General features: G+C 36.0%; 1 protein-coding gene, 1 long non-coding RNA gene and 2 pseudogenes across 3 annotated transcripts; 3 read left to right on the plus strand and 1 right to left on the minus strand.

Annotated features, from left to right (window-relative positions):
• The first annotated feature begins 10,719 nt into the window (after nucleotides 1–10,719).
• On the plus strand, nucleotides 10,720–45,567 carry LOC148872479 (uncharacterized). The gene is made up of 2 exons (XR_016107878.1): nucleotides 10,720–10,881; nucleotides 45,197–45,567. It is a non-coding gene; the product is annotated as an uncharacterized LOC148872479 (long non-coding RNA).
• On the plus strand, nucleotides 36,825–39,645 carry LOC148872480 (heat stress transcription factor B-2b-like; annotated as a pseudogene).
• On the plus strand, nucleotides 43,957–44,709 carry LOC148872481 (heat stress transcription factor B-2b pseudogene; annotated as a pseudogene).
• Nucleotides 45,568–50,179: 4,612 nt separating the features above from the next.
• On the minus strand, nucleotides 50,180–59,248 carry LOC148872482 (putative galactinol--sucrose galactosyltransferase 2). Of its 2 annotated transcripts, XM_088968297.1 has the most exons (15): nucleotides 59,060–59,247; nucleotides 57,739–57,981; nucleotides 55,365–55,568; nucleotides 54,484–54,734; nucleotides 54,091–54,181; nucleotides 53,901–53,949; nucleotides 53,692–53,783; nucleotides 53,493–53,603; nucleotides 52,965–53,087; nucleotides 52,008–52,560; nucleotides 51,703–51,770; nucleotides 51,425–51,559; nucleotides 51,095–51,312; nucleotides 50,904–50,992; nucleotides 50,180–50,778 (listed from the first exon to the last, which is right to left on the minus strand). In XM_088968297.1, the coding sequence occupies exons 3-15, from the start codon at nucleotides 55,553–55,555 to the stop codon at nucleotides 50,419–50,421; spliced, it is 2,331 nt and encodes a 776-aa protein (XP_088824423.1). In that variant the 5' UTR covers nucleotides 55,556–55,568; nucleotides 57,739–57,981; nucleotides 59,060–59,247; the 3' UTR covers nucleotides 50,180–50,418. The 2 variants fall into 2 exon arrangements, with proteins under 2 accessions (XP_088824423.1, XP_088824422.1); XM_088968296.1 differs by lacking the exon at nucleotides 57,739–57,981 and having other exon boundaries at nucleotides 59,060–59,248.
• Between the last annotated feature and the right edge of the window lie 1,700 nt (nucleotides 59,249–60,948).

The raw sequence follows: 60,948 nt of genomic DNA on the forward strand, positions 1-60,948 counted from the left end.
TCATCTATCAGTCTCTCTTCATCTTCCCTTTTTTTAAAATTTTTTTTAGTGCATAGAAAAACCAAAAAATTGAACCACAATTAACCAGTCCACCGATTAACCGGTTGCATAGGTTCAGTTCCAGTTCAGATACTTAAAAAACCGAACAGGTCGATTTGGTTCAAAAGATAACCCCACAGTTCGATTCAAATAGTGAGCACCCCTAGAGGTGGCCACCCCTCTTGGAAAAGTTTGAGGCTAAAAAAAGAAAAAAAAAAAACTAAGATATATAACCGATTCTTTCCTTCCTCATCAGCTCTACTGTAATGCAAAAAACTTAAGCCTTACGCAATCAAAATTGATTGACTTTAAATAAATAGAAATAATTACAAAAGCTAGCTTTTTTATTAATTTCACTAATAATTAACAATTATGTAGGATTGGCAATGGGGTGGACCACCCCATCCCTGTCTCCGCTCCACAGTTAAGACACTCTACCCCATCCTTGTCCCATCCTAGTGTCAAGCTAGTTCAAGGCAAGGCGGGACCCATTCCTCATTAGGGACGAGGAGTCCTCAAATTTCCCTGCCTTATCCTTTGTGTCGGGTGAATTCAGGGCAAGGCCCCCACTCCCCATCAAGGATGGGAAATCCTCAAATTTTCCTTACCCTGTCCCCAGTGTCGAGCGGGCTCAAGGCAAGGCACCCGCTCCTCGTCAACCCAATATTTATTTTGATGGCAAAAATGATCAAAAGGATATATTGAGTATCAACTACATGGTAAATTTTTAAAAGCATATTAAATTGTCTTTAATTTTCAAGAAAAGTAATTTTATGAAAATTTTGGAAATTTTATTACATATATGTAATTTTGAAAACATGTTCAAATTTATTTTTAAATTGTTATTAAGTAATTTATTTTCTTTTTAAATGTTTACTTATAGAATTACACTAATTTATCATATATTTGTTAACATAAACTAATTAATAATTTCCTTTTCCGTTTTTATACCTGAATCTAAGAATCATGATGAAAATGCATGGAATTGGGGATGGTCCCTATTGGATGATCTTTGGTTTATTGATAGGTAAAGTGCAATCAGATGGGGATTTTCCTTTTTCATTTTTAAATTGTTGCTTGGGTTTCTTTTCAGGTTCTACTGATTTCTTTAACTCACAGGGTTTTCACGCTCAATGACTACAGCATACAGTTTGCCTTCTTCTTCATCTTCGTAAATTTGCAAATATCCTTGGCTTTTCTAGTGTCAACGGCTTTTTCAAAAGTTAAGACTGCTGCAGGTCTGACTACGCTTGACCCATTTTATCTTATGGTAAAGAGTACTTAAAGCCTACTGTGGCTTTCTTTTCCATTTCTTTGTTCAGGATCCATCCTTCCCAAGTGAATGTAACTGCAATAATCTGCTTAACTGGTTCTATTGTTGTTTGAAAATTTAGAGTCTATCTGGTTTGCGGGAATAAGGGTCTGGAATCAGAATCAGAATCAGAATCAGAATGGATCATTTCAATTCCAACTGTTTGATTGGGTATAATCGGAGTTTCATATCTATTTCTGCTGGAATGGTATTCCCCCATTTGAGGGAATGGCCATTCCTTCCCCTTCCCTTATCTATAAAATCACATTCCACTTGATTCTAATTTTTGTCTGAACCAAATAAATTATAAGAATAGGCCACTCTGATTCCAAATCCGAAGAATATTAATTCTGACTGCGAACCAAAAGGACCTTTATAGTTCTCTTTATAAGAGCTTCATATATGCTCATTTTGAATCAGAGCTTTGAGTTCCCTTTGCAATGCGGCTGTTATAAAGCTATTTAGTGCATTCTCTGTTTGGATGTTAATTCCATCATTAATATTCTTACTTGCTTTTGTTTCAGAGGGAGAAAGTTGAACAGTTACTACGTCATTTTACAATAAACAAAACTATCAAATACTTTCTCTTCATCTATGATTTTTTTCACAATGAAAGACTTATATATATTATCTGTAATTTACCCTTAATTGGCACCAGCGTGAGAATTCATTTTTTGTCTAATTTGCTTCTCAGAATTCATTTTTTGATCGTACAGTTTGAATCAGTATGGGGAAGATGCTAAATTCACGAGGGTGATTTTGTGGCATGCATGTCAAATTTCAGAGTCCAAGTCCAAGTCAATGGGGGAGTATTTTCTTTTTTCTATTATTTTTAAATCTTTCCGTGTAAAAGTCGATCCTATTAATGTTTAGTGGTTGAGGGGAAATGATTTGCCTATCGAAACTACTAACCAGCTGGTAGTATAGCTAATATGATAATCGGAAACGGATCCATTTTTTGTTATATCTTTTAATTTTTGGTATTTTATCATATTTTATTGAAAATCATGTTAATCTTTTTTTTTTTTGGATAACTTTTGGTAATGATGACAAAATTATTGATATTTTATTTTTGGTTATCTTCTTGGCTAATTTCTGTTCATTAAATGTAATTTTCTGTTATTTATAGCTTAAATTAAAATTTAATTTTATTACTTACAGTTTCAAATATAAATTAAATAATTTTTAAAATGAAACTTGAAAGGCTACTTTAGACTATAAAATTTGAAAGGTCACTTTTGATGTTAAAAAATTGATTAATTAAAAAATAAATTTTATTCATTTTAAAGCAAAATACTTAAAGGATTTTATCAAATTAGAGTCATTACATTAACAATAATTAATTTAATAGTAAATAATTAAAAATAATTAAGAATAAATTAATAGTAACGATCATGAATGGCAACACGGCTGGGCAGGGATGGGGAGCCTCTCCCCATGAAAATCCCCATCTCCGTCCCCGCTAACGGGGACAAGGTTATCCCCATCCCTGTTCCTACGGGGATCCCCATCCCCCGTGATTTTTTATAATGATAACCATTTTTTTTGTTTTTTATTTTATTTAAAAAATAAAATTAAAATAATTAAAATTTACAATCCTATTAGAAAATATTCAACCATATTTTTAAAAATATTAATATATAGATGTATGTGTACACTTATACATATATAATGTATGCATACATATATACATATATTAGTGGGGATCCCATAGAGTGGGGATCGGGGACCTCATGGGGTGGGGAGTGCTCTCCCCTTCCCTACCCCATCCCCTCTAACGGGGACGAAAATTTCCCCATTCTCACCCTTGCAGGGGGAAAATCATCCCATCCCCACCCCATTCGGGGTGGATCCCCACAAGGATCGGGGAAATGGGGAAAATTGCCATCCCTAATAACAATAAAGGGGTTTATGATGGTATAATAGTTAATAATTAGTCATTAAATTAATAATTATTAAGAGTAAAATTATTCTTTAAACTCTACCATAGTTTTCTTAACTAATAGTAAATTAACAATCACTTAACATAATTAGCATACTAAACTTAGTAACTCAATTTGATTAATTAAACTAATTTATTCGATTTCTTTAATTACTTTATTTACCTTTATTAATTTACTTAATTAGCAGTAATTTAATCAACTTATTTACTTTAACAAGCTTGGATTATTTAATTACTCTATTTACTTTATGAATTAATCATTTCACATAATTGGCTTAATTTACTTAATTATCATAATTTATTTAATTAACTTTAAGCCATCATACACCATTGAAATAATTTGCTTAATTAACCTTATTAAAGTGGCCTTTCCAAATGTATGCTTAACGTGGCGTTTCCATAAGAGTTTGAGGGTAAACATGACAGGCCCCTTTTCTATGAATACATGCAAATTTAGATTGGACTCCAACCATACTCAGATATTGAATGCCATTGATAAATTAAAGCAGAACATCAAAATAGTATATATTATTAATATAATCAAGTAAAGTACAATAAACAACAGGACTTGAAATAGTTTCCATGCACGAGACGTGGATCTAAAACACTTCAGTAAACTTGTATATAAACTACTTTTATATGTATATTGTCTGAATCAAGCATGATAGCAGGGACTCGTGCCATGTATGGAAAAATCTGAAAGATTGAATAATTTTATTTATTATTAATTAATTGATAAATTAATAATCAAAATTTTCTGTTAATTAATTAGAAATATTCAATGTTATTATTAATATTTAAAATTTTAATAAGTGTATTTTTCATTTAATGTTGATTTACAAAAAGAAGTTATTGCTAATTTAATTAACATGGACAAATATTTTTTAATAAATTTAATCTTATTAACCATTTGTAGGAATTTTAATAACAATTATTATTTTCATTATTTTTAAATGAAACTTTGATTGACTTTAAATAAATAGAAATAATTACAAAAGCTAGCATTTTTATTAATTTCACTAATAATTAACAATTATGTTGGATTAGCAATGGGGTGGAGCACCCCATCCCTGTCTCCGCTCCTCAGTCAAGACACTCTACCCCATCCCTGTCCCATCCTAGTGTCAGGCAAGTTCAAGGCAAGGCGGGACCCACTTCTCATTAAGGACGAGGAGTCCTCAAACTTCCCTACCTTATCCTTTGTGTCAGGCGAATTCAGGGCAAGGCCCACACTTCTCATGAAGGATGGGAAATCCTCGAATTTTCCTTACCCTGTCCCCAGTCTCGAGTGGGCTCAAGGCAAGGCACCCACTCCTCATCAACCCAATATTTATTTTGATGACAAAAATGATCAAAAGGATATATTTAGTATCAACCACATGGTAAATTTTTAAAAATATATTAAATTGTCTTTACCTTAAATGCTGATTGTTTTAGTTTGATTTTACTACAAACAATTGGAATGGATGTGTTTTATAGCCTTATTTCTTGTATGTGCATTTGCAAAGTAACAGAATGCATCTCACGGCCATAGATGCTTGTCACCTATGAATCCAAGCTCCAGCTTTGCAATTGGAGGTGTCAGCACCACCAGGCCCGAGGTAAATTTCGCGAATGCAGAATCCTGATCTTGATTAAACTTCGAATATGAAGTCCTAAATTAGATATCTAATTTTAGCCTTTGCCAAAATCCTGTGAAAGTTTTAGCACTCCGCTGAACCAATGCATTGTTTATCTAAACTAATAATTAATATTTTAAGTATATTTCTTCCATATAAATAATTATAACTATGAGTATCTTTCATTGTCTCATATCTTTAAAGATCCTTTGAAATACCAACAAATTGTGAAACTTGGGCTGAAGTGTGGGGTTTCCGCTTTCATTCAACTTCTTGTGGCATCAATAGAGCTACGTTAACTGGGATCCCATGTTGAGAACCACAACATCCTAAAGAGTCTAATTCCTGGAGTAGAAGAGCAAACATGTTTTTTGTGACAAAAGTAAAAGTTGGTGCTTAACCAATCATTTTTAGTATGTCATTGAGATTTCACTAGGACAAGTGTCGCAATACCCTTGCACTTGGAGTAAAAACTTCACTAGATGATGATGCAAATTGCATAAGCAATTGTTCTTATATGAGTTGAAGTTTTTATTCCAAATTTAATTGAGAATTTCGTAACTCCATGAAAAAGAAAATCACTACTTGTCAGTATAAGGCTTGTCTACCCCCTCGAAACAGGTCAACTCCCAAACCAAAATGAACACTCCACTAACTTGACAAAAACCTACTCAACCAACTACAAGATCTAGTAGAAAAGAAATATTTGGTATTAACTTCAGGGATTTCTTCATGCATCAAACATTCAAAAAATTCTGGTGGAGCTACCTCTACACATTCTAGATTTGATGTTGAAGAATTACCTTTGAATCACTTTCTTCATCAGAATCACTGAAGAAGTAAATAAGAGCAAACTTACCTCACTTTGACATGGTCAAGTACACCATCAAGTATTTGTCACCCATGCACAAATGATCCTTGTGATGGGGAAATAACCCATCAATACAACAATATAAGTTTATAAAAATATGTTCGATGTCATACAACAATATAAGTTTATAACTTATGAACTAAGCTTATCGGTCGTGATTCTTAACATATTACATGAAATGTGACCTTTGTGTTCTTGTCACCAAGTCTTGGATTCAAAATTAAATGTTTATGTTAAATATATGTGGTCAGTACATATATTTATGAGAGGTCAGTACATATTTGCAGTACAAAAAAAAATCACAATTGTTGAATTTGGTTGAGAAATATGCATTGCTGGCTAGTACATGAAATGTCATAATTTCAGTTTATTTTTAACCTTTTAAGTTTTTTAAAAGTTATTTTCTTCTCAAGAATTCCTTTTGGTGTAGGTAATATTGACATCTCTTGTTTACAAGAAGGAACTGAATCTAAGAATCATGATGAAAATGCATGGACTTGGGGATGGTCCCTATTGGATGATTTCTTATGCATATTTTCTTTTCATATCATCAGCTTACATGTTATGTTTGGTGATCTTTGGTTCATTGATAGGTAAAGTGCAATCAGATGGGGATTTTCCTTTTTCATTTTTAAATTGTTGCTTGGGTTTCTTTTCAGGTTCTACTGATTTCTTTAACTCACAGGGTTTTCACACTCAAGGACTACAGCATACAGTTTGCCTTCTTCTTCATCTTCATAAATTTGCAAATATCCTTGGCTTTTCTAGTGTCAACGGCTTTTTCAAAAGTTAAGACTGCTGCAGGTCTGACTACGCTTGACCCATTTTATCTTATGGTAAATAGTACTTAAAGCCTACTGTGGCTTTCTTTTCCATTTCTTTGTTCAGGATCCATCCTTCCCAAGTGAATGTAACTGCAATAATCTGCTTAACTGGTCTGTTGTTGTTTGAAAATTTAGAGCCTATCTGGTTTGCGGGAATAAGGGTCTGGAATCAGAATCAGAATCAGAATGGATCATTTCAATTCCAACTGTTTGATTGGGTATAATTGGAGTTTCATATCTATTTCTGGTGGAATGGTATTCCCCCATTTGAGGGAATGGCCATTCCTTCCCCTTCCCTTATCTATAAAATCACATTCCACTTGATTCTAATTCTTGTCTGAATCAAACAAACTATAAGAATAGGCCACTCTGATTCCAATTCCGAAGAATATTAATTCTGACTACAAACCAAAAGGACCCTTATAGTTCTATTTATAAGAGCTTCATATATGCTCATTTTGAATCAGAGCTTTGAGTTCTCTTTGCAATGCAGCTGTTATAAAGCTATTTCGTGCATTCTCTATTTGGATGTTAATTCCATCATTAATATTCTTACTTGCTTTTGTTTCAGAGGGAGAAAGTTGAACAGTTACTACGTGAGCCACATACAAGTCATGCTATCATCTGCCATAACATCAAAAAGGTTTATCCAGGGAAGGATGGGAACCCGGAGAAGGTTGCAGTCAGAGATTTGTCACTTTCTTTGCCTCGAGGGGAATGTTTTGGTATGCTCGGTCCTAATGGCGCTGGCAAAACTTCTTTTATTAATTAATATGGTAATTGGACTCACAATGCACTTTTAGTCATTATATATATATATATATATATATATATGGGAGCTATAAGCTTTTTTTTTTTTTTTCAATTTCGTAACTAACTTAGAAATATTATTCTAGGTAAATTTGGTAACTAAAGTTTGTAGATTAGTTCTAGTAATTCTGCAAAATTAAATTAATAAAATATTGTAATTTACCAAAAAGATTAATTTTGGTAAATTAATATTGGTTAATTATAACAATTTATTGAAAATTATTAAGTTTATCAATTTAATAAAAATTATTTTCTGTAAATTAATATTGATTAATTATGACAAATTAATAATTTATCAAAAATTAAAAGATAATGACTAATTATCTTTTCTTTTCAACTTCTCTTCTTCAACTCCTCCTTCACTCTTCCTTCTCTCTTCGAGAAACTACTTTCTTTCATATATTTTTTTTTTAATTCCACAGATTCCTACTAAAACAAAAGATAAATTATTTCATTGACAAAAAATTATTGATAAATTAATACATCTTCAGAAAAAGTATTAATGAATTTATATTGAAAAAAAAGAAGATAAATTATTGTATTTAAAAAAAATAATTATATAAAATTGTGGAATTTTTTAAAAAATTATTGATTAATTTATATTATAAGAAAGAAGGTAATTAATTTCGATTAATTTATGATTCATTTTTAAGGAAATAAAAGTAATTTATTAAATTTTCATTAAATTGTTGAAAGTTATTATACTTTCAAAAAATTAATTATTACATATTCAGAACATTATTGAATTAGTTAAATTGGGAAATAAAAGATAATTAATTTGTTGATTAATTTTTATTGATAAATAAAAGATAAATTATCAAACTTTCAAAAAATTTGAAAACGATTACATATGTAGAAAATTAATTAACTAAAATAATAAGATAAATTATTAAATTATTGAAGCATGCAAATAACACCGATATTAAGGCAAAAGTGGGAAGCCTGAGACCCATTCTCTTGCCCACACAAACTCTACCCACAACACACTAACCCCCCTAGATTGGGTAGAAGATCAGAACTCCCCCCAATTCCAATAGTACTGGCATAAAGGCGTGAATGGTAATAGCGTCATCAGTAGTGATTTTTGATGCGGTAGTGGAGAGGGTCAGCTGCGTGACACTGTCAGTTAATAGGTGGTCGTATTGGCAGTTTCGCAGTGGAATTGTCTAGGCCTCTAGAATGTTCAACCGAACCGTGCGCCTTTTTTGGGAATCAAACCGGTTGACTGGTTTCCAGTTTCCAGTTTCGTTTCCTGAGAAATAAAAGGAAGGGCATGTGACAATGGCATGGGCTGGTAGAGTGATAGTGGAAGGACGTAGGAGTGGGACAGACATAAAAACCTCAGAGAAGACGTTGGATTGGGGTATTGGCACGTTGCCATGAACAAATCGGGGATGTGCAAAAAGTTAGAAATAAAATGCTATATTTATCAAAATTAAAATAATAATAATAATAAAAAAATAAAGCGTTATGATTTTACGAGATCCTCCGTACTCTCTCATCGAGATTAGGATTTTTAGCCATCAGGGCGAGGATGGAGCAGTGAATTTGAATTTAGGATTGGGTTTGGGGCAATCAAAACGCGAACCTGCCTCACCCATTGCCATTCCTAGTTGTACTATAGATAAATCAAAATACAACGTTCCAAGTAAAAGGGTCCATCTACAAATTTTACCCAATCTTTTTGTGTTATATCCATTGCTTGCCCAACTATTTGAAGTTACTTCTATTTGGACGCTAAAATTGTATATTGGCTTTAGATTGCATGGTCGGTCCATTTGATCTAGGAATTTGTTATGCTTGGGTTTGGTTTTGGACCATAAAATCGTATGTGGGTTTTAGACTAGACAGTTAGACCATTTGACCCACGAATGCTCATGGCTCTGGGTTTGGTTTTGATCCTTAAAACCATAAGTAGGCTTTGGATTGGATGATTGGATCGTTTGACCCAGGATTCGATCATGGCTCTGGGTTTGGTTTTGGACCTTAAAAGCATTTATAGGCTTTAAACTAGATGGTTGGACCGTTCGACCCAAGAATCGATCATGGATATAGGTCTAGCTTTGGATCTTAAAATCGTATGTGGGCTTCAAAAACTATCCCTATTTACATCTTCTTAATTATGATAATGTTTAAATCAATAAAATTATGTTTTTATAAAAATATAATTTTATATGCAAATTTGTTTTATAAAATTATGTTTCTTATCACAAAAGGGGTCCATCTGTGACATGGGATTGGCATCTAAGCTCTGGGTCTAGTCCAACAAAAATTAAGGTCCGAGTCTAGTCCAATTAGGGGTAGCCACGAGAATTATAAGCACTGTTCAGTTATTGTAGTCACGACCAGTAAGCTTTGCGATCACTCTATAATTATTTTTCATATTATAATAATTTATCTTTTATTTTCCAATATAAATTAATTAATAATTTTTCTGAACATGTAATAATTTATCAATATTTTGTTTTCAAAAATTTTCTGAACTAAGAATAAGTTATACTTTATTTTACAATAAAAATTGATCAAAATTCTTTAGCTTTTAATATTTCTAATATAAATTAATCAATGATTTCCGGAAAATGTAATACTTTATCAAGAATTTTCTGAAAATGAAATAATATTTTTTTCAACAATTATTGCAATAATTTTAAATATTTTTTGTCAATTCAATTATTGATATTTTAATTTTCAATATAAATTATTCAATAAATTTGTTCACAAATTAGTTTAATTTTATTTTCAAAAATTAATAACTTTCAATAAATTATTAACTTTTCATAGTTAACCAATATTATTTTACTGAAAATTAATCTTTTTGGTAAATTACAAAATTTTTATTAATTAATATTTTTGGCAAATGAATTTTACAAAATTACCAAAACCAATCTACAAACATTAGTTACCAATTTTACCAAAAATAGTATATCTAAATTAATTACGAAATTGAACAGAAATAGTTTACCACAATTACTTACCAAAATTATCAAAACTAATTTGTCCAAATTCACCAACATTAATTTTGTAAGTTAATAAAAATGTGTTATACTAAATTTCTCTAAAATTACCATAATTGATAAAATAATAATTGTACAAAATTATCAAATTTATTGGTAATAAGATCTTGAACCCATTCCCCTTCCGTTACTTCTAACCCGTTCAAAAACACCGACCATTAAGGACCAAAATTTTGAATCTCTCATTTCAAGTGTATTTAGTTTGTTATTTAGTTCCATTTTCTTAGCACCTATTCATTGTAAACAGACAACAAATATTATATATGAAGTAAATAGACAGACCTCACTGTTTGGATCTCTCTCTCTCTCTCTCTCTCTCTCTCTCTCCCTCTCTCTCTCTCTCTCTCTCCAAGACTGAATTGAGGCATGCGTCAAGCCTAAACACCAAAGGTAGAGGAATCATTGAAATTTTTCACGACTGAACTCCCCTCTCATATTCGTTCATTGTAGGTAAGGCCAAAGACTATGGACCCATCCCATTTTTCTTTTCCAACTACATTTCATTGTTCTATTGTTACTATTTTTCCTTTTTAAGATTTATTTATATGTATGAATTGCAAATTTTATAATGAATATTTTAATGTGCTTTTGTTATTATTCTAAACTAATATATCATTTGCAACTCTACATCTAGACTTTTTTGTTATAAATTTAGATAATTCATTATTCATGTCATGAATATGAAGCAATTAATCTTCTTAATGCAATTTAAGATATATTTGGTTTGATAGGAAATAAGAAGGAAACAGAAAGCTGAGAGTCATTATAGGCATTCAATCACTAGAGAGAGGTAAAGAAAAACAAAAGCCGATGTATGGATTTTTAATAATAAGTGTGTCATTCTCAATATAGATCTTTGTTCCCCATCCCCAAACACACATAATCATCATGGTACCACACAAATAAATTTATCTATATATCTATTTATCCAAAACTTATGATACCTAAAAGACATTGTATTGGACAGGCTTCTACCAATCAAGTTATCCCCTTTAAGTTTAATCCACATTAGACTCCAAATCCTCATTGTATTTTTTTTTCATTTTTTCATTTTAATATTTTTAATTCCCTAATTAATTATGTTATCTCATTGAATCACTCCTAAAACCTGCCATTTCCTAAAATTCCTCTTAAACTATCTCCTCCATGTAATTTTTCCCAAAGCATCTCTTAAATACTATCTCACATCCCCAATGGACTATCTAACCCTTTCTCTCTCTCTCCACCTTCTGAATACATTGTATAAATTAAACTTTAAAAATTTAAATAAGATAAATCATAAAAGTAAAGTAATAAAAATTAATACATTGAGGGTTGTGATTCAAAATTTTAGCCCACAACTAATGTAGTGGTAATGTAGTTAAATTTCTCAACAAAATAGTCCACTAGGCACAAATGTTCTTTGCATTTTGGCCAACTCCATTGGCAATAAGATAAGAATTGTGAGATTTCATACTTTTTAGTCCCAAACTCTTTGAGAATAAAGCTAGAACTTTATATATCACTCCATTTTTATTGCCACTAGTGTAACTACTGTACGTCCTATTCATATCAAATGGTGTAGGTCATTTAATACCTCATAAAAACATCATGAAAATTCCCCATCCCTACTTAGACAGACCTAATATAAAAATTATCATCTATTTATATGAAAATTCCCCATCCCCGCTTATCGTCTCATTACACACACACACACACACTAAGGAAGTATATCTTTTTTTCTCATTTTAAAAATTTTTTATTTTATTTTATTCCATGCCATTTTTCCAAACAACTAATGGATAAAGAAAGGGAGATTTGTTTTTCTGATCTCTAACGATACAACACCACTATCCCTATTTTCTCTTAAATTATCTCTTATTCTAGTTTATTTATGAAATTATCTCTATTCCCTATTTATCCTCTCCCCCACCCTTCTTTATAGATTTTTCATTAGACATTTTTACCCTTTTAGCTAAGCAAACAATGGGTATAAAAGGGGCATATATGTCCTTTACTCTCACTTCAGACATTGCCCACTTATAACTATTAAAAAATTAATACCGTGTTGAAACCATGAATTATAACTGTTCAGAAACTACCCACTTAATACCTTAATTAATTTTTGGATAAATGAATTACAAAAAGTGGCCATAAATTATAAATAGTTTTGTCTTAGAGATACTGCCACGTGCTGTATCATGCCCATATCGTTGAGTATCGGTGCGTTTCGGCACCGTATCGGTCGATACGCTACCGATCGACTGATATAGTACAATTTTACTATGGTGGAATCGCAAATAAATCTCCCTTCGAAAGAGGGCTTTTAAACCCATTTCAGAAGCCCTCTTTCTTTCCCAAACCCTTCAAAAAGGTTTTTAGCCTTTCTAAATACTCAAATCTTGTAAAAATTTGTCAAAGGATCTATAAATTTGTAAGATTTAATAAGTTTTTCAAGGTTGTGAAAAAAGGAGTGAAAATAAATATATTTTTTCAAATTTCTTTTACATTTTAAGCCAATGTTAGAAAAGATAAGGAGAAAGAAAGTGGTTTGCCCCTGTCCCTTCGGTTGGGGGGCTTCGCCCTCCAGCCCCCAATCCCTTTTTTCAATGTAGCCCAATTTATTTTTTTTAGTTAAGGGGGTCCCGCTCCACTTCGCTCACTCGCCTCCGCTTCGACAAGACCCCCCATTTTTACAACTGTTATGCATTTTTATTTTTCTTATTATAAAAGATTTTTATTAAAGACCTCCTTGTGTTCGAAGAGGCTTACGCCTCTTGCATTTTGAACTATGCTTCATGTCTCTAGGTAGTGGAATGCCCCCATGTTTTAAAACATTGATATTTATTTTTTTTTTAATTTTTAGAATAAAATATGCAAAATAATTATTTCACCTATTATGTCTATAAATCCATTCATTTTTTTGTTACATCTTTACTTTTCTTAATTTTAATTTAATTTTTATAATAAAACATGCAAAATAATTATTTGAATAAAAATAAATAATTGTTTAGTTTTTAAAAAAAATAGAATAAAACATGAAAAAAAATTACTTGATCTATAATGTCCACAATTAGATAGTATGTTTTCTTCCCGACTTCCCATTTATTGATTATAATATGTTTTTTTTTTTCAAAAAAACCCACTAAAACATGTTATTTTTATGCGTAAACATGTAATTGGACACACAATGCATATATATATATATATATATATATATATGGGAGCTATAAGCTTTTTTTTTTTAATTTCGTAACTAACTTAGAAACATTATTCTGGGTAAATTTGGTAACTAAAGTTTGTAGATTAGTTCTAGTAATTCTGCAAAATTAATTTATCAAAAATTTAATTAATAAAAAATTGCAATTTACCAAAAAGATTAATTTTGGTAAATTAATATTGGTTAACTATGACAATTTATTGAAAATTATTAATTTTATCAATTTAATAAAAATTATTTTCTGTAAATTAATATTGATTAATTATGACAAATTAATAATTTATCAAAAATTAAAAGATAATTAGTTTTTTGACTAATTAACTTTTCTGTTCAACTTCTCTTCTTCAACTCCTTCACTCTTCCTTCTCTCTTCAAGAAACTATTTTCTTTCATATTTTTTTTTAATTCAACAGATTCCTACTTAAACAAAAGATAAATTATTTCATTGACAAAATAATATTGATAAATTAATACATCTTCAGAAAAAATATTAATGAATTTATATCAGAAAAAAGAAGATAAGTTATTGTATTTTAAAAAAAGAATTATATAAAATTGTTGAATTTTTTAAAATTATTGGTTAATTTATATTATAAGAAAGAATATAATTAATTTTGATTAATTTATGATTCATTTTTAACGAAATAAAAGTAATTTATTAAATTTCCATTAAATTGTTGAAAGTTAGTATACTTTCAAAAAGTTAATTATTACATATTCATAACATTATTGAATTAGTTAAATCGGAAAATAAAAGATAATTAATTTGTTGATTATTTTTTATTGATAAATAAAAGATAAATTATCAAACTTTCAAAAAATTTGAAAATGATTACATATATAGAAAATTAATTAACTAAAATAATAAGATAAATTATTAAATTATTGAAGCATGCAAATAACATCGATATTGAGGCAAAAGTGGAAAGCCTGAGACCCATTCTCCTGCCCACACAAACTCTACCCACAACACACTAACCCCCTAGATTGGGTAGAAGATCCCCCCCAATTCCAATAGTACTGGCATAAAGGCGTGAATGGTAATAGCGTCGTCAGTTGTGATTTTTGATGCGGTAGTGGAGAGGGTCAGTTGCGTGACACTGTTAGTTAATAGGTGGTCGTATTGACAGTTTCGCAGTGGCATTGTCTAGGCCTCTAGGAGTGTTCAACCGAACCGTGGGCCTTTTTTGGGAATCAAACCAATAATATTGGTTTTTGGAAAACCGGTAATTGGAATTGAACTGAAGTTAGTCGGTTAACCGGTTGACTGGTTTCAGTTTCCAGTTTCGTTTCATGAGAAATAAAAGGAAGGGCATGTGACAAGGACATGGGTTGGTAGAGTGATAGTGGAAGGACATAGGAGTAGGATAGACATAAAAACCTCAAGGATTGGGATATTGGCATGTTGCCATTAACAAATCGGGGATGTGCAAAAAGTTAGAAATAAGATGCTACATTTATCAAAATTAAAATAATAATAATAATAATAATAAAATAAAGTGTTATGATTTTACGAGATCCTTCGTACTCTCTCATCGAGATTAGGATTTTTAGCCATCAGGGCGAGGATGGAGCAGTGAATTTGAAATTAGGATTGGGTATGGGGCAATCAAAACACCAACCTGCCTCACCCATTGCCATTCCTAGTTGTACTATAGATAAATCAAAATACAACGTTCCAAGTAAAAGGGTCCATCTACAAATCTTACCCAATCTTTTTGTGTTACATCCATTGCTTGCCCAACTATTTGAAGTTACTTCTATTTGGACATTAAAATTGTATATTGGCTTTAGATTGGATGGTCAGTCCATTTGATCTAGGAATTTTTTATGCTTGGGTTTGGTTTTGGATCTTAAAATCGTATGTGGGTTTTAGACTAGACAGTTAGACCATTTGACCCATGAATGCTCATGGATCTGGGTTTGGTTTTGATCCTTAAAACCATATGTAGGCTTTGGATTGGATGATCGGATCGTTTGACCCAGGATTCGATCATGGCTCTGGGTTTGGTTTTGGACCTTAAAAGCATTTATAGGCTTTAAACTAGATGGTTGGACCGTTCGACCCAAGAATCGATCATGGCTATAGGTCTAGCTTTGGATCTTAAAATTGTATGTGGGCTTCAAAAACTATCCCTATTTACATCTTCTTAATTATGATAATGTTTAAATCAATAGAATTATGTTTTTATAAAAATATAATTTTTATAAGCAAATCAGTTTTATAAAATTATATTTCTTATCACAAAAGGGGTCCATCTGTGACTTGGGATTGGCGTCTAAGCTCTGGGTTTAGTCCAACAAAAATTAAGGTCCAAGTCTAGTCCAATTAGGGGTAGCCACGAGAATTATAAGCACTGTTCAGTTATTGTAGTCACGGCCAATAAGCTTTGTGATCACTCTATAATTATTTTTCATATTATAATAATTTATCTTTTATTTTCCAATATAAATTAATTAATAATTTTTCTGAACATGTAATAATTTATCAATATTTTGTTTTCAATAATTTTCTGAAATAATAATAACTTATCCTTTATTTTCCAATAAAAATTGATCAAAATTCTTTAGCTTTTAATATTTATAATATAAATTAATCAATTATTTCCTAAAAATGTAATACTTTATCAAGATTTTTCTGAAAATGAAATAATTTTTTTCAACAATTATTTCAATATTTTTCTAAAAATGTAATAATTTTAAATATTTTTTGTCAATTCAATTACTGATATTTTATTTTTCAAATTAAATTATTCAATAAATTGGTTGACAAATTAATTATATTTTATTTTCAAATATTAATAACTTTTGATAAATTGTTAACTTTTCATAGTTAACCAATATTAATTTACTGAAAATTAATCTTTTTGGTAAATTACAAAATTTGTATTAATTAATTTTTTTGGCAAATGAATTTTACAAAATTACCAAAACCAATCTACAAACATTAGTTACCAAATTTACCAAAAATAGTATATCTAAATTAATTATGAAATTGAACAGAAATAGTTTACCACAATTACTTACCAAAATAATCAAAACTAATTGCAAAAATTCACCAATATTAATTTTGTAAGCTAACAAAATTGTATTATACTAAGTTTCTCTAAAATTACCATAATTGATAAAATAATAATTTTACAAAATTATCAAATCTATTGGTAATAAGATCTTGAACCCATTCCCCTTCCGTTACTTCTAACTCATTCAAAAACACCGACCATTAAGGACCAAAATTTTGAATCTCTCATTTCAAATGTATTCAGTTTGTTATTTAGTTCCGTTTTCTCAGCACCTATCCATTGTAAACAATCAATAAATATTATATATGAAGTAAATAGACAGACCTCACTTTTTGGATCTCTCTCTCTCTCTCTCTCTCTCCAAGACTCAAATGAGGCATGCGTCAAGCATTAACACCAAAGGTAGGGAATCATTGAAATTTCTCACCATGACTGAACTCTCTTCTCTCATGTTCGTTCATTGTTGGTAAGGCCAAAGACTTTGGACCCATCCCATTTTTCTTTTCCAACAACATTTCATTGTTCTATTATTACTATTTTTCCTTTTTAAGATTCATTTATATGTATGAATTGCAAATTTTATAATGAATATTTTAATGTGCTTTTGTTATTATTCTAAACTAATATATCATTTGCAATTCTACATCTAGACTTTTTTGTTCTAAACTTAGATAATTCATTATTCATGTCATGAATATGAAGCAATTAATCTTCTTGATGCAATTTAAGATATATTTGGTTTAATAGGAAATAAGAAGGAAACAAAAAGCTGAGAGTCATTATAGGCATTCAATCACTAGAGAGAGGTAAAGAAAAACCAAAGCCGATGTATGGATTTTTAATAATAAGTGTCATTCTCAATATAGATCTTTGTTCCCCATCCCCAAACACATATAATCATCATGGTACCATACAAAAATAAATTTATTTATATATCTATTTATCCAAAAGTTATGATACCTGAAAGACATTGTATTGGACATGCTTCGACCAATCAAGTTATCCCCTTTAAGTTTAATCCACATTAGACTCCAAATCCTCATTGTATTTTTTTTCATTTTTTCATTTTAATATTTTTAATTCCCTAATTAATTATGTCATCTCATTGAATCACTCCTAAAACCTACCCTTTCCTAAAATTCCTCTTAAACTATCGCCTCCACATAATTTTTCCTAAAGAATCTATTAAATACTACCTCACATCCCCAATGGACTATCTAACCCTTTCTCTCTCTCTCCACCTTCTGAATACATTGTATAAATTAAACTTTAAAAATTTAAATAAGATAAATCATAAAAGTAAAGTAATAAAAATTAATACATTGAGCGTTGTGATTCAAAGTTTTATCCCACAACTAATGTAGTGGTAATGTAGTTAAATTTCTCAACAAAGTAGTCCACTAGGCACAAATGTTCTTTGCATTTTGGCCAACTCCATTGGCAATAAGATAAGAATTGTGAAATTTCATACTTTTTAGTCCCAAACTCTTTGAGAATAAAGCTAGAACTTTATATATCACTCCATTTTTATTGCCACTAGTGTAACTATTGTACGCCTTATTCATATCAAATGGTGTAGGTCATTTAATACCTCATAAAAACATCATGAAAATTCCTCATCCCTACTTAGACAGACCTAATATAAAAATTATCATCTCATTATATGAAAATTCCCCATCCCCGCTTATCGTCTCATTACACACACACATACACACACACTAAGGAAGTCTATCTTTTTTTCTCATTTTTAAAATTTTTTATTTTATTTTATTCCATGCCATTTTCCCAAACAACTAATGGATAAAGAAAGGGAGATTGGTTTTTCTGATCTCTAACCATACAACACCACTATCCCTATTTTCTCTTAAATTATCTCTTATTCTAGTTCATTTACGAAATTATCTCTATTCCCAATTTATCCTCTCCCCCACCCTTCTTTCTAGATTTTTCATTAGACATTTTTACTCTTTTGGCTAAGCAAACAATGGGTATAAAATGGGCATATATGTCCTTTACTCTCACATCAGACATTGCTCACTTATAACTATTTAAAAACTAATACGGTGTTGAAACCATGAATTATAACTGTTCAGAAACTACCCACTTAATACCTTAATTAATTTTTGGATAAATGAATTATAAAAAGTGGCCATAAATTATAAATAGTTTTGTCTTAGAGATACTGCCACGTGCTGTATCATGCCCATATCACTTAGTATCGATGCGTTTCGGCATCGTATCGGTCGATACGCTACTGATCGACCGATACAGTACGATTTTACTGTGGCGGAATCGCAAATAAAACTCCCTTCGAAAGAGGGCTTTTAAACCCATTTCAGAAGCCCTCTTTCTTTCCCAAACCCTTCAAAAAGCTTTTTAGCCTTTTAAATACTCAAATCTTGTAAAAAATTGTCAAATGATCTATAAATTTGTAAGATTTAATAAGTTTTTCAAGGTTGTGAAAAAAGGAGTGAAAATAAATAGGTTTTTTCAAATTTCTTTTACATTTTAGGCCAATGTTAGAAAAGATAAGGAGAAAGAAAGTGGTTTGCCCATGTCCCTTCGGTTGGGGGGCTTCGCCCTCGAGCTCCCAATCCCCCTTTTCGATGTAGCCCAATTTATTTTTTTGAGTTAGGGGGGTCCCGCTCCACTTCGCTCGCTCGCCTCCGCTTCGACAAGACCCCCTGTTTTAACAACTGTTATGCATTTTTATTTTTCTTATTATAAAAAAATTTTATTAAAGACCTCTTTGTGTTCGAAGAGGCTTACACCTCTTGCATTTTGATCTATGCTTCATGCCTCTAGGTAGTGGAACGCCCCCATGTTTTAAAACATTGATATTTATTTATTTATTTATTTAGAATAAAATATGCAAAATAATTATTTCACCTATTATGTCCATAAGTCCATTCATTTTTTTGTTACATCTTTACTTTTCTTAATTTAAATTTAATGTTTAGAATAAAACATGCAAAATAATTATTTGAATAAAAAAATTATGTAGTTTTAAAAAAAATAATAAGACATGAAAAATAATTACTTGATCTATAATGTTCACAATTAGATAGTATGTTTTCGTTCCCGACATCCCATTTATTGATTATAATATTTAGTTACATTAATGTTTATTTATGATTTATTAGAGTATTAATAGCATTTCCATGTGTTTTCATGCGTATATTAATTTTTCGTCCGTATCCATGCGTATCCAAGGTGTATCCCGATGTCTCTTAAATTTGCCTTTCCAATACGCATAGCATTTCAGATACTTGGAACCTTGAACACAACATTAATTATAATAGATTTAATAATATTCAGCAATGAGAATATAAAATATAAGTAAATTAAAATTTTAAATATTATTGAAATAATGAAAATGGATTGAATAACTTAGAGATATTGAATCTTCCAAATAACAAATTTATGTAATAAATTTCAAAAAATAATTTTAAAAGATATTAAAAATAGAATAGTAATTACAATTAATAATGAACTAATAATAGTAATGTTATTTCACTTATATCAATTAATAATTCTGTAAAATAACTTTTATGAATAATAATTATAAAATCTTTAGCAATATCTATTATATATTCATATGTACTAAAAATATTATTTATTGTATTTTCAATAATTATGTATAAATCTATTTTTGTTTTCTTATTTAATAGAAAGTTCTCAATAATTATTGAATACTAAATTGTTGTTATTTATTTATTTTTAACTTTAACTTATTGTACTTATTGGATTTACTGTATCATTGTTAGAAATTTATTTTTAGTAATTATGTATTTTCTTTATAATTAATTAATATTTAATAGATATTAAACTATTATCGAATATTACACTATTTATTATCTAATTTAATACATTTTTAGTATTTATTGTATTGTTGTAATTATTGTATTTAATATATTTTTATTAGTTATTTATTGTATTTTCATTATAAATTTATTTTTACTAACTATGTATTTTATCTACAAATTTTCAATAATTATTGATTATACTACTAATTTATTTGAAATTAAAAGAGTTCACTCGTTAGTTTGATTTGGTTATAATTATTTGGCCAACCAAACTGACTTGGTCGAGCTGGGGAGTTGGTCACTTGAAACGAATCGACCATTAGTGAAACTGGACAACTTGAGTTATATCGATCAATGTTTTAAAAACTGATTCAGAGACTAACCCACTTTTGCCACTGGCTTGCATGTCACAGGTTCAACCATTCAAGTCAAATGGTTCAAACCATTCTATGCCATTAGGGGTGATAATGGGTCGGGCTAGGTTGGGCTGATTTTAGTACTAATGGTAAGTGCATTAACCTAAGCCCAAGCCAAACCCAACCCACACCTCGGGCCTACATTGCAAGCCCAATCTTAGACCTACACATGCCCAGGCTAGGCTTATGGTTATTTTAGACCTAATGAGTAATGAGTTTGGCCTATGACATCAATAATAAAAATCTAATTATTTCATTTTTAAATAAAATAAAATGTAATACATGCAAAAAAATATGGGACAAGTCGAGGTTAAAATGGGCTTGGATAAGCTTTGGGCTTGCACACAAACAAAGACATGGGGTCCATTTAATTCTTAGAGTTCGTTTGGCTTAGCTTACCCGTCCCTTTTCGGGTTGGTTGGTTTCATCGATTTGATGAGTGACCTTAGTTGAAATTAATTACTGTTATTTTTATTACAAAAAATGTGAAAAATAATATATAAAGTATAAAGAATTATTAATTATTTAAAAAGTTAATATATAAAACAATTGTCTAGTATTCTATTATTTACCTTTCACTTAACAAAGTTTGAATTGAAAAATTTTAATAAATACTTAAATACTATAATGAAGTTATGTAATAACTTTAAAATATTTATTAAAGACAAAAAAATAATTATAATATATTTAATAATGTTCAGATTATTAATAATTTTATATTTTTATAAAATTCATAACAAAATTGCATAATTACAATATAAATTATAATTTAGAGATTATTCAATTTCACAACTAAATATTCTTTTACAAATTTCAATAAAATATTATTTAAATTTTAAATAACAAAATATTTTACATAACTAAATTTTCAATATCTAAAATAACAAAGTTATGTATTAAATTTAAAAAATTTCTTAAACAAAAAACTTCAATAAGGAAATCATGGTTTAAATATTATTAAAAAATATAAAAAGTAAATTGAATAACGAAATTATGTAATAGCTTTAAAAAACTTTATCAAAATCACAAAAATAATTATAATAGGTTTAATAATCCTTGATGATAAGAATATAAAATATAAATAATTTAAAATTTTTAAACATTACTGAAATAATGAAAAATAGGTTAAATAATGTGGAGGTATTAAAGCTTCCAAATAACAAAAATATGTAATAATTAAAAAATTATATATAGTTTATTAACTATTAAAAATATTATTTTACTTGTATCAATTAATAATTATAGAAAATCATTTAAAATAACATAAAATGGCTAAGGAGCAATAATTAGATTGACACTCTCAAGTAACAACATTTTCTATTATTTTTTCTTCTTTCCTCTCTCCATTGTTATTTTATTTCATTTCATTTCATTTCATCTTCTCCTCTTTCCCACCCCTTTCATCATCTTCTTCTTATCTCCACCTTAGGTCAGTTAGATAGTTGCAACCGGTCTCTCTATTTTCGTTCTTTTCTTTTTCAATTTCTACATAATAGTTTTCTTTCTTTCCATGTCATATCTTTCCCTTTTCTCCTTTCTTATTTTGTTCATTATCATCCTCTCCTTTTGTTATTGCCATTAGACCTATTAATGGACCGGCTTGGCCGAGCTCGATTTAAGTTAATCTTGGACAAGATTTCAGGCCTACAGGCTCGAGTCTAAAACATTGGGTCTGACCTTTCTTTGGGCCGGGTTCAGGATTTCTCAAAAAAGGATAGCCCGAGCCCAAGCCCGACATGATAATATATTATATAATAAGAATATATTCTATATAATAAACAAATATATATAACATATTTTTTCTTTATTTTTTTCAAGTAATAGTAAAATCTTTCATTGTTTTTTAGGTTTTGAGATCTTTTTATATAAATAAAATAGTTTTTTATTGAATAAAAAAGAAAAAATCTTTTTCTAATTTTTTGTCCAGGCTCGGGCTTCAGGCTTTATATAAGTGCCATGCTCGGGCTCAAGACCTAGGCTTGTGGGTTGAGCCGGGCTTGGGCTCAGGCCTGAGTATATTCTTCTAATATAAAGGCAAAGCCTGGCCCGGACCCAGTCTGACGCGGCCAATGAACAAGTCTAATTGCCATAATCCACTCCATTTCTCTTCTTCATTTACCTTTTCCCCCCTTTCCTTCACTGATCTAAAGAATACAGTAGGCCATGGTGGAATATTAGTGAGCACATAGGAGACATGAAGGAGTTCCCTCAAGAAAGAATGATTTTAGTTTGGTTAAACGATTAAACCGACTGAAATGCATTTAAAATTAGTTTAACGGTTTTATACAAGGTTTTTGAACTGCCGTTATTAACACCTGATTTTTGAACCGACGTTATACATGGTTTTTGAACCAACGCAGCCCACCCCCTGAGCCCTCTGATTCACCTTGAACACCCGATCAAACTCTTCCGGTCACTCATCGAAAAACCCAAAGAACCCAAATTTCAACTCAAAAACCCTTAGATGCACCATTAAATCTTTTTCATACCAATCTGATAACCCCAATCAACACCCATTTGCACCTCAATTCTCAGATCAGACGCCACCATTAAATCCTAGAAAACCTAAAGTACCTATCCACAAATTTCAGATCAAGATTCCTTCATTTACTCTCTCATCAAACAAGGATTCTATTCCAAGCCCTCTTATCAGCCTAAACCCTCATAACCCAGATCCCCTCAATCTTAACACATACAAACTGATCAAACCATACCATTAAAATGTAGATGCACCAAAACACCTGCCCACAAAGCTTTAATTGAAGATTCCCTCGTTTACTCTTTCATCAAACCAAAATTCCGTTTTGAATCTTATAAATGGCTTAAATTCCCACCATTTCGACACTCCTAAATTGATCAGACATTACCACCAAATCTTAGATACTCTAAAATACTGACCTATAAAATTTCAGCCCAAAATACATTTTTTCGTCCATTTATCACACCTAGGATCCATTTTAAGGCTCTAGATTGAATGAACCACTACTCTTCCAAATCTACCAAATCTGGGTCAAGTTGGACCAATCCGATATTTTCAATTAACTCAAAATGTCCAAAACCTCATTCTTCCAATTTTTAGTCAAAAGTTCCTCAATTTACCCATTCACTCAAAATATTCCGTTTCAGCCAATCACACTAGCTCGTACACACAAAACCCTCAATGCGGTCGGACGCACCTCGAACCTCTACATTTTAACTTTTAACCCAAACCCCTCATTATTGGACCTGGTTTGAACCCTCTGGACCGACTTTTACCCAAGAATCCGATACTGTGAAATTATCAAAAAAAAAACCCTTGGATCCCCTAAAAATTACGAAGCTGCCATCGCCCCCTCTAGAAATCCAACGGATACACTGTCCATCGTCTCTCTTGTTCAAACAGTACCTGAGCGGCGGCTGCAATATCACCAGCCATCGATCTCTTCTCTCTCTCGCTCTCTCCTCCTTTTTCTTCTTCTTCCATTTTTTTCCAATTCGAAGAGAGGCACTGTTCACCTTCTTCTACCTCTGGATGCTGAAGCAGCGGCGGCAATCGTTTCAATCCTTTTTTGGCCCCTCTTTCCTCTCTCTCTCTCTCTCTTCTTTTCTCCCTCTCTCTATCTTCTTCTTCTTTCTTCCCTTTTCTTCTCCCTTCACTTGCTTTCTTCCTTTTCCCTGACCAGCATCACTTTCAGGTCGTCTTCAATCTCTCTCTGAAGTAGAACAAATCAAGGGGAAAACCTCTTCAACTGTGAAATTTATTTTGTTTTCATCAAATTTTCGGTGATTTCTCACCGTTTTTAATAGATCATTCCTATTCCCCAACAACAACATCAGTTCCCTTCATCCTTTCGGTTCCCAAAAGGATTTGACGAGAGAAATACTCGAAGAGATAAAAAAGATGAGGAAGACGATGGTGAAAACTGTAATCACTGTTTCATGTGTGGTTGTCGTTGGAGTTGCAGTTTTATATAAGAAAATGTTTTAGTGAGTGGAGAACTTTACTCCACTCAATAATTTTTTAATTCTTTACCTTAAATGCTGATTGTTTTAGTTTGATTTTACTACAAACAATTGGAGTGGATGTGTTTTAAAGCCTTATTTCTTGTATGATGCATTTGCCAAGTAACATAATGCATCTCACGGCCAAAGATGCTTGTCACCTCTGAATCCAAGCTCCAGCTTTGCAATTGGAGGTGTCAGCACCACCAGGCCCGAGGTAAATTTTGCGAATGCAGAATCCTGATCTTGATTAAACTTTGAATATGAAGTCCTGAATTAGATATCTAATTTTAGCCTTTGCCAAAATCCTGTGAAAGTTTTAGCACTCCGCTGAACCAATGCATTGTTTATCTATACTAATACTTAATATTTTAACTATATTTCTTCCATATAAATAATTATAACTATCAGTATCTTTCATTGTCTCATATCTTTAAAGATCCTTTGAAATACCAACAAATTGTGAAACTTGGGCTGAAGTGTGGGGTTTCCGCTTTCATTCAACTTCTTGTGGCATCAATAGAGCTACGTTAACTGGGATCCCATGTTGAGAACCACAACATCCTAAAGAGTCTAATTCCCGGAGTAGAAGAGCAAACATGTTTTTTGTGACAAAAGTAAAAGTTGGTGCTTAACCAATCATTTTTAGTATGTCATTGATAAAGGTTAGAATGATTGAGATTTCACTAGGACAAGTGTCGCAATACCCTTGGACCTGGAGTAAAAACTTCACTAGATGATGATGCAAATTGCATTAGCAATTGTTCTTATATGAGTTGAAGTTTTTACTCCAAATTGAACTGAGAATTTCATAACTCCATGAAAAAGAAAATCACTACTTGTCAGTATAAGGCTTGTTTACCCCTCAAAACCAAAAACACCCCTGTCTAGTCATTCTCAACAGTTCCCCAAAGAGTGATGCAAGTGTGTTATTTATACCTTTCGGAATGAGCCTCAAAGTTGAGACTCAAGGCAAGACTACCTTATATACCTTTTGGAATGAGCCTCAACCCGACAGGCTGACACAACCCCCCTCCTTTGAGGCTTGGAACAAGCAATGTTAAACACGATCACATTGGAGAAGTTTCTCATAGATGATAAAGATTTCTTTCAAAAATTGAAAAGAGTTTTCCCTCACAAAAAGCTGGTATAATGCAAAGTATTCAAGTTACCAAATGGCCTTAGTTTCTCCCAAATGTCTCTTTCCTTAAAAAACACTATTTTTGAAGAATGTGCGGGCCTGTTTTATTAGAAGTAAAATACTGAAAGCTAACCTAGATGTTGAACACCCTCTCAATAAGCACTTGATCTAGATTTATAGCTCTTATAAGGCATAATGTAATTGTTGTCTGGGTTCCTTATATCAGCGTGGTTCAGCAGCATGAATTTTATTCTTCCATTCTGCTGTACCTAGACTTTGCCTTTCTGAGGTGGAGCTTTACCTATTAAGAGAGATTTATTTCCTTTCTAATTTCCTTCTTATTCAGGGTTGTAATTGAATATAGTTCATTCAGGTTTAAATTATTTATGTAGCCTCTCCCTAGTCCATATATTTCCAAAAACATGATAGGTTTGAGTGACTGTTCACCAAAATAAAAAGCATCAAAATACACAAAAGAAAGAAATGAAATAAATAATAGAAAGAAAGAAATGCCTGAATGAAATGCTGGTGAAAATCTAAAATGTCAACTCCAGGTATTTATTTCTTATCTGGAACATTGTTTTTCTATATTTCTTTGTTAAGGAAATGTTCATTTACTGTTGCTGATACAAGTATGATTGAGTACCTGGGCATACTCCAGTGAGGAGAAACAACATTAGGACCAAAGAGGCAATCATCCCAGCTCTTTTGATGCTTAAAACAGCATCAGCAACGAGTTCCCCGGCTCCCTAAGTACAGAATTAGATCAGATTAGTCGTTGACTTGACAGATGACGACCCAGTTAAATTATTTGTAGGTTCTCTACTTGGCTTGTTATACTACAATCAATAGTACTGAGAGAATATTGTCATGAAGAAGCAAGGGACTGCACAAACCTTAGCTTGTCAAAGTAACCTCTGTATCTCTCTCTAAATGTTCTCCTTGATAATATTATGAACTGCTCCCACCAACTCATGGTCCACTCCTTAACTTGAATAGCTAACTGAAGGTGCCGTGGTATCTTTTCCATGCCATGGTTCTCTGCTTTTTCTTTAGGTTCCACCCATACTTTGTACATCAATTGTACATACTGATAGATTGATATTTCATCACAAGATAAGCAACATTAATGTCCTTTAGTCACTGCTGTTGTAACTCATAAAATGGAAATGAAAAACCAAATATTATAGAAATTGTCACCAAGTCTTTTGGGACACTTATGTCGTTAACTTGCCCAGTTGCCAAGTCTAGCAAGAACTCTGCTGGGTTCATGGCTATCTGAGGTGCAAACCTCAATGATGAGAAGTACACCATGGATTCTCTAGCCTTCCCATAATACACAGGACATCCCTCTGATATGAGCAAAATCTTGTTGAACATGTGGAACATTCTACTTGAAGGTTGATGAATTGTAATGATAATTGTCTTTCCTGCCTATGGATCCACTGAGTGCAACCATTAGAGTAGTCATCCTCCTCTCTAGCAAGCTTCAGTTCTAGGAAGTATAAAAGAGAAAATGTTACCTTAGCAATTCCTTGAAGAATATGAAGGAGCTTATTTGCAGAGGTAGAATCAAGGCCTGAAGTGGGTTCATCAAGTAACAACAATGAGGGATCCATAAGAATTTCATAAACAACACTAGTCCTTTTCCTTTCGCCTCCAGATATTCATTTCACAAATACTCCTCCTATTCTTGTATGGCGACATATATGATGAAAAAGAGAGGGCAATCAAAGTTACTCATTATAACTTGTAATCATGTAAATCACTTCATACACATTGAAGCCTCATTTTCATCTAATTAATCTTAGACCTTATAACATGAGTGTTCATCACAAATTTTCAATGGAGAAATTTAGATCTAATTGCATTAGAAACCTCATACAAACCTCTCAAGGCCTAGTTCCTTCACAATCATATCTACTCTTGCAAACTTCTGTTGTTGGCTCATGTTGCTAGGAAGTCTGAGAAATGCAGCAAAAACCAAGGTTTTTTCCACTTTTAATTGAGGGAAGACAACATCATCTTGGGTTACAAATCGATCCTGTAAATTCAAGTGTTCTCCCGTATTATATAAAATACAGTCTTCATATAAAAGATTATGGTGATTATATAGCTAAGCTGATAGCTGAGCTGGATCAGTTCATCTGGGACAGACCCCAAAGGTTGGAATTAAACTAATACACATGAAAAATAGATTAAATCATTGACCTGAGCTGAGACAAGATTTCTAATTTGGCTGACCTCCTCTTAAGAGCCGGATTATATGGAAGGTTGTCTTTCCGCTACCTGAAGGTCACATCAAAGCAAGGATTTCTCCAGGGCCTATGCTTCCTGTTGCACCCTTCACGGAAAGACAATGCATATATATACATATATATACATATATATACATATATATACATATATATATATATATATATATATATATATATGGAGCTATAAGCTTTTTTTTTTCAATTTCGTAACTAACTTAGAAATATTATTCTGGTTAAATTTGGTAACTAAAGTTTGTAGATTAGTTCTAGTAATTCTGCAAAATTATTTTTTCAAAAATTTAATTAATAAAAAATTTTAATTTACCAAAAAGATTAATTTTGGTAAATTAATATTGGTTAATTATGACAATTTCTTGAAAATTATTAATTTTATCAATTTAATAAAAATTTTTTGTAAATTAATATTGATTAATTATGACAAATTAATAATTTATCAAAAATTAAAAGATATTTAGTTTTTTGACTAATTATCTTTTCTTTTCAACTTCTCTTCTTCAACTCCTCCTTCACTCTTCCTTCTCTCTTCGAGAAACTACTTTCTTACATTTTTTTTTTAATTCAACAGACTCCTACTAAAACAAAAGATAAATTATTTCATTGACAAAATAATATTGATAAATTAATACATCTTCAGAAAAAATATTAATGAATTTATATCGGAAAAAAGAAGATAAGTATTGTATTTTAAAAAAATAATAATATAAAATTGTTGAATTTTAATAATTATTGATTAATTTATATTATAAGAAAGAAGATAATTAATTTTGATTAATTTATGATTCATTTTTAAGGAAATAAAAGTAATTTATTAAAATTCCATTAAATTGTTGAAAGTTAGTATACTTTCAAAAAATTAATTATTACATATTCATAACATTATTGAATTAGTTAAATTGGAAAATAAAAGATAATTAATTTGTTGATTAATTTTTATTGATAAATAAAAGATAAATTATCAAACTTTCAAAAAATTTGAAAATGATTACATATGTAGAAAATTAATTAACTAAAATAATAAGATAAATTATTAAATTATTGAAGCATGCAAATAACATCGAAGTTGAGGCAAAAGTGGGAAGCCTGAGACCCATTCTCCTGCCCACACAAACTCTACCCACAACACACTAACCCCCCTAGATTGGGTAGAAGATCCCCCCCAATTCCAATAGTACTGGCATAAAGGCGTGAATGGTAATAGCGTCGTTAGTAGTGATTTTTGATGCGGTAGTGGAGAGGGTCAGTTGCGTGACACTGTCAGTTAATAGGTGGTCGTATTGACAGTTTCGCAATGGCATTGTCTAGGCCTCTAGGAGTGTTCAACCGAACCGTGGGCCTTTTTTGGGAATCAAACCGGTAATATTGGTTTTTGGAAAACCGGTAATTGGAATTGAACTAAAGTTAGTCGGTTAACCGGTTGACTGGCTTCCAATTTCCAGTTTCGTTTCCTGTGAAATAAAAGGAAGGGCATGTGACAATGACATGGGTTAGAAGAGTGATAGTGGAAGGACGTAGGAGTGGGATAGACATAAAAACCTCAAGGATTGGGATATTGGCATGTTGCCATTAACAAATCGGGGATGTGCAAAAAGTTAGAAATAAAATGCTACATTTATCAAAATTAAAATAATAATAATAATAATAATAATAAAGTGTTATGATTTTACGAGATCTTCCGTACTCTCTCATCGAGATTAGGATTTTTAGCCATCAGGGCGAGGACGGAGCAGTGAATTTGAATTTAGGATTGGGTATGGGGCAATCAAAACACCGACCTGCCTCACACATTGCCATTCCTAGTTGTACTATAGATAAATCAAAATACAACGTTCCAAGTAAAAGGGTCCATCTACAAATCTTACCCAATCTTGTGTTATATCCATTGCTTGCCCAACTATTTGAAGTTACTTCTATTTGCACGTTAAAATTGTATATTGGCTTTAGAATGGATGGTCGGTCCATTTGATCTAGGATTTTATTATGCTTGGGTTTGGTTTTGGATCTTAAAATCGTATGTGAGTTTTAGACTAGACAGTTAGACCATTTGACCCACGAATGCTCATGGATCTGGGTTTGGTTTTGATCCTTAAAACCATATGTAGGCTTTGGATTGGATGATCGGATCGTTTGACCTAGGATTCGATCATGGCTCTGGGTTTGGTTTTGGACCTTAAAACCATTTATAGGCTTTAAACTAGATGGTTGGACCGTTTGACCCAAGAATCGATCATGGCTATAGGTCTAGCTTTGGATCTTAAAATCGTATGTGGGCTTCAAAAACTATCCCTATTTACATCTTCTTAATTATGATAATGTTTAAATCAATAAAATTATGTTTTTATAAAAATAGAATTTTTATATGCAAATCTGTTTTATAAAATAATGTTTCTTATCACAAAAGGGGTCCATCTATGACTTGGGATTGGCGTCTAAGCTCTGGGTCTAGTCCAACAAAAATTAAGGTCCGAGTCTAGTCCAATTAGCGGTAGCCACGAGAATTATAAGCACTGATCAGTTATTGTAGTCACGGCCAATAAGCTTTGCGATCACTCTATAATTATTTTACATATTATAATAATTTATCTTTTATTTTCCAATATAAATTAATTAATAATTTTTTTGAACATGTAATAATTTATCAATATTTTTTTTTCAATAATTTTCTGAAATAATAATAACTTATCCTTTATTTTCCAATAAAAATTGATCAAAATTCTTTAGCTTTTAATATTTCTAATATAAATTAAACAATGATTTCCTAAAAATGTAATACTTTATCAAGAGTTTTTTGAAAATGAAATAATTTTTTTCAACAATTATTGCAATAGTTTTCTAAAAATGTAATAATTTTAAATATTTTTTGTCAATTCAATTACTGATATTTTATTTTTCAAATTAAATTATTCAATAAACTTGTTCACAAATTAATTATATTTTATTTTCAAAGATTAATAACTTTTGATAAATTATGAACTTTTCATAGTTAACCAATATTAATTTACTGAAAATTAATCTTTTTTGTAAATTACAAAATTTGTATTAATTAATTTTTTTGGAAAATGAATTTTACAAAATTACCAAAACCAATCTACAAACATTAGTTACCAAATTGAACAGAAATAGTTTACCAATCTACAAACCAATCTACAAAATTACCAAAACCAATCTACAAAATTACCAAAATTACTAAAAATAGTATATCTAAATTAATTATGAAATTGAACAGAAATAGTTTACCACAATTACTTACCAAAATTATCAAAACTAATTTGTCCAAATTCACCAATATTAATTTTGTAAGCTAACAAAATTGTATTATACTAAGTTTCCCTAAAATTACCATAATTGATAAAATAATAATTTTACAAAATTATCAAATCTATTGGTAATAAGATCTTGAACCCATTCCCCTTCCGTTACTTCTAACCCGTTCAAAAACACCAACCATTAAGGACCAAAATTTTGAATCTCTCATTTCAAATGTATTCAGTTTGTTATTTAGTTCCATTTTCTTAGCACCTATCCATTGTAAACAGTCAATAAATATTATATATGGAGTAAATAGACAGACCTCACTTTTTGGATCTCTCTCTCTCCCTCTCTCTCTCTCTCTCTCTCTCTCTCTCTCTCTCTCTCCAAGACTCAATTGAGGCATGCGTCAAGCATTAACACTAAAGGTAGGGAATCATTGAAATTTCTCACCACGACTAAACTCTCTTCTCTCATGTTCGTTCATTGTAGGTAAGGCCAAAGACTTTGGACCCATCCCATTTTTCTTTTCCATCCACATTTCACTGTTCTATTGTTACTATTTTTCCTTTTTAAGATTCATTTATATGTATGAATTGCAAATTTTATAATGAATATTTTAATGTGCTTTTGTTATTATTCTAAACTAATATATCATTTGCAATTCTACATCTATACTTTTTTGTTCTAAATTTAGATAATTCATTATTCATGTCATGAATATGAAGCAATTAATCTTCTTGATGCTATTTAAGATATATTTGGTTTGATAGGAAATAAGAAGGAAACAAAAAGCTGAGAGTCATTATAGGCATTCAATCACTAGAGAGAGGTAAAGAAAAGCCAAAGCCGATGCATGGATTTTTAATAATAAGTGTGTCATTCTCAAAATAGATCTTTGTTCTCCATCCCCAAACACACATAATCATCATGGTACCATACAAAAATAAATTTATTTATATATCTATTTATCCAAAAGTTATGATATCTGAAAGACATTGTATTGGACATGCTTCGACCAATCAAGTTATCCCCTTTAAGTTTAATCCACATTAGACTCCAAATCCTCATTGTATTTTTTTTCATTTTTTCATTTTAATATTTTTAATTCCCTAATTAATTATGTCATCTCATTGAATCGCTCCTAAAACCTGCCCTTTCCTAAAATTCCTCTTAAACTATCTCCTCCACGTAATTTTTCCTAAAGCATCTATTAAATACTATCTCACATCCCCAATGGACTATCTAACCCTTTCTCTCTCTCTCTCCACCTTCTGAATACATTGTATAAATTTAGTTGTATTCATAATTTATAGTAATTTTAATAATTGTTATTATTTTTATTATTTTTAAATGAGATTTTGATTAACTTTAAATAAATGAAAATAATTACAAAAGTAAACAATTTTATTAATTTCACTAATAATTAACAATTATATAGAAATAGCAACAGGATGGGTTCAGGGCAGGCACCCCATCCATGTCCCTACCCCATAATTAAGACACTTTACCCCATCATCGCCCTAGCCCCACTGTTAGGTCAGTTTAGGGCAAGTCACCCCACTCCTCATCAAGTCACCCTAAACTGTTAGGTCAGCATAGGGCAAGTCACCCCACTCCTCATCAAGTCTAGGGAATCCTCTAATTTCCCCGCTCCATCCCTAGTATTGGGCGAGTTCAAGTAGAGGTATAAATCATGTCTTGCGAGGTCATCATGGCACGACCTGCATGCGACCCGCACAAACATGCTGGCCCACGGGGTGTCCCAGGTTGTACCTCCTCTCCTGGGATAATTTTGGGGGTTGGTTTGGCACGACTCATGACCCGAGCCCACATAGGCCTGAGCTATGCCCTAGGCCAGGTTGGTCCATGGGCTGAGCCTTGGGCTAGGCTAGGCTACAAACCAAACCGAGTTACTAGAGGTCCATTTAAAAAAAAAATTGAAAAAGATGTTTAAATCTTTATTTCATATGATCTTTGATGTATACAAGTGTTTATATGTATAATTGGACCTATTCGTTGGTCGGGTAGCGTGACGGCCTGGCCCATAAATTTTCAGGCTTAGATAAAATTTTAGGCCCGTTCGCTCGAGCTCGGGCTTTCTCAAATAACCCTAACCTGGGCCTGAGCCCAGCCCGATACTATTACATATATAAAAAAGTATTTATGTTATATATAATAAATATAATATATATTTATGCTTCTTAAATTATTAATAAATATCAATTTATTATTAGGAAATATAAATTAGTTTATTAATTTATTAAATTATTACTTAATTAATATAACATTGGTTATTTAATTCTATATATATATTAATATAAAATTTGTTATTTAAATATTATATAAATATATTTACCATATATGCATATAGCTTCCAAGTTGAGCTTATTAGGGGTTGTTTAGCTTGGGCCCTATCCGCTAAAGCCATCATTGGACTTCCAAAGTTTGATGATCAATTAGACTTTGAATTTGATTATCCTTGATAATGTGTGGGCATGGTGCATATATGCATAATATTTATTATATATGCATATAACTTCCAAGTTGAGCTTTGATGCGGCACAATCTGGGCACTCCTAGCTAGTTGCTAATTGGCCCCTTGTCGGCAACGAACAACACCTAGGAAGATGAAAAAGAAGGATTCCCGGGGGATTTGCCCGGCGAGAATACTCTAAATCTTAAGTTAGAACGCTGGGGAGGAAGAAAAGAGTATAAAAGGCTAAGAGTGTAGGTCGCGCTAGAGCACTGTGTCTCAAGATTAGCTCGTGAGCAAGTAAGAATTCAAGTTCAGAGTAAAACTCGAGAGAGAGTTCTCTCCCCCTTGATTAAAGGGCTTTTATAGGGGCATTCTTGTCAAATCGGGCATAGCCGCCACTGGGCTCCTGTCGCAGCCATTACCTGCCAGGGATGCGCAGGTGATCGTTACAATGTACTACCCGCTTGGATGAGGGACACGTTTTGAAGGGACAAGCATGCCACCATCTGTCGAGAGACGTGGGTGCAGATTGTCAAATGGGCAGGGACTACACCGTCAATCGAGAGACGTGGTGCAGTCTGATGAGTACGGTCTTGTCAGATAGAACCTTCCTGAGAGTGTCACGTTGCTTAGTCGCGAGCTACCCTGCCGCACAGCGAGCTACTTTGTAGCAAGGTCTTAGGGGTACTTCGAGGTGACCCTCAATAAGGTTGGTCTTTGGGGAAATTCTTCTACCCAGGTGCCGGAGCGAGCTGGTTTCCCTAGCTCATGAGTTGAAATAGTCTTGGAGTATTCCCTTTCCAGTACCTCGGGGGACCTGGAGCTCGCGTTGTGGCAAGCTCCCCCTATAGCGAGCTACTCTATAGGCTCGTTACTTAGTTGTGGTCAGGCCATGATGCAGAGTTGTTGCTCGTGCTGAGTCAGATCCACGTGTCATCGTCTCAATAGATCGGGCCAAATCATCCTCCATCAATTGCCCCTACTCCTCGGGCTAAGAATGTTGCCTTAGCGTGAGGAGTTCATGAAGTGTGATGGGTTGATTTGACCGAAATTCAAACTTGATTGACAGCTCATATTAAATGCGCGTACGGGAATCAAGGGATTTCTCACTTATCGAATACCGAAAATGTGCTGAAGCGGCTCTTAACTCCAGATGTCAAGCAACCGCCATTACCTCAATCATGGGAGACGTGCAGCCAATCACATTTCGGTTTCAAGAGACGTGCGGTCAACTTGACTGCGAACCATCGGATCTACCTTAATCTGGGCCATTAATTCAGGGGCATAGTGGCTATAAATAGGAGGCCCCCCTAGGCCTCATTTCCTTTCATGCTATCTTGTTGTCTTCAGATTCTGAGGTCGCGCATCCTTCTAGTCTACCTGAGCTCTTCCATTCATTTCGTTTTCTTTTTCGGTGAGTCTCAATCACTGTCAATCATCTCTGGGTATCCATACCATACTTATTACCGAGACGGTAACCAGGACGACGATGCTCCCTCGAGCTCTGGGGGAGATTGGGAGCAGGTTCCAGAGGCTCAAGAGACCTCTGGTGATGTGGCCTCTACTTCTCAGGGGAGGGAGCCTGACACCTTCGATCCTTCTTCTATGACGACGGAGAGACTCAGGTCTCTAATCTGCTATTTTCACCTTCCTAGGGACCTCGTCTACAGTCTCCCCACTGGTAACTTCCCTTGGGAGCACGGTTCCGATGAGATAGTTATTTACCAGGAACAACTCGAGGCTGGCCCGCGTCTTCCCCTGCACCCCCTTATAGTGGAGGTGCTAAACCACTTTAATGTTGCCATCAATCAACTTCATCCCAATGCTATCCGAAACATGGTTGGGACCATTTCTTTGTGCTGTGAGTACTGCCTCCCCTTGAACCTTAACATTTTTGCTTCTATTCTTTGTATTAAAAATGCCGCTCCTAGAGTTCCTCCGGAAAGGCATTTTTACTATCTCTCTCCCCGCCGTGGCTACAAGCTCTTGTACGAGCTACCAAATAAGATTCTCGCCTAGAAGCGGGATTATTTTGTGGTCCATAACCCCGAGGGGTGGCCCTTCCCAACTTCTTGGAGGGGCGCCATCCAGGACCCTGGGGCCGAGTTGGACCCTAAAACTCAAAAAATGATGCTGTCTTGGGCATTGGTAGGCTTCCTCTGTTCGGACTACTTGACCGAGGAGAAGCTCATGTAGGCCAGCTTGAGCTTGGGTAGGTTGCCTTTTTAGGTCGCGTAGTGCCTTGTAACGATATTGTGTATACATACATTTTGTTTCTTACCGAACTAATATTTGGTGGATTTTTTGGTAGCCATCATGTCTGGTGTTGACGCACGCCACCTCCTCTCGAGCAACCAGAAGCGTAAAGTGAAGAGATCGCATCCTGACTAGACTCCCAGCTCTGGGGGTATAGAGTTCGGGTCTGCGGAGCCAGACTTCACTTCTCCACTGCCTGAAGTTCCGCTGCCTCCATATGAAGGAGGTGCTAGCGGAGTTGGCCTCGAGGAGGGCAAGCTCCCGCAGCACGGGGTGATTCCTCCTGGTCCTTCTCAGTTGTTTCCCTACCCACGGCTCCCAGTAGGGAACTAGGAGGGTATTAATGATTATGTAGTGGCCAGGCGGAAGAGCTAAAGGGTGATCTGCCACGAGGAGATCGCTAAGTGGGGGGAGATGGAGCCCGGGGATCTCACCGTGCTCGCCTCCGCTCATCATATGGTGGCAAGTGGTCTTCCCCTCTCCTTGTTTTTTTTTTTTTTTTTTGCTTCCTTTTGTTGCCTTTTGGCCTTAGTCTCCTGTTAGCAGGTGAATTCCGCCATCCACACCATGGCCCTCCAGTCGAACATCCCCTCCAGTGATGCTCACAATCAGAGGGTCATCATTCATAAGCTCCAGGGCGAGCTCAACCGGACCTGGGGCGAGTTCCATCACACTCGTAAGGGGAGCGAGTCACAGGAGCAGCTCATCCGGGACCAGGAGGCACAGATCACCAGGCTTTCCGAGGAGAGCGCATGCTATAGGGAGGAGTCATCGAGGGTGGCCACGGAGAGGGAGCTCCTTCACCAACAGGTTCAGGACTTGGAGTCCACACTTCTGAACCAAACTCGAAACTTCGACACCATGGTGGAGGCCGAGTGGGAGAGGGTGGTTTGGGACTTCAAGGACTTCCAAGAGTATTACGACTTCCTAGTGGAGTATGGCTCGAGCTCGTACAGCTCCGGATTCAAGCTCTGATACTAGTTGGTCCAAAAGAATTTTTCTGGACTCAATCTTGATGGCATCACCATGAAGGGCCTGTCTCCCAAGACGACGGACCAGGCGAAGGTGGAAGAGCCTGACTCCTCGAAGGATGAGGATGAGGTGGAGGAGGTGGACCCTTGAGGCTGGTGGCATTGATTTTCTACTTTGATTTCTAGTGGCACCCAGGTGCCATAAACCCGGTCTTGAAAAGATCTTGTTGGGTGGTTATGCCCTTTTTACCTTCTGTTAAACTTTCACGAGCTGTTTAGCTCGATTCTCTTTCTTTTTTCTTTTTGAAATGGTAATGAAATTTCTTCCTTTATCTTTGCTAAAGCAATCTCATAACTTAAACTTCTAGAACTACATGCCCGAAGTAGGACTTTTTGGTAGTCATTATCCCGAGCTGTCCTTTAACGTTTAAGGCATCTCTGTGGTACCGCGAAGTGATTACCATGTATGCCCAAACTATACACTTGTTGGATATTCCTCAGTTCAACCAACATACTGAGACGAGCTATGCTTCGCAAGGTTTAAACCCGAGCTACTTACGCCTCTGATATTTCATACTCTGCCTTTGCCACTGAAGTTGCTAAGTCTTTCTTAATGCTGAGGTCTTAGTTAGCTCAGTGTTTTAGCCCTTAGGCTGAGGGGGTGACTTATAGTTTGCCCTTGAAGTTTGCCCATGCCATGGAGGCGACTAAGTCTTATTGCGCCAATGTCATGTTAGCTCGGCATTTTGGCCCTTAGGATCTGGGAGTGACTCATGGTCTACTCAGTAGTTTTCCCATGCCGTAGAGGCAACTGGGTCTTGTTGCACCGAGGTCATGTTAGCTCGGCATTCTAGCCCTTAGGCTCTGGGAGTGACTTATGGTCTACTCAGTAGTTTACCCATGTCGTAGAGGCGAATGGGTCTTGTTGCGCCGAGGTCGTGTTAGCTCGGCATTTTGGCCCTTAGGCCCTAGGAGTGACTCATGGTCTACTCAGTAATTACAGCTAATATTGCCTTAAGTTGACAATATTCCATGCCCGAGGTACTTGTCTCCCTTCAAGGGTTTCGAGCTTGTATGTTTCTTTCCCGAGCACCCGTCTCACTCGGTAGGGTCCTTCCCAATTCGGTCCGAGCTTGGCAGCGCCGGGCTCAAGAACCATAACTTGGTACAAAAAGCACATGATGTTGATAAATATTTCCACCAAAATGTAAAGTCCCTTCCTTCACTGCAGTGGTTTGCTTACCACTGGGAAGTCCCACCGGACACAGTGTATTATTCCGTGCATCCATCAATAAGTCAATTTCTCCATTCATATGGTGCGACGCCCTGGAATCAATTATCCAATCAGTAGAATTTTTCTTACCAGAGAGTTTTTCATTAGTCCTGGTTTTGTAAGCATCAATCATGCTTATGAGAGTCTACCACTGCTCGTCATTAAGCCCATTTATTCCGGTCCTGTCTCCGTCAGTTACAACTACATTAACAGCCACCTCACGCCCTGCCGATGATTGAGCAACATAAGTTTTTGTTGAACCTCGATCACATCCGCTAGAGGGTCCACCCCCTTTTCCTTGACCTGCTCCACGCCCAGTCGACGTACCGTGGGGTCTGTCTCCCCACCATTCAAACGTACTTGAGCTCTTACCGTTCCTTTTGTTGTTGGCAACCATGGTAACTGATCAACAAGATTCATCCGAGCTACTTGATTATTGCAAGAAACACGCAGATGGATGATAGATGGTAGTGAGAGTTCGAGCGACAGCTTATGGATGATCCTTCGATAGACGACGTGATTTCGTGGAACGAGGACGGTTCCATGTTTAGGAGACTGGCCGAGTTCGCCAGAGATCTGCTTCCCAAATATTTCAAGCACAACAATTTCCCAAGCTTCGTTTCGACAACTTAACACATATGGCTTCCAGGAGATTGTTCCTGGTCGATGGGAATTTGCAAACAATTGCTTCTGTAGAGGAGAAAAAAATACTTCTCTGCGACATTCATCACTGGAAAATATCACCGGCTGCAGTTGTATCTACTGTTACGACATCCACGGCTCCGACCGTTCAAACAGGGTCTCCGACGAATTCCGGTGATGACCAAGTGGTACCCTCGACTTCTTCCCCATCGGCCGTTACCACTATGGTGTGTAGAACGGCAAGCTGCAGCAGCACGACAGAGCTTCTCGATGAGAATGAACAGCTTAGGAAAGAGAATATGCATCTGATGCACAGATGAAGAACCTTTGCAACAGTATCCTTGCTTTGATGACCAAGTATGCGAATAACCAGCAAGAAAAGGCTAGCTTCCTAGCAGAAAAGCTTTTGTCTTCACTGGATCTATTGCTAGTGAAGCGCTCTTCGGAGGATAATGATGCCGATACCAGCGTGGGCCAGAGCCGAGTGAAGACGGAGGAGTAGGAAGTTAGTACAAAAAGGAAATAGGCTGAGGTCGGAACAAGATCCGCAGCCGATAACCATCGGTCGCACAGCAAACAATAACCTAGCTCTGATACCAAGAGAAAATTTTTGTGGAGAATCCTCTGCCATTATGCAAGGCACAACCATATATATATACACACAACCTACACCTGAAATTTAGGAGTAGGAGACTCATTTATAGTAGTAACCTAACCTACTACCAGAATTTGCGCCTAGATACATGCTTATTCACGCAAGATACATGCATGGGAGGATAAGAAACATCCAAGATACATGTTGAGAGGAAGAGGATAAGATACATGCATGCATGAGATAAATTCCCAATGCATGCAAATTTCCTAGTCCATGACGAATTTCAATACTCCCCCTCGAATTGGCGCATGAAGATTCTGAATGCCTGATTTGCCAAGGTAATAGGTGAATTTCTCTTTCCCAAGACCCTATCAAGATGTCAGCCGACTGATCTGTGGTTTGAACATGCCGAGTAACAATGTTCCCATGCCGCAGCTCATCGCAAACAAAATGACAGTTGACTTCAATATGCTTTGTCCTCTCGTGAAGCACTGGATCCGCGGCTATATGCAAGGCTGCTTGGTTATCACAATATAAGCGCGCAGGTTTGTCATGCGTCACCCCCAAGGACAATAGAAGTTTCTTCATCAACTTCAATTCACAGCACGTCGCAGCCATCAAACGATATTCTGCTTCTACCGAGGAGCGCGACACAGTGCGCTATTTTTTCGTTTTCTAGGAAACTGGTGACTGCCCCAGCAGAACGAAATAGCTGGTCAACGATCGTCGTGACAATGGGCAGCTTACCCAATCAGAGTCACAATAAGCATACAAACACAGATTGCTATTGGAACGCAATACTATACCTTGTCCAAGATACCCTTTCATATATCGCACTACACGCAGAGCTGCCTCCCAATGTTCTTGTCGCAGGCTTTGCATGAACTGGGCCAGAATATGAACACAATAGCACAACTCAGGTCGTGTGATTGTTAAGTATATCAACCGCCCTACTAGTCTTCGATACTGATTTGGATTGGCCATTAGAGTGCCCTTGGCCAATGCAAGATGATGATTCTGTTCAATGGGCATTGACGCTGGTTTGGCTACCAATAGTCTACATTCCGAGATAATGTCCAGGGCATACTTCCGTTGAGATAATATATTCCCTCAGGACCACGAGCTACTTCAATACCTAGGAAATATTTGATTGGACCCAGATCTTTCATATGGACGCATCAACTGAGATACTCTTTGAATTTCATAATGGCTACAATATCATTTCCCCCAACAATCAAATCATCAACATATATCAGCACATGCAGACGAACATTGTGTTTGAAATAAGTGAACAAAAAGTAGTCAAGATACGATTGAACAAACTCGAACTGTATCAGGGCCGCTGTTAATTTCGAGAACCAGCATCTGGGAGCCTGACGTAATCCATAGAGAGATTTCTTCAATTTGCACACTTTTGTTCGATCCTTAGATGCGAAATCTGGCGGCAACTACATGTATACATCCTCATCCAAATCCCCATGTAAGAATGTATTATGTACATCCATCTGATGCAACTCCCAGTTCTTAGCGGCTACCATGGCTATGAAAGTGCGGACTATCGTCATTTTGGCCATAGGAGCGAAAGTCTCATTATAATTTAACCCCTCAACCTATCTATTCCCGAGAATAACTAGCCCAGCCTTATGTCGTTCAACCGTCCCATCTGAATTATATTTGATCTTATAAACCCATTTACTCCCTATTGCCTTTTTCCCGGGAGGTAGAGTTTCCAATGTCCAAGTACCATTATCCTCCAGAGCCTGGATTTCCTTCCTCATAGCTTCCCTCCATTTCTCACTTTTCATTGCCTCAGAAAAGTGAGAAGTGTAGGTCACGTAAGGTTTAGCAGAGAAGTTAGTACGTGTCACATAATTCGCTATGGGATAGGGAGTCGTACCTGTGGACTTTGATTCAGAGTTGGCTTGAGTGTGAATGGGGTCTTTCAAATATCAAGCAGTGTAGGTCACGTAAGGTTTCAGCAAAATAGATGGCGTGCGATGCCAATGTTCCCTACCAAGTTGCTCTTCTGGTGCCGTTTGTGGTGCTGGATCCACATTAATTCTGTCCTCACTGCCATCAATTCCCACTTCCTGCACACTCTCTTCTCCGTGCTAAGAAAGATGATATTTAGCACAGAAGTTAGTACATATCACATAATTCGCTATGGGATAGGGAGTCATACCTATGGACTCTGATTCAGAGTTGGCTTGAGTGTGAATGGGGTCTTTCAAATATCGAGCAGTGTAGGTCACGTAAAGTTTTAGCAAAACAGATGGCATGCGATGCTGATGTCCTCTACCAAGTTGCTCTTCTGGTGCCGTTTGTGGTGCTGGATCCACATTAATTCTGTCCTCACTGCCATTAATTCCCACTTCTTGCACACTCTCTTCTTCGTGCTCCTCCTCTCTTCCATCATCATTATTCTCAAGGCTCCCCCTATCATAGATGTCGGCTGCATCACTCCCCCTGTCTTTATTCCCTCTGTGGCTATGTACAACATCATCATCAACTACGGCATCAACTAGTGCAATGGCTGGGCCAGGTTTGTTTCCCAGAGTGGTTTCTAAACCAGTGACATATGGAAATATATTTTCATGGAAGATTAAATCATGAGAGACAAAATATTCACCTCTTTCAACATCTTATACGCGCCAACCTTTCTTTCCATAGGGATAATCCACAAAAATACACTTCCTACTCCTTTCTCCAAACTTATCCTTGTCTCGAGGACTCCAATGAGCATAGCAGAGACAACCAAATACTCTCATGTGCTCGTATTAAGGTGGTGTCCTGAACAGTACCTCATACGAAGTCTTCTCGCCAAGTACTGAAGAAGGTGTTCTGTTTATCAAGTATCCTGCGGTTAAGGCACACTCCCCCCAAAAATCAATGGGCAAGCCTACTTGAAATCTCAATTCTCTTGCAACATTCAAGATATGCCTGTGTTTTCTCTCCACCCGACTGTTTTGTTGCGGTGTCCCAACATACGAAGTTTGATGCAGAATGCCATGAGTCTCAAAGTATGATTTCAAGCTTTTAAATTATGTTCCATTATCACTTCGAACAGTCCTGACTTGCTTGCCAAACTGATGTTTTGCCATGGCACAAAATTTCTCAATAATGTGTGCTACTTCACTTTTTTCCAGTAACAAGTAAACCCACATAGCACGAGAATAATCATCAACAATGGTTAGAAAGTAAACTGCACCACAAGAGGTAGGTACTTTATAGGCTCCCCATGTATCACAATGAATTAGAGAGAAACAATCATCAGCTTTATGTTTACTTTCAGGAAAAATTTCTCGTGTTTGTTTTGCTCTGTAACAAACATCACATGGCTTATCTCCTTCAGTTCTACTATTTAATTTATCTACTTTAGGAAGAAAAGATAATATCTGTTTAGACGAATGCCCTAATCTGCGATGCCATAACTCCCATTCATCCATACCTCTTGTTCTATTCGCCCGAACCAGTGCTGCTCCTCTAAAATGATAGACTCCATCACACTGTTCACCCACTCCAATCAGAATCCTCAAGGTTTGGTCCTGTATCACACATATTTTGTCAGTAAAGATGACTGTACAATTTAGCTCTTGCAATAATTTTGCTACGGAAATAAGGGTGCAGTTCATTCTTGATACAAAAAGCACATGATGTAGATAAATATTTCCACCCAAATGTAAAGTCCCTTCCTTCACTGCAATGGTTTGCTTCCCATTGGGAAGTTCCACCAGACACGGTGTAATATTCCGTGCATCCATCAATAAGTCAATTTCTCCAGTCATATGGTGCGATGCCCCGGAATCAATTATCCAATCAATAGAATTTTTCTTACTAGAGAGTTTTTCATTAGTCCTGGTTTTGTAAGCATCAAGCATGCTTACGAGAGTCTGCCACTGCTCGTCATTAAGCCCATTTATTCCAGTCCTGTCTTCATCAGTTACGGCTGCATTAGCAGCCACCTCACGCCCTGCCGATGATTGAGCAGCATAAGTTTTTGCTGAACCTCGATCGCATCCGCCAGAGGGTCTACCCCCTTTTCCTTGGCCTGCCCCACGCCCGATCGACGTATCGCGGGGTCTATCTCCCCACCATTCATACTTACTTGAGCTCTCACCGTTCCTTTCGTTATTGGCAACCATGGTAACCGATCAGAAGATTCATCCGAGCTGCTTGATTATTGCAAGAAACACGTAGATGGGCGATCGATGGCAGTGAGAGCTCAAGCGACAGCTTGTGGATGATCCTTCGATAGACGACGTGATTTCGTGGAACGAGGATGGTTCCACGTTCAGGAGACCGGCCGAGTTTGCCAGAGATCTGTTTCCCAAATATTTCAAGCACAACAATTTCCCAAGCTTCGTTTCGAAACACGTATGGCTTCCGAGAGATTGTTCCTGATCGATGGGAATTCGCAAACGATTGCTTCTGTAGAGGAGAAAAAAATACTTCTATGCGACATTCATCACTGGAAAATATCACCAGGTGTAGTTGTATCTACTGTTACGGCAGCCACGGCTCCGACCGTTCAGACAGGGTCTCCAACGAATTCTGGTGATGACCAAGTGGTACACTCGACTTCATCCCCATTGGTCGTTGCCTCTACGGTGTGTAGAATGGCAAGCTACAACAGCACGGTAGAGCTTCTTGATGAGAACGAACGGCTTAGGAAAGAGAATATGCATCTGACACATAGATGAAGAACCTTTGCAACAATATCCTTGCCTTGATGACCAAGTATTCGAATAACCAGCAAGAAAAGGCTAGCTTCCTAGCGGAAAAGCCATTGTCTCTGCTGGATCTATTGCCAGTGAAGCGCTCTGCAGAGGATAACGATGCCGATACCGGCGTGGGCCAGAGCCAAGTGAAGACGGAGGAGTAGGAAGTCAGTACAGAAAAGAAAACAGGCTGAGGTCGGAACAAGATCCGCAGCCGATAACCGTCATTTGCAAAACGAATAGTAACCTGGCTCTGATACCAAGAGAAAATTTTTGTGGAGAATCCTCTACCATTATGCAAGGCACAACCATATATATATACATACAATCTGCACCTGAAATTTAGGAGTAGGAGACTCACTTGTAGTAGTAACCTAACCTACTACCAGAATTTGCGCCTAGATACATGCTTATTCACGCAAGATACATGCATGGGAGGATAAGAAACATCCAAGATACATGCTGAGAGAAATTTCTAATGCATGCAAATTTCCTAGTCCATGACGAATTCCAATAATATCATAAAAAAAATAATAATAAAAATGAAAAAATCCAAGGAGAGCCAAGAGATAGAGAACACGAAATAGAAGACAAAAAAAAAAAAAAAAAAAAAAGAAAAAGGCAATTCTTCATTACATCAGGGATATTTCCCGATTCAATCTGAGATGTGAAAACCTAGGCGAAGGAAGTCCCTCGTATCTTGGAATTGGCAGATGTTCATCCATTTTTTGTTTATTCAGCAGTTACGAAGTTAAGAATTGGTGTTGGAGTCCGCCACAAGTCCGCTATGGCAACGTTGGCAGGAGCATTGCCCGGAGCCTTCGAGAATCCCGGGGTTTCATCCAGGGACACGCCAGAGACTGTCAGAACGAATTCGATCAGCATCTCGTCCAAGCTCAAGAAGAGCCTGTTGGAGCACTTCTTGCCCATCTTACTTAATATTAGATTGACCAAAATATTACAGAGAGAGAAAGAGAGAGCGTCCACCACCATAGTATATATTTTGAAAATTTGAAAGAAAATGAAGGATAAAAGAGTCATAAGCGATTATTATAGTAAAATACTATCAAACGTTAAATATTAAATAAGTATTTATTTTTTAAAATAAGCATATTTTTTATCTTGTTTAATGTTTAGAAGCATTTTAAGCTGATTTCTTAGTTATTTCGAAATCAATACTCTGATAACTATATTGTTTCTTTTTATTTTTTTTTTTAGTGTGACGTGCCTACACATCTTCCATGCACATTCACCTGGTTAATTAATTAATTGCTTCAGTTGCATGCCTTGGACTCTTCAAATGATTTGCAAATTACAGCCCAAATTTCTTCATCCATCTCTTTACATGAAGTTTACCTCCTTGATGATATCTAAAATGATCCATGGGGTCTCTGCTTCCATCGAAGAAATTATGAGCCTAAATTACCTCCACTAACGATCCAGTAGCAATCCTTCCTTCTGGTAATTAGTTTACATTGTAATTTTGTTCAAAGTATTAAAAATAGCTTTTACTTGTTTTAATCAAGGTTTGTATCCATATCCATATCCATGGTTATGGTTATAAAAATACTAAATAAATAAATCTTCCAAATAAAATTAGTCGAAAAATAGAAAATTATAATTATAAAAACTGAAACGAATAATTTAAGACTTAATTTCTCCACAACAATTAATAAAGCTGAAAGTTATAAATAATATTATTTATATTTTAATTTTATCATTTATTTTCAATAAATATTAAGCAAAAAAACAAGTTTTAATTAAAAATTTTGAGGATTCGGGCCCCCCAATGGGGATCCCATCTCCATCAGGGGTAAAGATGGAGACGAAATATATTTCCTCTACCGGGATCGGAGTCGAGCAAGGGGATTAATTTAAAAGTTGGGGTTAGAGACTACAAATATGATCCCCACTCTGAATCCGCCCTATTAACATTCCTAACAGTAAACTTTCGAGCTTTTATTGGAAAATAACGTCAATTTTCCAAAAAAAAAAAAATCGTATTACAAGAATCTACAATAACTCAACGCATCTCACCAACTTTGAAATTTGAAATTTTAATATTGATCTTTCACTAAACTTAACCATATTTGAAACCAAGGTTTTTAAAACTGGACTAGACATAGAACCATTGTAGAGACCGGTTACCAAGTTGAATAGTTTGGTCATTTGCTTCGAATGAGCGACCTACTTTGACTTAATAATAATAATAATAATAATAATAATAATAATAATAATAATAATAATAATAATAAATGACCAAAAATTATTGTTCGAGTCAATAGTTTGACTATCTGAGTCAACGGTTCGTTGACCAAATCAACAGTTTTTTACCAAAATGTAGTTTTCGGATAAAATAGAACTAGTTATCTGACCGGTTCTCGGGTCAATCAATTTGACCATCCAGTCTAGTCCGATTTTGAAAGCATTGTTTGAAACCCAAATTAATATCTAATATGAAGTCCACAAAAGCAACTTCTAAAGTGGTAGTTCACACCTGATGTTAGACCTGAATCGGCCTTTAGCTAAAAATGTTGTAGTAGTGAAGTAAAGTTGATGCGATTTGTGTAATATGAATCTCCAACCTTCTTGGGACCGATGTTGTTGTCTAAACCTTGTTAAAACTGATGTTTTTCTCTAAAAACTCAGCTAGGAATTAAAGAAGTCAGCCCCTACTATAGCTGGTTTGGACTAGGGTTTTAGGGGAGCAAGGGAATAGAGAAAATGAGTTAGAAAGAGCATAGAATGGTTTAGTTCGTCCCATCCTTCTCTTCCCTTACATAGAGCACTCCCTTAGTCCTATTAGGGTCTAACACAATCATATTTGGATTAGGGTTCATCCTTATAATGATAAGCATTATCTTATTAGAAGAATGGATGCTCCATACCCATATCCATAACCCAAAATTGCCCCAAGCCATGTGACTATGTAACTAATCATATTAGTAATGGCCTTAGGCCTAGGCATTTCAATGGTGTGAGACCCCAAAGGGCTCATGTAAGTTACCCTAAAAAAGGTTAGGGTGAATTTACTGCATAGGGCTAGTGAACCCTTGACCTAATCAACTTGGGCTCAGCTTAGGCCCAACATTTAAACATAAATGATCATTGAATTCAACCACCCCATGAAGGCCCAAAGATAATAAACTTATGTAAAGTGAAGCACATTAAGTAATCTGCCCTACAATAGTTTCTTATACTTAAACCTCTTGGCCCATAATTATCAAAAGCACTATTCATAGGGAAGGACCTCTTCCTTAACTTTAAAATGTAATATTACACTCTCTGCTTGAACAGATTCCAAGAATAAAACTTTTTACAAACCTTTTTTCGTAAAATAATAGTGTATCATATATATACATTTTGCAAATCAGATTTCAATTCAATTGAATCCACTACTAGGAGTTTAGATTTCCATTAGAGAGAATGTAAAACTTAATATTCATTTTATCTAATAGTGGGGTTGATTCTATTACTATGATCACACACTGAGGTAATTTCCTTAACTGCCCCAATATGCCTAGATATTTAACCCATGATGGATCTCACTAATTAACATATTAAAAACAGTTCAGTCCAAAACCTAGTGTAATATTGTAATCAAGTTTTACCTTAAGTACAACTTTACAATTTTGTTCATCCATCTCTAAGGTCCAAAGAATAACTAAAAATTAATTCGGGTTTAATGTTTCTTCCAAACACCTATTAGCTATGCTTGGGTTCTAATCCTAGTAGTTGAAACAAGTCACTCCACCAAATTAACAATACACTAGTATTGGCCTTATTATGATAAAACTCACCAAGTCTATCCATTGGCTAAGAATTTTCTAAACAAGCACAAGTCTTATAAGGGATAATTCACAAAAATACATCAATTCAAACATAAAACAATAATGTATTCATTGATAAATATTTATATACATTAATGTGATTGGAACTAAGAACATACACTTTCCAACAAAAACTTTATATGAATTGCTAATATCCAGTACAGTCGTACAGTTAAAAAAGAATTTTAAATCCATTTTAGAAACAGACAAGTAACAAGTTAACAAAAAAGATCCTATTTGTACAACTTGATAGATCAATTTTTGGTGAAGTATCGATTTTTTGGCCAAGTACCTCGCCATTTTGTCTGCTTCCAAGTGGCCGATGACTCAAGCCATAGTGGAGAACTTTAGTTGCCGAGCTGAGTCGAGCTAGGTAGGCTAGGTGGCAAGCTGACTATAGTGTCGAGCTGCCTATGAGGTGCCGAGCTGACCAAGTGGTGAGTTGCCTGTGAGGTGTCGGGCTGACCAGGTGTCGAGCTGCCTGGGAGGTGTTGGGCTGACCAGGTGCCGAGCTACCTGGGAGGTGTCGGGCTGACCAGGTGCCAAGCTGGATTGGTGAGTTTCATTGCTCTTTAGAGACCTGCGAAGAACCAAATGTCAGAGGACCCGGGGTGGCTAACCCGGCGACGTCACTCCGATGCTTAAGTCAGTACTCTCATAATAGATTGCGAGCTAAAAATCACAAAGTCTGAGAACTAGAATTTGCTTACTTGCTCGCTTGCTTTGGGGTTGGCGCCTTTATATAGGCATTGTTTGGTGTGGGCTTCACGCACCATATCCGAGATTTCTGCAAGGTCGTCTAAGGGGTACGAGATTCTTGGAGGTAACCGCCATGCACGTTGATCACCCTCCGGATCATTCGGCACATGGACCAACTTCCAAGGATCGTGAGAGTGTTAGGATATGCATGCCGAATTCGTCGACGAACACGTCTCGCAGGCCGCAAGGTCATGCTTGGGCCAGGCCGCTAGGTCACACCTGTGGTGGGACACCATAAACTTGGCTAAGACAAGTTATTGCCAAAGTGATTCTGGGTGTCACCATGTGTCACAATATCATTGGAGGGCCAAATCCGCCCTCATCACAACTCAATAGTTCATTACAATAATGAAAGCAAATATATAACGGATAATACAGAAATCCCATACATGGCCAGAAAGATAATCGTATGTATTTCCAATTTCTACTGTAGAATCTTAGAACATGTATAACTTTCTGAAGAATAACCTGTATAACCTTCTCAAGACTAGATTATGCCCAAATTCGTATCCTCCTTTCTTGGATTGCCTACAGTTGATCACTTTTAACCTACATTTTTTTGTCTTTTTCACATTAATTTGTTTCCCTTGGAACCTATAAAATCTAACTTTCCTACAAATTATTGGCATTTTTAATACTTGGATCAAAGCATAATTGCTATTCTATTAATTCGGCATATGAGCTACACCAAACATGTAGAACAAAAGTACAAAACCATTAAACCGTGGTGGCACTTTAATGCGAACAAATTAGCAAAAAACAGCCAATTACAAATGCCACAAAATGCTTAAAATCTCCATACTTCATTGATAGCATATTTGGGTGCTTCATTTACATAAGATGAAATTTTTTTCATTCTTCCCACTAGTGTTGAACCCGAAAAGCTATTAGGACTTAGGGTGACAGATATTACAGTTCAATTGAGTGATAAGCTCATGGACCCAGTCAGAAAGAACCAAGAAAAGAAGCTAGAACTTCCCCTAGGCAACTTTTTAAATCAGTGCTTAACCAGCCAGGTCAACAACGATCTGAAAACACTTTTCAGAACAGATCACAGAGATAGCTGCAAGTAATGGTTGGTTTGAGTAGAGGAGAAAGGAAACACAGTCCAACAGAGATTCAGGCTCCATGATAGATAGGAAAACAGTGGAACATGAAAAATTGAATTTCAAAGAACAAACAAGTGCTCTACTTTCCTTCTCAGAAATCAGAATACATAAGCATTGAATGATCAATTAATCAAAAACAGATGCACGTCACCATAAATTCCTACCTATCATCTACCACTCCCAATGCCACCTACACAACCTCAGCCTTTCCCTAAAAATAGTGACATGATTTATTGCTTTTTATTGCTTTGCTTCTACATCTATTTAAACTTGAATTTCTATTGGCCATCTGTACATCTCTTTCTCCGGGACAGGAAGAGTAAAGGTTAGTAATCCAGTGTTGGAGTCATAGTTGAAGTCAATTTCCTTGGTTTCTATAATGCATTTCAGTGGGCGCTGGGATGAGTAGGCACCAAATCTTCCACATCCCCTGATTTTGAGGATTACTGTCGCACTTGGTGACCGCTTTTCACTGAGGGAACATGGGATGTCAGATTGAACCTCCCCATCAAAAAGTTCCGTCTTCTCGGTTACCATTTGGAAATCAAAATGCTCCACAGCTCCACTGGTGTTGAACATGTCAAGAAGGCCAATTGGTGAAAAGGAGATGTTGGATGTTATTTCCTGCAGTGACAGAATAAAGGATGAGGGGGAAAAAACAACTAACTTATGATTAAGTATGCTCAAAATCACACAAAATCCAGAAAGATGTTGGTCTGCACTCGAGCTGAAGATTTAGATAGGCTCACCTTCAGGGGACAAAAGTGGAAAAGCTCATACTCCAACACCTTGAGGGTCACTGGCAGTGAAGCTCCTTTTGGTAGCCGAACCACCTCCCCTGCAATGCAACAGTGAACCTTCAGTTGACTGTAAAAGACACTGGGTGGCCCTCTGGTGTTGTGCACATTGTGGGTGCAACAAACTTGGGGACCTTGCTCACCTGATCTATTTGCATACACCACAACTTCACCATCCCAATTGGAACCCGCAACTTGAGAAATCTGGTCAACATCTGTGGCACAGACAGAGCCAGTGAGAGTACCAGGGGATGCATCATGGATGCGTGTCTTCTTGATAATCCTGCACCATCCTGCGCCTTGGCAGTTGAATACACCCACCACGCCAGAGCATTTGTTCACATTCCATATTTTGAGCAAGCTGTACATTATAAATTTCTATGCCTTTAGATTGATTTCACCTTAGCAAGCAAGGATGTAGTAGTAATGTGGAAAAGCAATAGATGCTTAAGGATGGATATAGAGCAGCAGACCTGGTTCCATCTCTAGCCGGATCGGCAAAAAGGCAGTCAAGGGTAGGCCTGCCAGGAAGTTGGGCACGCAACACTGACCCATCAGGAAGAACCAGCTTCTTTAAGAGATCAAAGTTGTGATATCCTGGCTTGTCACTGTTATATGGCAAAGAGAACACTTATTAGATGCCATTTACGTTTGGTCCAGTAATTTCAGGCTATGAAGTTTCAAATTGTTTCCTAACCTAACAAAATAATTTAATCGAGAAAAGTTGTTGATAACATTATGCATGATATACCTGACATAGATTGCACATCCACCAATGGCTCGAGCTGCAGCATGATACTCTGCAGCAGGGTGTAGACTCTGCATGGTAGAATGGTATCTTATCAGTATGCTTGATGTTAAAGGCCTTATCTATAACTGGATAATACTTCAGGACAACCAAATCTAGTATTAGTCTGTTGAAAGCCTAGTGACATGGCTAAATGAGTGTTTACATCATGATCAAGACAATAATTTTAGAAGAAGTGAACCTGTTAATCACTCCAATAAGAACCCAGTGGACTACATGGAATGCGTGTTTGATCCATTAGTACTTACATGGAACATATCCCAGTCAGGCTGCATGAATTCACCCAGGAAAAGAGTGTTGTACGCAACTGAAGAGATGTGGATGGTGTGAGAAGCTGGGTCCCGAGGATAGAAATCATCAGATGCTCTTACCACAGCAGTCTGCTTGGCACTGTACAAACCATCAGTGTTGTGGCACATGCAGGAAATGCATCCATTGTCGGAGAAATTACGAGCAACGGAAGCTTCAAGTGCCTGAAGATAGCTACGGGTGAGGGAAACACGCCCACCATAGCCTGCACCAAGGGTCTCAATAATGTTCTGTACATCAACTTTAACTCCATCTACTCCACATGAGGCCAAGTAAGCATGGAGCTCATTGAAAAAGTTGTAGACTTTCTTTGGATGAACTAGTCCAAGACCATGCACGGCAAGGCTGTCCATGACAATATCTGGTTGGTTGCCCAACACCCCAGGTGACTGCACAGGGTATGCCAATGCGGTGTCATAGTGCTCCATGCCAGCAGCAGCTGGCTTTACACCACCCCAGTAACCAGCTAGAGCATGCCATACATAAACAAACCTGCACAACAAGTCTAAGCTCGTAAGAAAATTCTAAATGAAACACAGTTTAATGGTCTAATGGCCTTATAGATTTGGTTTTTCATTTACGATTTTATTTTGTATGGACAACCATGAACCACTAGGGGCCTTGGTCAAGGCCCTAAAGGATTGAAGAATTGAATTAGTGATTTTAATTTGTTTTGGATTTTGTACATACAGGAAAATGTGGAGAGAAGAAAACCTAGTTGCTTTTATCATGTACTTGATTTCACGCAACAATGGTACAAAACAAAAAACAAAAAAAAAAAAGGGCATATTTGATGTCAGAGTGGATACGGTATATAGGTTGAAGGCCCTTAAGCATTCAAAAACATCTACCCAAATATAAAGAGCACCAACAAAGGATAAAGATGAGCTACTTACTTAACATTGTGATGTTCTTTAGCTTCCTCTACAACGTGCTTTAGGCCCGAGGCTTGGTCACCGTTCTTGCCCCTCTTTTGAAATTTTGCATTCTCTTTGATTCCTGTTAGTCTGCTAGCAAATCTGTCAAGAACCAATTTAACAATATGTCAACTATTCCATTCAAAATTTCAAATCATCTACAAAAAGAAATTAGCATCGTGCACAGATGAAGGGGACATCACACATGGTAAAAGACCAGAAGAAAACAACCAATCCCCTGCCAAATTTCCTAAAGCTACTCAAGTGTGATCCAGAATGCAGAACACCAATGACCAGACAAATTAAGTATGACAACTGTTGAACAAAACCAAGCTCAAATCATGAGAGATGATATCTGTTACTTAAGTTGGGTAGGACATAGCAAATATAGTATACTCTAGGCATAGCAAATATCAAAATGTTCTATAAACAACCTGATATGGGTGCAACTATAACGAGATAGCACACTGAATGTGCAGCGAAAACAGAGAAGAAAAAATATCTTACTGTGCTCCTTCTTGGACAATACAATTGGGGTTATCCTTTACTTCATTGCCAATTTGTTGCCAACCATCATCAATGATCAAGAATCGTGGAGGGGTCCCTCCACCCGACAAGCTGCAATAAAATCCAAACTCAAGTTGAGAAACAATCTCTCCAGAACTATACCCCTTTATCGATTTTCAAAATTAACTTCGATTGCTACCTTTTAAGACCCTCTTCGACGCCCTCGGCTGTCACGCCGGTATAGTAAGCATCCCATGTGCACCAGCCGAACCAATCAAGGAAAGAAGGCAACTGCATAGCAATTAAAAGAAAAAATAATCGTCAGATTAATTCAGAAGCACTCGGATGTTTCTGTGCTACGGAGTGAGGTTTGGTGAAATGAAAGAAACAAAGAAAGAGACGTCTTACCCTTTTCTTCTCTCTGTGGTGAAAAGTTTGCATATGTTTCTCGACGGCCCTGTGTTTTCACAGGCAAGCAAACGAATGGTTAGTCATAAATGCCTCAAAAATAACATCTTGGGGAAATTCCCTGTTGCTCAGGGCCCTTTCCAGAAAAGGGGAAAAAGTTTTAGGAGAACAATAAGAGAAATGAACTCACTTTACTGCTTGGTTGATGACTTCGAAGGGGTTAGCCCCGGCATGCATGTAAACAAGGTGAAGGCCTTGGTTGGTCTGAATAGCATTGTCTCCTGCAAAATCAATCACAGAACAAACACAAGAACAAAGTCGTTTCGTTTCTTTCGAACGCCACCACCCTTATTTTGTTCTCCAACCAAAACCTATGAACTCCATAAATTTGGTTGTTCATAGGTTGATTGATTGATCCGACTTCGAATTGTAGTAGTTGTCATATTACAACCGAGTAACGAACGTAACGACAGCTCCAACCCTCCCCCAATCTCGTGACGGTTCGTCTTCTTTGAAATGAATCGTTCACCGACGGGAATGGGATAGGACTGGGTACACTGAAAATGTTTTCTTGATAACTCACCACTCTCAAGGCAGACTTCCAGCTCATTCTTCTCGTTGCCCTGGAGAACGGCACGGAACTGGCCTTCCAGGAGAGGCAGTAAGACGGTGTAAATGGTTGGGGAATCTTCCTGGTCACCTCCCTCTACGGTACCATCTTTGCTCTCTATGAGCATGAATTGGGTCTCCAGAGGAACATCCTTACCGCACATCCCCATTCTCTGGGTCATCCACCATAGCTTAAACCGGAAACAGCACATGAACCGGAGACCCCTGTTGAAAATAAAACAAATAAATTATATTTTGATACATAGGACTAGGTAAATTCCTATAAGGGTTCAATAATAAAGGGTGCAGACCGGTAAATAAACCATAAATAAATAACCAATGACATATTTCAGATAATCACTCGGCATCACTCCAAAATTGGAGGCCGCCTGCAGCCTGCAGGCTCTAATAACACGAAAATACAACATGAAGTGATCCTTCTTAGTCCCCTGGCCAGCTCGGGCTAAACCGGCACCAATCCAAAATCTAATGCTAAGCCCGGGCTGGGCGGGGTTATCCCCCTTCAGTTCAAAGTTCAACCTATAGAAAGAAACAACTCCAACTCATTATAAAAACTGCCAAAAAAAAACTCGTTACAAACACTGCAGACCAGGATATAAATGGTTTAGGGTTAAATACAGAGTAATGAAGCGACTATGGAAATGTTAATGCATTTTTTTAGAATAGATGATATAATGATCACAATTCAAAATGACCTTAGAAAAGAAATTCTTTGTCTTGGCAAGCTTCTCCTATGATTAATAGAGAGAAATTAAAGAAGACAGAATCATGTTCATACAAGCAAAAATTCTAAAAGAAAGGAATTATATCAGGGGTTGGAATAGGTGGGCTTACTCTAAGGTACCGACAGGGAAGACATGGAGGCTTTTACTAGAGGAGGCTGTTGCACCGATGAAAGCACCGGCGAGAAGTCCGGCGCCAGTTCCGGGAGTCAGGACGATGTTGTCCGGCACCCCAGTCAGTATGGTCTTCCCATAGACAACCAACTTCCCATCGTTGATGGAGATCTTAGGTGTCACCGTCATTTTTATGCTTACTCTGCCATAAAACAGAAAACAACACCGTTGGCACTGCATTTCAGTATCATAACCCAGAAAAAAGAAAGCAAAGAATTGCATTAAGCCATCGATCTATTAGAGATGGGCGATGTTTGAAACGATGATATTCGTTCCAATTTTGACTTCATGCAGGCAGGAGTTTAACTAAAACATACAAAAAAACAAAATTGAACAGACTTCACTTCAAACAGAAACAATATCACATTGAAAAGCTTTTCCACTTCAATTGTCTCATGCAAGTCATAACATTTATGGGCGCTACGTAATGTAGGTGCCAAGTGGCTCTAGGATCGACTCCCACATTGACCAGGATTGGGAGGTCTCGTACCACTGAAGCAGAGAAATTTATGAAGCATCGCTTTAAGTCGGGTGGAATTCTTTGGTTGTGAAGTCCGATTCCAGGAGCCCATAATCTCTTGGCACGGTGCCGCTCAGCTTGATTGAAAACTCATGGTCAGGTTTAACTATTGGTGAGATATTCCACCAAATTGCATTGAGCAGAATGCATGTAAACTCTAATTTTATAAGTTAATATAGTTTTTTTTTTTTTTTGAAATATACATGGCTATTTTACCCACAAAAGAAGGTAATTTTGGGCGTTTCTTTTTCGGGAAGGGGGGAGGCCTGAGATGTGCGTGCAAACAAACACACATCATTGAGCCCAAAAGATCCTCACTAACCACCCTGGCTGTCCTGATTCTAAGCCTAATTCGAGTCATTCAAATTTTATGGGCTGTTTGAGGGCTAAGTCCAAATCTGAGGCTAGCAAATTTTAATTCGCACTAACAGGATGATCATGGGCTGGGCCTGGGCTTAACACCTTATCATAAGGTCTATAGACCGTGACCACGAGCCTGATATATAAGCATTCTTTGGCCTATTCACAATATATTTAATATATAATAGTTTATATTGTATGTATAATTGTATATAATTTATCACACATTATATAAATATAAAATATCATGTGTCATTTTATTAAATAAAATACAAAATATAATATATAAATATATTACGGCCGGGCTGAGACTGGATTGAGACGAATTAGAAATGATCAACCAACTGGATTGGATCGAAGTTAAACAGACCTTAGGCCATGTCTGATATTAATCTGGCCTAGGCCCAAATTAGGCCAATGTCTGATATTAACTTGGCCTAGGCCCAAATTTTACTGTTGAACCCAAATCTTAGGCCCGAACAAGAATTAAAATATCACACAGACAGTCTGATATGTCAAATAGGATGTATCCACCTTTAAAATCATGTGTTTTTATTTATTTATTTTTTTAAGCATGTTCAAAGGTGGGGGTATATGGCCCGGCTACCCTTAGTGAGCCTGTATTGTGTATTGGTGGATCATATGTATCAGCCGATACGTTAATTTTGGGGGCATGGGGCCTCCAAGTCCGAGATTTTAATTTGGAATCGGAATCTGCTTCGCACTACATGGCCAGATGGGTAGTGAAGTCGGTGTGAAGTGCTCTCTCTGAGGGAACGGGATATCTGAGGAGCAGATCTTGACTCCTTAATTTTAGTTGTCGGTGACATCATCAATTATGAACATGACGCCATGACGCCTTACGCCTTAAGCGGCTTAGGTTAGGAGGTATCACCCATCAATAAAACCGACATACCCACCCACTAAACGGCAAGCGCTCTACTGTAGAGTGTGGACAGTGGGGATTCATTTTTTCAGAGTTGAAGCCATAACGAGGTGGATCGAATTCTAAATTTTTCAAAAGAATTAAATATTGGATCGAATTCTAAATTTTTCAAAAGAAATAAATATTGGGTTTTTTTGCAGATAAGGGCAACTTTTTACTTTGAATATCAATAAAAAATAATATTTTTATAAAATAATTAAAATAGAGTAACTTTTAAAAAAATATATCAAGAAAAGGCAATGATACTGTTCATTGTCTTCCTCTGCCTCTTATTCATCCGAATACACTGTTCATACGAGAGGCGAGAGGCGGAGTAAGGCACAGGCGCGTTTTCTTCACAGTTACTATTCTAGAATTGCAATGACACCGTTCTCTTGAAGCTGAGCATCGCATCGGGTTTGAGGTTATCTCTCTCTTTTCGTTTCTCCCTGGATTCGATGTTGTTGCAGAAGGGAAGAAAGACTGAAGAGGAAAAACAGATCTTACAGCACACGTGGTGTAAAGAATGCAAGTTGGTTTCCAGATCCAAGAAGCTTCGATTTTTCCAATTTCTGAATCAGGAAGCTTCAGCACGCGAGATCTTTACGAATCAGGAAGCTTCAGCACGCGACGCCATGAGAGATGAAGACTCGCTCGAGATGACCTCAAACCCGATGTGCGACTTTTGAGAACTCGAAGCTTCATGGATCTTTATGAAACTTTTGAAGCTTCATAAGAGAGATAAGAGGCCTGAAACAGGAAGACAATGAACAGTGTCATTGCCTGCCCTTGATATTTTTCAAAAAAAAAAAGTTACTTTACTGTGGTTATTTTATAAAACTATTATCTTTTATTGATATTCAGGGCAAAAAGTTGCCCTTTTCGGTTAGAAACCCTTAAATATTCAATGGCACTGCATACTGATGCCCATCACCGGACATATTCGTAGTAGACAGAAGTTAACAGGGACTGTGAAAGACCGAATAGGACAAACCATGAAACATTGCAAAGAAAGAAAAGCGAACAGAGATAATGAGGTTGGAGCCCTCAGCCCTAGAGGGAGGAGCTGCATAGATCGCATAAACTGATAAGAACTCTTTGCTTCATTTGTACGTTCGAAATTTCGTGTTTAGTCTTGAGAGGGAAACGCGTAAAAACTACTTCAAAACAGGAGGAATGCAGAGGAAATGAAATCAAGGCTCTAAATTAAAAGGAGACAGAGAATGGGGAAAGAGATGGCAAATGGACGGACGGATTTTGAAATGCAAAGACGCTAAGAAAAACCTACATGTCCGACCACGACAGCTTAGAAATATGAATCGAAATTAAATGGATCTTGCTAAGAGATTCCAGATATTTTGGTCCCAGATAAGTTCATTCTAGAACCTCCGCGTATGATTTATTAGGCTTTAGAGAGACAGTTCAATGGCGAGGAGGTCCGTACTATCATTTTCTGTTTCAATCACCAGATTCACCAATTATTCCAGCAAACCTCTCCACAACTACAAATTAGAAATCTCAAGTTGATCGTGCGATTAACAACAACAAAATAATCACCTAAATTTCACAGAACTATCTAATTTACCCCGGAAACTACCAGATAAATCTCCAGACCGAAGATCAAAAGAACATATAGGATCATCAATTTTTAGAGAGAAAGCGCAACCGCCTTGCATTTCTCTCCTTAAGCATCTTAAACATCAACAAAAAAATCAACCTCAGATTCCAGTGCACCATAGCCGAACACGCGAGAACAACTAAAAAATTCCTCCAAAGAACTAAACCACTCAACACAGAGAGCTTGTATTTGTTCAAATTTTGAACTCACCTTTGTGGATCTTAGCCGGCGATGCGCGAGCTTTTATCCGTTCAAGCTCGACCGAATAGAAGAGAGACGAAAGAGAATTAATGAGAAGAATCGAAAAGCCTAAACTGGAATCACTCGGTAGAGTGTAGTCCAACAGGAATGCCTCAACAGCTTTGCTGGTTGAATATATTGTACAAATACGATGGATTATGAGAAAGCTGGAAAAACATTCTTATATAGTACCCAAGCGTTAAACGTCGAGCATATTCCATTCTTAGATCTCACCTCGCAACGACACGTGACAAGAAAGACCGTCCAATGATTTCAAATTACGATTCTATAAAATTATTAAAATGTTCGAATTATATCACAACAAAGAATGATTTTGGAAAGGACCCAATAGACGTATTTTCCCTTTTGGTGCAGGAGCGTCCAGCGATATTCCCTATCACAGGGCACAGACGAGCCAGTAATGATGTTCGGTGCAGATCTTTTGAGACTAGGAATCTCGATGTGCCGTTATATATCGTGTAATTTATAGTTACATAACACTCACTCACATGGGAAGAAAAAGAAGTGAATCGAGAGTGCCTCCCGGAATCCGAGTAAATTCCAAAAGGAAGCAAATCCTTTCCTTTTCTTTGACAAGCCACCTGAATCAGTAGTGACAAAAAACAACTGCATCGGATTAACAACTCACAGCATTATAATGTACTAAGCTAAGTGGGACCCAGATATGGATATTTTGAGCCGTCCAATGCGTGGTCCGTGATCAAAGCATCAGAAAACAGAAATACCACGTGGGGCCCATCGGCACAATGTAGTGATACGCTGCTTAGAAGATCCCAAGTCACGGAAGGGAAGGGAGTACGATATATCGGTGAAACGAGAAGTAGATCTTTTTAATTGACTTATTGCCACATCGTGATTCGATGTTTAAAAATCCGTTGTCAAGTACACGTAACCCAAGCTGCCAGCTCTTTGTTCGTATCTAGCAAGGGCCTCACTGCTGATCAATACGTTGACAGCAAATTGGAGCCACGACTGGATCTGATTGTGTGCTGTGTCAGCATGGGCCCCACTGCCCCCGGGGTGATGGAGCTCACAGCTTTCTTAAACAGAGGGTGGGTTGGTGAATCTAGACTTATTTATGTGACACGTGGACCCACACACGTCAGCTCCCAGCACAAACTTCTTTGGATTATTCTGACCGTCACATGCCATCTCGCCAATTTCTCGCCCTTTTATTGCCCTTGGCAGTAGGCCAGGAAATTATATGCTGCACCAATTCCACCATAAGCCTGATCGGAATAATATTCTCCGCCTTCTGATCACTCTGCTTAGCATGTTTTCAATCGTTCGATTGGGATAAAAGCCTAAACCGCCTATACAAAATGAAACCGAATTCTATGCAGCAAGTCGGTAGAGGACAATGATTTGGATTAAAATAACTAAAATTAAAAAATTTATCAAGTGGGAGAGAGAGTAGTCCAAGGTGGCTTGGTTTGAACATGCCAACATGAGCCACGAGGTCCAAAATGGGCGGTTGTGAATATGCACAGATTTTGACAACTTTATTAAGCTTGCGGCGTATATTTTAGTTGAGAAAAAGCAAAAGCGCACATCGAGCCTCACAAGGGGTGAAACCGTGATGGAGCGTGGCCCACATGACTATAATCCGAGTCAGCATCTGACATGGTTTCTGTGTTAGGTGATGACACGTGGTGTTTTGTTCTTACGGTGATGGATAACTTTAAGAGTGGTAAGACACGTGTAAATACTGGAAAACGGAGGTGGTCCGAGTTTTATCTATTTCGTTTGTTTTACTGTCTTGAATTCCTTCTACATAATGTGGGCCGAACCCAATTGTCCTTACAGAGCTGTGCGTTCAAAATTATCTCCCATCTAAT

This window comes from Nelumbo lutea, chromosome 2, assembly GCF_056320005.1.
Source record: "Nelumbo lutea isolate HS-2025 chromosome 2, American lotus-T2T, whole genome shotgun sequence".
Taxonomy (NCBI): Eukaryota; Viridiplantae; Streptophyta; class Magnoliopsida; order Proteales; family Nelumbonaceae; genus Nelumbo; species Nelumbo lutea.

Excerpts from the sequence above, each read along its gene's own strand:
- LOC148872482 (XM_088968296.1), bottom strand. The coding sequence starts at position 55,555 with ATGACGGTGACACCTAAGATCTCCATCAACGATGGGAAGTTGGTTGTC. Across the intron at positions 53,950-54,090 it reads GTCATCAACCAAGCAGTAAA|GGCCGTCGAGAAACATATGC; the intron begins GTGAGTTCATTT and ends GTGAAAACACAG. Across the intron at positions 50,993-51,094 it reads GGTGTATGCAAATAGATCAG|GGGAGGTGGTTCGGCTACCA; the intron begins GTGAGCAAGGTC and ends GTTGCATTGCAG.